Source organism: Sorex fumeus, unplaced genomic scaffold, assembly GCF_029834395.1.
Source record: "Sorex fumeus unplaced genomic scaffold, SorFum_2.1 ptg000054l, whole genome shotgun sequence".
Classification (NCBI taxonomy): Eukaryota; Metazoa; Chordata; class Mammalia; order Eulipotyphla; family Soricidae; genus Sorex; species Sorex fumeus.
The window spans coordinates 28,985,284-29,056,653 of NW_026606111.1; the positions used below are offsets into that span (position 1 = coordinate 28,985,284).

The window sequence follows — 71,370 nt, forward strand, 5'->3', positions numbered from 1 at the left end:
GTTCTGGCTCTGTGCTGAAGGGACTATCTGGTGCCAGGGATGAACTGGGGTTGACCTCATGAAAGGTAGGCATCTTAACCCCTGAACTATCTCTCTGGCCCTAAACCTATGCTTGGACCCATAACAGGCACACGTTTATAAAGATGAAAGAAAATAACTTATGGTCTTAAAAACTCATTGCTCGAAAATAAAATTGAAATTCTAGTAAATATCACACTAGAGGTAAATATTCATGGCTTTGTAAATTTATTGTATTTTAATGCACAAAAATATTTAAAGGTGCATTAATCATAATTTTTACAACAATAACACATAACTACATAAGAAATCTTTGTTCTTATTCCCAAATGATCTCATTAAGTATTCTAAAAAGATACTGGGGAGGTACTTAAAGTTCTAGAATGAACTTTAAAAGGGAGCTAAATATGATACAAGCTAGGCTATCATTTATTTATTTATGTGTTTATTTTGTTTGGGGGGCCACACCTGGCTATGCTTAGGGCTTACTCCTGGCTTTGCACTCAGAATCACTCCTGCACGGCTCAGGGAACTATATGGAGTGTTGGAGATCAAACTGTAGTCAGTTGTGTGCAAGGCAAATGTCTTAACCACTGTACTATCTCTCCAATTCCTTTGCTGTCATTTAAATGTTTCCCATTGTGGGTGATAACCACCACTTAGTGGGCACTGGGAACAGTGGGCAGGAGTCAGGTGGTTGGGTTTGGGGTTGGGGGGCTTTGGGGGCTTCATTTTCTGTTTGTTTGCTTAAAAAGCATAGATTTGGATTAGAGAGATAGTTCATAGGGCTAAGCACCTGCTTTTCATGAAGGAGTCCAGCAAAGCATGGTCCTTCAAGTACTTCGTAGAGCCCCCATACAAAAACAAGTAATAAAGTCACTGAAATCCGTTTCTCACATTTCCTTCTTGGTTTAACCTCCCACTTCTCATCCTCCCCATTAGGTGGTGTGGAATGGCTGCAAATCAAGGACAATCATTTCTCCTACAGACCCAACATGATTTGTAGCTTTTTGCATGAAAATGAAGATGAAGAAGTTGTCACTCCAGTTTCAGATAAACCTTTGGAGTTGGAAGAGCAAGAGACGCAAGTGAAAGATAATTCAAACCTGGATTATGAGCAGGGGAAACCACAGGACTTGGAAATAGAGGATTCCGGTCCTCTTCCTGCTCTCTCTTCGGAGACGGACGGCTCTGTTTTTATGGGAACCCAAGATACTGCCTTAGAAATCACCCCAAGATGAAATACTCTTACAATACTCATGAACTTTATTTAGAGTTTTTATGTAGAAGAATTAATTGTAGCTTTCTCTTAATTACTTACTCTTTTTGTTGGCCATACTCACATTTTCACAACTTAATATACTAGAATCATTAAGGACCCGATAAGAGATGTTAAAAACATGTTTTTGTATGTTTTACTATCAGAAGCCCTGAGTTCTTTAAACACTGAGGTGAGTATATGTTTTTCTATTGCAACTATCACAAGTGACCACACACATAATGACTTAAACCTATACAGATGTCGGACCTTGATGAATAGGGCAGTGGCTTCAAGCACCTGTTTTGTCACGGTGTGTTCATGACTTTACATCTCTGGTGTCCCACACATACTAAGCATGGTCCAGGCAGCTCTGCTAATGAGGAACATCTATTCCCTGTATCTCAAGTGGTTTTGGATGTACCACAAGCAAGGTGTGTGAGCTCCACAAAAAGGGTTGCAACCCTGTTAAGCACCAGAACTAAATGCTGGAACCAAGCCCAGGCAGTGACCTGTGGTGAGCATGTGTGTGAGCAGCGCAGTGAACCCTGGTGAGCACCACAGCCATAACTGTGCCTATTCACCAGTCAAGGCCCTGTAAGTAGGAAAAGCACAGCAACTGAAGGTGTGCAGAGCTTGGTGAGCACCACTACCAAGTCAGTGTGCAAGTAACCCCCCTCTCCACCTCATCATCTCTACAGTGAAGGGGAACCGGGAGGGAATAAAAAGAAATGAATTCAAGCTTTAAATAAATATAGCAGGTTACTGTCTTATGGTTTGGTAGGTCAGTTATCTACCGTGTCTCATCTGACCTGCAGTACTGGTGTAGCCGGACTTTGTTCTTTTCTGGAGTATGGGGGAACTGGTAAAGTGAGCATCTCCATTTCTTTGTTCACTGAGTTGTTGGCAGAATTAAAATTCTCTTACGCAAAGTGGTGATCAAAGTCCCATGTACTTGCTGTGGCCGAGGGTGTTTTTCTGCTTCTAGGGTTCCTGTCTTCCTTGCCTTATGATTCCCTTCAGAACCAAGAAGGGTCACGTCTCTCGTTCTCTGATGCTGTGTTTTTTTTTTAATCATACTAGTTCTGTTTCTTTTGCTATCACTTTTAAATTTTCTTTTTATTACAATGGCTCCACCTGGATAATCTCCCAATTTTAAGGGAAATGGAAAGACATTTCCTAGTCATGAATTGGAAGAATCAACATCTTAAAATGAAGTCCTATCCAAAGTACTATGTAGATTAAATGCAACACCCATTAAAATTTCAGTGACCTTTTTTTAAAAAAACAAAAACAATGCTACTTAAATTTGTATGGAACTATAAAATTCCATGATTAGCCAAAGTATTCCCAAAGGGGGGAGGGGGGGGAAGAGATGGTAGGTTATCATTTCCAACTTTGAACTATGCTACCAAGCATTTTCAACTTTGAATTATACTACCAACTTCCCAACTTTAAGGCTTATAACTGTAACTAGTGACAAAGTCTTGGTATATTTTGTTTTGGGGTCTCACCTTGTGGTGCTTGGGTCCCATCAGCAGGTACTGGGGACCATGTGGTGCTAGGAATCAAACCCAGGGCCTCCCACCTGAGCCATACAATCCCTGGTAAACTGTGTGTTTTCTGTGGGCTGCTCCTGCTGGTGGTCAGGGCCCTGTGGTGCTAGGGATTGAACCCAGGCCTCCAGCGTGCAGAGCATACACTCATTGAGCTCTCTCTCCAGCACTTAAATTGTAATTTTTGTTGTGGAGGTGGTGTGGGACCACAGCCTGGTGGTGCTCATGGGCTACTTACTCAACTCCTGGCTATGTGCTCAGGGGTCACTCCTGGAGGTGCTCGGAGGTCCAGGTGTAGAGCCATCAAAGTGGCGTTGACTTCATGTAAGGCAAATAAATTATTTACAAACATACCATACTATAGTTTATATGAAATTACCAATATTAGTTTCTGGCTAGCATTTGCATACAGTTAAACCATGCAGTAAGGTTCAAACATACCTCATACTAATTGTATCTCATAACTGTTTGAAGATAGAACTACAATTAGCGAATTAATGTTCTAGATCTTTGCTTCTTAAACTGGGTGTGGAGACCGCCACATGGGATTGCATAATATGTGGTGGTTGCTAAAACTTTGGGAAAAAAAAGAGGAAAAAGTTTCTGAATGTAAAACAAAATGCAAAAACAAATGTTTAATGAATTGGAAGTATCTCTGGTAATGCTCACATGTGTTGAATTTCTCAGATGAAGAGCGGTTTTGAGTGGACAATTTAAGTCCTGTTTTAGATGAAATTTTTTCCTGATATGTTTCATAATATTTTACTATTTAATTGGAAAACACCTTACCTTGATTAAAAGCATTTCCAGCCAAAACTTTGTATATTATTCTAGTTTCTATTTTTTTGGGGGGGGGGAGGGCAGGAGGATTTGGGCCACACTTGACATTATCCGGACTTTCCAGAATGGTGCTCAGGGGTCATTCCTGCAGTGCTTGGGGGACCTTGCAGTGTCAGGGACTAACCAAGGCTGCCTACATACACAACGTGTTCAGCCTATTTTTAGCTAAACCACTCTAGTACCCATTTCATTTTGTTTGGTTTTGGGGACCACACCTGTGGTGTTCAGAGACCAGGCTTGAGGGATCAGGAATTAGGGTGTTTGCCTTGCATGGGTCTCGCCCTGGTTGGATCCCCAGCACCACCCCAATACGATACTCTGTACGCAGGAATCTCTCCTGGTGGGGTTGGAGAGAACCCATGGGATGCTGAGGATTGATTTCAGGTTGGCAACATGCAGAGAAAGCACCCCATTTACTGTACTAAGACCCCATTTTAGTTTTTAAATAGCTTTTTCTTTTTCTCTCTCTCCCCCGCCCCGATTAATTATCTTGCAGCAGTAGTTCTTCAAAATTGTGGAGCCCAGGACTGGGGAAATAGTACAGCAGGTAGGACATTTGCCTTGTCCATGGCTGACCTGGGTTCAATCCTCAGCATCGAATATGGTCCCCCGTGCACTGCTAGGAGTGATCCATGAGTGCAGAACCAAGAGTAAGCCCTGAGCACCACTGAATGTGCCCCATGGCCTCCAAAAGGAACAAAACTGTGGATCCCTATATAATACCTCGCGGGGTAGGCGGCCAGGGGAGGCCCCGACGGCTCTTCCCCTAGCCACCTGCATTCGGGGTGGCCCTGAGCCGCTCCCCCAGCCAGGGTCATGGGGCAGACGGCGGAGGAGGAAATGAGGGCCAAGCCAGATCATTGATCAGATGCTGTTTATTCCATTCTCCCCTCGCGTCTGCCCCAGTCTCTCTGAGCCCCCTTTCTTTTTTTTTTTTTTTTTTTTTTTTAATTTATTTATTGAATCACTGTGGGAAAGGTTACAAAGCTTTCAGGTTTATGTCTCAGTCATGCAAATATCAAACACATTTCCCTTTACCAATACTTATTTTTTCCCATGAAGAACCCCAATAAAACCCCACCCCCCACCCCTCCCCGTCCCTGTGAGGCAGATGAATTCTAGTTAACACTCTATCCGCTTTGATTAGATTGTTTCAATAAAAGATTCACCACTATTATTTAGAGTTTACCCCCCCCCCCCAAATCAGACATGCTGAAAAAGCATTGTGAAGTGATTTGCTTTCTCCAGCTGGGTTCAAGAATTAAATGTTGGTTTTGGATTTCTGCTATTTTACTTATTGACCCTGGAAGTATTTCTACTGAAAGTCAGATAGTTAAGAAATTGGTTTCTGTGTTCTGGAGTCGTGGCCGTGCTGGAGAGCCGCTCGTGGGGGGCAACTGGTGGCCTCGGTAGGGCGTGAAGGGCGGAGCGAAACGCCCCCCTTCCCATGAGGTTTTAGTCGCCCCCACACTCCCGGCTCATACCTGCTGTCCACAAGGCTCCCATGTGGCCGCCATCTTTCTTTCCAGAGAGGAGAGGGCGAATGGGGCAACACCCTTTCCCCTCCGGCAGACTTGATGGTGAGCCCCCTTTCTAGTCTCACACTCCCCACATTCCCTGCTCCTTCTGTCTCTCCCGCTCATCTCTCTGCACTCCATCTTGCAGCCTGGGCTCTCTCCCTCCACATGCTTGCTCCTGTATTCCTCTACACTTTTCTCTCTGTTCCCCTTGCTAGCCTCTCCTCGGTCCATCTTGCTGCCCTGCTCTTTCTCACTCTCGTGCAGGGAAAGCGGCCCAAGATATTACTGGGCCCGCTCGAGAAAATCGATGAACAACGGGAGAACAGTGACAGTGACAGTGACAGAGACAAGGAATTAAGAAACTGCTTATGTGAAGACATGCTGCAAAAATGCCCCTACCTAAATGAACATCCCTCTGCACTATATAATGCCACTAGTCTACTCTCCACACAGAAAACTCTTTCTATTCTGTTTGTTTTGGGGCCACATCCATCTGTGCTCAGGACTGACTCCTGGTTCTGGGGTCCAGGGATCACTCCTGTCAGGGCTCAGGGACCATATGGGATGCCAGATATCAAACTTGGGTCAGCCCGATCTGGGCAAAAAGAACACAGGCAGTAAAGAAATAGACAAGCAAGCTAAATGTGTGTTCAAAGGAGAACATGGACTTGAAGAGCAAGCCAATACCCATCATTTTAAGATAACATAACAAACGTGGTAATACAATAGAATTAAATAGTATACTAGAAAAAAAAATGCACCCAGGCTTGAGGGAACAGGAATTAGGGTACTTGCCTTGCATGGGGCTCACCCTGGTTGTATCCCCAGCACCACCCCCATATGGTCCACTGATGATTGCCATGTCGGAATCTCAAACATGAACACAGAAGGAAACGTGCTGTGTAAACAGATTATATGCCTAGGCAGATCTATGGACAAACATGGATGATGATTTCAAGGGGTTTACAGAGGAGGAAAATAAAAGGATGGGATGACTGCTGGGTTGAGTAGGGGCTATTATCATTTGAAGTGATACAAAATTTTCTGAAATTACTGATATCTGTGAATTAGTAATGCTTTTATGAATACACATAGCTGTTAATATACTGAAAAATATCTGGGGGCCAGAGTTGCAGATAGAATAGCAGGTAGGCAGGCATCCCATATGGTCCCCCAAGCCCCTGAGTGGTCAGAAATAACTCTTAAACACCGCCAGGAGTGGCCCCAAAACCAAAAAATGAAAAACACATGAACAGTGCACCTTACAAGAGTAAATTTTATGTTAAGTATATAGCAGTTTTAAAATGGGGGGGGGGAGAGTGAGAGAGGGAGGAAAGAGAGAGGCAGAAAAGAGGAGAGAGAGAGAGACAGAAGAGAGAAAGTGCCTGCCATAGAGGCTGGGACGTGGAGATGGAGGGAAACTGGGGACATTGGTGATGGGAAGCGTACACAAGAGAAGGGACAGTTTTGGTACATTATATAACTGAAACACAGTCATGAACCACTTTGTAACTGTGTACTTCACTGTGATTCAACTTTAAAAAAAAATCATTTTTAAAGATGGGGAAATACTATGACCAGTCGCATTATTTTCTCCGCAGCTTTTGGGTGCCAGGCACTGGCACTTGTGAATTTTTCGCTGATCTCCCACAGTTCAGGCACATCCCAATTTAGGGTACATCTCACATAGTTAAAAAAAAAAAATCAAGTGACTATGGCCACCAAGATTCCTAGCATCGGGGCTGGACCAATAGCACAGCGGGTAGGGCGTTTGCCTTGCATGTGGCCGACCCGGTTCGATTCCCAGCATCCCACATGGTCCCCCAAGCACCGCCAGGAGTGATTCCTCAGTGCAGAGCCAGGAGTAACCCCTGGATGTAACCGGCTGGATGAAACCCAAAAAGCAAAAAAAAAAAAAAAAAGATTTCTAGCATCCTGGGGGATTCCCCAGCAGAGCAGTAATACTTCGGGTACCCAAGGAGGCTTGCACGTCATCCCGCTTTGAGGTGACGCTTCTCCTCCCGGTTCACTCAGCTCCGCCGCGCGGGCCAAGATCCCGTAACCAAGGAAACGGCACGGTTCCACACTCAAAATGGCCGCTAAGCGCCTGGAAGCGGCTGCCGCTCGGCCGTGCCCGGAAGTGACGTCGAGCACAACTTCTGGTTCCGTGTATCCGGGCGCGGGGGTGGGTGCTGGAGTCGCCGGCGGTGCACGTGCGCCTCCCGGGTTCGTGTTGTGCGCTCGAGCCATGGACGCCTTGGACCGAGTCGTGTAAGTCCGCCTGTCGCTACCCTGTCGCTGCCTTATGGAGCTTGGTGGCGGAGAGGGACGGCGCCTCTGCTTTCCGCTGCTGGTTGTCACTTTTGCATTCACCCTTCCCCAGCCGGGGGCCCGGCCGGTGGGGGCTGTCGGTCCCCGAACCCGTGTGCGCTTTGATCTTTAGCCCAGTAGAAACGTCCTGGCCTCTCAAGACTCGTCTTGGAAAAGATGGAGTGAGGGTTTGGGTGCTCTGATCTCGACATCTGACAGATCGAGTTGCCAGTCGGTTGCGGCCGGTCCAGTTGCCCCCACCCCTGTCTTAGCTCTTGGCCTTCATTCATCGCGCCCGGTTGGGCCCGACGGTTTGAATGAGTGAGCAAGTCTTGACTACAGCAAGTACAAATGCTCACTGGCTTTTTTCTTTTGTGATTTAAAACATTTTTTTTGGGGGGGGGGGGTGAGAGGGCACACCCCAGCGATGCTTAGGGGTTACCCCTGGCTCTGCCCTCAGGAGTTACTCCTGGCATGTCTCAGGGGACCGTATGGGATGCCCAGGATCAAACCTGGGTTGGCTGCCTGCAAGGTAAGCGCTCCACCCGCTGTGCCATCTCTCAGGCCCCTGGAAGAGAATTTTCCAAGTGCTTTTGCTTTCCAAAGCCCCTGTCTGGTGGACTCGGGAAGAAAGGAGGAGCCTAGTTATTCAAAATAAGGAGGAACTTTGGATAGACAGCTGGGAACTGTTTGGAAAAGTGGGATGTTTGCAGCAAGTGGAAACAGGGCGTAAGAACCTTTTCTGAACAGAAATATTTAAGAACAGACCCATCTGCTGCTCCATCATAAAATCGGAATGACTGATTTTCCTTGTGGTGTGATTGGTATAGATGGGTCTTGACATTTGTAGCCCTCTTCCAGCATCTTGACTTAGAAACTGATCTTGGGCGAAGCAAAAAGACCTCTTTGGCCTCAGTTGACTCCACTGTATAGATAACTTTGTCTCTTGGAGTGTGGACCCCCATCTTGGTGGTGGATGGGGTGGAGCGGTCCTGTTTGCTGTAATTTTGCCATCATTCTTCTTCGCCGGTGTCTGTATAAAATAACAAAATTGTGCTTGCCTCTTAGGGTCTTGTGAAGATTAAACCTAGATAGAGGGTCAGCCACTATTCCCCTTTGGGGACAGTGAAGTTTGGCTTTGTCCACAGTGATGTGGGAGAGGGATCACGTGTGCTTTCCTGACAGGCTCTGTGACCTCCACCTGAGGAAAGAGACGCTGTGATTAGCCTCCTTGTGCTTAGCAGATGCCCACGGGTCTATCAGCATTGGGTGTGCACTTGTTTGTTTTAGGGGACTGCTTGTTTTAGGGTCCAGGTCGATTTGGTACCACACGTGTGCTCAAGGGGTACTCAGGTGCATTGTTCATGCTTTGTCCCCGTGATGCTGAGAAGACAGTGGTCCTGGGAGTTGACCTACGGTCTTCCACAAGCCATGTATGTGTTCAGCCCTTTGTACTATCTCCCTGGCCTCATATCTGAGCTCTTAAAATTTTTTTTTTTTGCCCCTTGGGTGGGTTTGGTGGGGGCACTGTCTGTGCTCAGGGCTTACTTATGCCTCTGCTCAGAGATCACTTCTGGTAGGCTCAGGGAACCATGTGGGGTGCCAGGGATTGAATCTGGACCAACTGTGTGCAAGACCAGGGATTGAATCTGGACCAGCTGTGTGCAAGACAAGCGCCTTTCCTGCTGTGTTGTCTCGAGCACCTTTTATTTCATTTGAAATTTTGTTTTTTGATGCTGTCTGTAGTGTTCAGGAGCTGCTCCTGGCTCTGTTTGACTGTGGATTGAATCCATGCCTGGGGCTCTCCCCACTTTATGATTTTATTTCTTAAAGTAAAATAATTTTATTTAGGAAAGTGGAAGGGGGGGAGGGAGGGAGATACAGAGAGAGAGAGAGAGAGAGAGAGAGAGAGAGAGAGAGAGAGATGCAGCCAGTAAGAATGTGTCCTCCTTTTTTGCCTTGGCTTTTGGCCCACACCCAGCTCAGGGAACCATAACCATATTGAACCTTTGTGTTGACTGCAGGCAAGACAGTCACTCTGTCTGCTGCCCATACTCTCCGACTCCTCCCCTTAAGAATAATTTTTTTAGAAACCTGCAATAGAAAAATGCTAGTAATACAAAATGAAGGCCTTGAAATCCAAAAGCTAATAGAAATTAACACGTTTAATTTTTAGAAGTTTACGTATGTCATGGTTTTATAGTATGAGCAACATGTTTTAAGTTGTTATGAATTTTGATTTTTTTTAAACAGAAAACCCAAAACGAAGAGAGCCAAGAGATTTCTTGAGAAGAGAGAACCGAAGCTCACTGAAAATATTAAAAATGCCATGCTGATTAAAGGGGGGAATGCAAACTTAACAGTGACCCAAGTACTTAGAGATATGGTATGTATATGTACTTAATTTTAAAAGTTGCTTCGAAATGATTTTTGGAAAGTTCTGCATGATAACTTGGGTAGTCCAAGGAATATGCTTGCTTTAAGAACTGCCAGCTTTGGGCCAAAGATAATAGTAGAGCAGGCAACCTAGGTTGAATTCCCCACCAGAAGTGATTCCTAGAGCCCACTAGGAGTGATTCCTGAGCACAGAGCCAGGAGGCAGTTCTGAGCAATCTGTGATCCCATAAAGCAAAACAAAGAACTGCCAGCTTCATGGTTTCGATTTTCCCAAGCCTGCTCCATTAGCAGGCCCTGTACGATTTATTTTATATTGCTTGTTATGAATGAATAATTCACTATAAATGATCAAAAAAGATTTCCTTAGAAGAAAATAGTAAAGATTGTTGTATCTGACTCTGGAGCCATTAAGCCCTTGTGTAAGAGATTACTAACATATTGTTAACAGGTTAAGCCTTGTGTGCTAATGTTTTCTTAAGCTTAGTTAACTTCTACTTTATATCCCATCCAATGTGGTATAATACTCCTAGTATGTCAGTGGTGTAGAGTATGAGGTGTCACTCCGGAAATTCTAAAATATTGAAAGGGGTGATATAGCTTAGAGTTAAATTTTTCTTCTAATCTAATTTTATTATTATTATTTTTTACAAAGCTATTCATGATTAAATTTCAGTCAAACAGTATTCCAGCACCCATCCCTCCACCAGTATACATTTCCCAGCACCAGTGTCCCCAGGTTCTCTCCCATCACCCCCCACTCCCCATCCTCTGCCTGCCTCTATGGCAGGTGCTTTTCTTCTCTGTCTTGGAGTTAAATTTTTAATTGAATGGTGACTTTGGGGTCTGGGAGCATCTCTGCAGCTTGCTGATCTCTTTTGAGATTTATTTGTGAGTCTCTGGATCAGGGATGTGACCACCAGGCTCCCGGAAGCACAGGGAAATTGGGATAGGGAGCCTATCTCCGACTCTGTGAGAACCTGAAGATTTTGGACACAAAACCTGCATACCAGAGTTTTTCAACAGATTCATTCTTGGATGACGCTTATCTCAAGCCTGTAGATTCTGGCTGTAAGCCTGTTGGCAATTGGAGTGTGGAAGTTTTTGACTGCTGGGACTCTGTTTGGGCAGGTTGTGGGCTCCCCTGCCTCCCTCTGGGGTGTCCCGGATGAGTGTCAGCCTGGCGCGGGGTCTGAAGGCATATCATTTATTTATTTATTTATTTTTGGTTTTTAGGATCACTCCCGGCGATGTACAAGGGCTACTTCTGGCTCTGCACTCAGGAATTACTCCTGGCAGTGCTCGGGGGACCAGATGGGATGTCAGGGATTGAACCTGAGTTGATTGCATGCAGGGCAAACTCCCTACCCACTGTGCTATCGCTCTGGCCCTTCTATTTTTAAATTATAAACAAAACAACTTGGGTCACACTGGCACTACTTAGGGACCACTCCTGATAATGTACTTGGGGGACCACTCAGTGCTGGGAATCAAACCTGGGCCTCTCAAATGCAAATCATGTTCTCCAGTCCATTGAGCTATCTCTGGCCAGTGTGTTTATTCATTATACTCTGAAGTTGTTTGAGGAAAACATGAGTTGATACATTTAAAGAAACCAAGATAGTGATTTAAATTGGTTTATTTAGAGCATGTAGAAAGTGTTTGCTTAAGGAAGTCCAGTCTAAGTTAGATTATTATAGTTGTGTTTCAAGTTTTGAGTTATTAAAGGGAATCTAAGAAGGTCAGAAATAGAACTTAGATGTTGGAGGAATGTTGATTATTTGCTGTAGTGCTTAATTGTCTCTGCTTTTCAAAATATGTATTATGAAATTGTGAATTATGTCTTACAGTATGCATTGAAAAAGCCATATGGTGTTCTGTATAAAAAGTAAGTACATTTTTTACTTTAAATTATTTTGTCCCATTTTAAAAGTAACAAACGGCCACTTTCTTATGGTGCTCACACACACGGCACACAAGACATTGCTTGCTATGCTGAGGAACAAAGGCAGAGCTACCAGGATGGTGCATGTGGGGCGTCAGGACTTGAATCCTGTGGCCTCATGTTTGCAGGTAGACTTTCTGAGCTCTTCTGGGCCCACAAATAAAGATTCAGGAAATTAAAAAAAAAATAAATTTTATTTTCCCCCCTATACTATATATAAACACTCTGGTTTACAAAGTTGTTCATGGTGATTTGTTACAGACATTTAATATTCCAACACCAATCCCACCACCATTGCACCATCCCATCACCATTAAAGAACTTAATTTTTAAAACGCTACAATTCTGGGACAAGACCAATAGCACAGCAAGTAAGGCACTTGTCTTGCATGCAGCTGGCGTGGGTTCAATCCTCGCCATCCCAAATGGTCCTCTGAGTCCTGCCAGTAGTAATTCCTGAGTGCAGAGCCTGGAGTTAACCCCTGAGCACCACTGGATATGGTCGCAAAACAGAAAAATAACCCACTGCAGTTCTTTATATACAGCTGTTAGTATTTTTAATTTCACTGGGGGGTGGGGAGTGGGGGGTTTTGGCCACACCTTGTGCAGTGCCTGAGAGTTGCTTCTGACAGTGCTTGAGGGAACAGAGATGGTGCCAGAGACTAAACATAGGCCTCCTGCATGCAAACGGTACACTCTTCCTGGCTCCAAGTTTATTTGCAGTTTGTTTGTATTAACTATTCTTTCCCGTTGTAACCATGGCATATGTGTATGTGTATATGTATGTATATATGTAAAACTTTACAGTGATTATAGACTTACAGAGAAGTTACCAAATTGTATTCCCATATTCCTTTCACCCAGCTTCTCCTAGTGTAAATCTTGCATAATCATTGAATAATCCTTTAAAATAAAATTTGAGGGCTGGAGGGATAGCAACCGTGGGTAGGGCATTGACCTTGTAAGTGGCCAACCCAGGTTCAATCCCTGGCTTCCCATATGGCCCCCCAAGCACCGCCAGGAATATTTCTGAGCATCGCTGGCTGTGACCCCCAAATTGAAAATAAATCATAAAATATGAATCTGATTCTTTCACTGTCATACTTAGAATACTTAAGTGCTTCCTGCTACTCTTGTAATATCTGTATTCCTTACCTTGACCAACGAGTCCCTATATGACCTAGGTTTTTTCTGTGTCTTTCCATCATTCCCATTTGTTCACTAACCATCTGTGACACTTGGTTTTGGTTGCTTGGATCGTCTAAGTTTGCTTCCATCTCAGAACCTACTTGTTCTGATCCCTCTTCTACAATATACGTAACTTTAAACTTTTTCCATGACTAATTTATCAGATCTCACTCAATTATTCACTACTATTCATACTAAGCTAACTACCTAATTTTTTAAAAATTGAAGGTGGGGAGGAGGGCTTGTTATATTCCTGGTTCTGTACTCAGGTGTCACGCCTGGTAGGGCTCGGTTGTCCGTATGCATATGCATTGCTGGGGATTGAACCCAACCTGGCTATGAAGTAGGCAAGACCTTAACCTTAGAGTCCTTAATCTCTCTGGTTCACTTTAAAACTTTTTTTTTTTTTAATCACAATTTGTTTTGTTTGGGGTCCACGTTTGGTAGTGCTCAGGGATCACTCTTGGCAGGCTCAGGGAACCATAGATGGTGTTGGCAATCAAACCCAGTTTGGCAGTGTGCAAGGCAAGTGCCCTGCTTGCTGTACTATCTCTTCGGCTCCTTTTTTGGGGGTGGGGGGGTGGGATGGGGAACCACACTGGTGGTGTTCAGATGTTAGTCTTGGCTCTGCATTCAGAATTATTCCTGGTGGTGTTTGGGAACCATTAGGGATGCTGCTGATCAAACCTGGGTTGGCTGCAAGGAAGGCAAGCACCCTGCCCACTGCACTCTCTCCGACCACATCTTAGCTCCTCTTTTTAGAAATTGTTTACTTTTCCACAAGGACATAGTCTCCACAAAAGCACGGCTCTTGTTTGGCATACTATAGTATCTCTGGGGCTAGAGAAATAATATATTGGTAGGGCATTTGCCTTCCATGTGGCCAACCTGAGTTTGCTCTCTGGCATCCTGTATGGTCCCTTGAGCACTGCCAGGAGTGATTCCTGAGTGCAGAGCCAGAAGTGATCCCTGAGCATAGCTAGGTGTGTCCCCCAAACAAACAAAAATATAGTATCCCTGACTCCTAAAACAGTGCCTTGCGCTTACTGGGCATTATACAGATACTTGCTTGAATATCCTTCTACCATTTTCTGATAATCTGGATATAAGATTATCTTTATTATTAAGCTTGTTATTGGATGAGTTAATTTTTTTGTGTGTGGGGGAGGCACACTTGGCAGTGTTTTGGGCTTACTCCTGGCTCTGTGCTCTCAGGACACTCCTGGTAGTTTTGGGGGACCATTCGGTGTCCTGGAGATCAAACCCAGGTTGACTTTGTACAAGGTGTGCACTCTACTTGCTGTACTATTGCTCTGGCCCCTCAGTTACCCAAATTTCGTGTTTTAGTTTTGGGTCTCCTGGGCAATTCCAAGGGACAACTAGAGTTCACACAGCAGCACTCTAAAGGCTATTCAGGGGCTGGAGCAATAGCACAGAGGGTAGGGCATTTATCTTGCACACAGCCGACCCAGGTTCAATACCCAGCATCCCATATGGTCCCCTGAGCACTGCCAGGAGTGATTCCTGAGTGCAGAGCCAGGAGTGACCCCTGAGCATCACCAGGTATGACCCAAAAAGCAAAAATAAATAAATGAATAAAGGCCATTCAGTGTTAAGAGTCAAATTGAGGGCTTTTGTGCGTACTAGACTTGTGCTCCAGCTTTTTGATCCTCCTCTGACTCTGGGTTGAGTTACATAGGATTAAAATTAGACTCATCTTTTTTTGTATCTTAGGAAAAATATTACAAGACCATTTGAAGATCAGACTTCATTGGTAAGTATGAGAAATCTTTCTAACTTATGGGCCTCTAAGTATTTTATTTTTATTTACTCGGGGGCACAGGTGGTTTGAGACATCCCTGGCTCTGCTCAAAGAGTTACTTGGTTGTCCACTCAGGGATCACTAGTGGTGGATCATATGGGGTGCCTGGGATTGAACCCGGGTCACTGGCTTGCAAGGCAAGTTTAATTCTTATAATATAATTCATGGCTTTTTTCTTAAATGAGAAATTATCAACAATTATCAACCAGTAACAGTGATGGGTCTCATTCTCCTAACTCTGAAAGAGCCTTGAATATGGCACTTTTTAAAAAATATCAGGGCTAGGACGAAAGAGACGTTACTGGGGCCTGCTCGAGGCAATCGATGAATAACAGGATGGTCGTGATCGTGAGAAATTATCAGACTGGGGATGTGGCTCAGCAGTAGAGCACTTGGATATGAGAGGTCCTGGGTTCAATTCCTAGCACCACCATAAAAAAAAAAATCTCATGAGACCAATTTGTCATATTCTTAAAAATAGTTCTAGAGAACTTATATCTCACTTGGTTAGTATATATTCACTGCTTAGAAGGAGAATTATTGTGAGGCCAGAGTTGTAGTACAGTGGTTAGGGTGCTTTTCCTTGCACCTGACTGACTTGGTTCAATCCCTGGCACCCTATATGGTTCCCACACCCCACCAGGAGTAATTCCTGAGTGCAGAGCTACAGTTACTGAGATCGCTGGGTATGACACGAAAACAAAACGAAATAAAAAATTTTGTTGTTTTGCTGTGATAGGGTCACCCTGTGCTGGGGATGCACTCAGCTGTGTTGGCCCCAGGGACTTACACGTGTGAGGCACACACACTTCACCACTGAGCCACATCTCTGGGCCTCGGAATTGCTTTCTAAGTATATGAATCAAAAATTCACACACACAAAAAATATGTGGTTACAGATTTTTAAATTTTTTTTTTACTACAGCTTCCAGCTTTCTGTGATAGAGGGTTAATTGCTCCTGGCAGTTACAGGGGGACCCTGCAGATTCAGGAATCAAATGTGGGGCTCTTTCATGCGAACCACACACTAACTTAGCTATTTCTTTGGCCCCTGTTAATCTTATTTGTTTGTTTGTTTTTTTGGTGTGTGGGAGCACACCCAGCAGTGCTCCAGGCTTCCCCATGGCTCCGCTTCAGGAATTACTCTTGACGGGGTTCAAGGGATTCAATGAAGGGCTGGGGATCAAACCTGGGTTGGCCATGTGCTGGGCAATCACCATCCCTGCTGTACTTTTTTTTTCTTCTTTTGTACTGTCTATATTGTGTGTGTGTGTGTGTGTGTGTGTGTGTGTGTGTGTGTGTGTGTGTGTAGGGGAGTTGGGCCATACCTGGCAATGCTCAGGGGTTGCCCCTGGCACTGCATTCAGGAATCACTCCTAGCGGTGCTCCTTGGACCATAGGGGACTCTAGAAATCTAACCCAGGTTGACTTTGAGGCAAGTGCCCTGCCCACTGTACTCTCTTCTCTCTGGTCCATGTACTATTTTTATTTAAAAGAATTTTTTTTTCATACGTGCTACTGAAGTGAGCACTGTTGTCTTTTTTTGTTAGTTTGTTTTTATAAAGCAAGTTTTATTCTAGAAATTGGACTTTTTTGGTATACTTTAAGAAGAAGAAACTACTGCTTGAACTACTGGTAGCAATTACAGCTTGCTTTACTACAGTGTATCAAGTTCCTCTGGCAGTTTATTGACAGCCAAAACTAAATCCAAGGACTAGCGAATGACAAGATAAAAGGTGTATAAAAGTAAGTGGTGAATGATGAATGAATGTTGAGTGTGTAGCTGTTTGTTGGTTTGGTGTTTTGTTGTTGTTGTTTGTTTTTTGTGTGTGTGTGTGTCACAACCAGTAGTGCTCACGGGCTATTCCCAGTTCTGCTCAGGGGTCACTTCTGCCAGTGCTTGAGGGGATCAGATCTGGACCTCCTGCCTATAATGCATGTGGGAGACTGTTTAAGAGCTCACTCTGGCCCCACAAAATTGGTTTCCCAATCAGAAAATTGGAGATAAAAGACTAGAAATAAAGTCCTTTCAGAAACCCTGTGCCGAAGTTTTCATTAGTTTCTACTAAAAATAAGACTGGAAGACTTCTTTTTGGGGGAGTGGGGTGTGGGCCACTCCCAGTGATCCTCAGGGGTTACTCCTGGTTCTGCACTCAGGAATTACTCCGAGTGGTGCATGGGATGTGGGAGATCCAACCTGGGTCAGCCACGTGCAGCCCCAGGACTGGAAGACTTTTTTCAAGTGCTACAATTCTTTGTTTTTCCCGTCCTGAGATTCATTATGGCTGGGACCATTGTGTGACCTTTATGTGGTGGGTGGGCGGGCAATGGTTGGACCACACCTGGTTGTGCTCAGAGGTGATTCCTGGCTTTGCTCTGGAGTGACCCCTGGTGGTACTCGGGACCATAAGTGGTGCCAGGGTTGCAAACCAGGTCTGAGGAATGCAAGACAAATGCCTTAACCTCTGTACTGTCTCCAGCCTACTCAGAGGTATAATTCTGTCATTCTTGTATGTATGCATTAACTAAATGGAACTTCTTTGGCTTTACAGGAATTCTTTTCAAAGAAATCAGATTGTTCTTTATTCATGTTTGGCTCCCATAATAAGAAGCGGCCAAATAATCTCGTAATCGGTATGTTTTATTTATAAAAATTTTATTTATGGGGCCAGAGAGATGACTCAGAGGGCAGGAGCACCTGCTTTGCATGTGGGAGCTGTGGGGTTTGGTCCCAGTGCCAGGTGCTCTGAAGAGTACCTCTATAAATAGCCTCAAGACACTGCTGAGTGTGACCAAAAAGTCAAAAACTTTCACTTAGGGTGGAAAGATAATACAGCAGGTAGGGTGCTTACCTTGCATATGGCCAACCTGGATTCGATCCCTGGCATCCCATCAGTCTCCTGATCACCACCAGGAATAATTCCTGAACGCAGAGCCAGGAGTGACCCCTGACCATCACCATTTATGACCCCCGCAAGAATCCATAAACAAAATATACCTTTTATTTATAGTGTCAGCTCTGTGATTCAGATTAATTGATGTTGAGGATTCAGGAGTAACCAGTAAACTAAGCGAGTTACTTTTGTTACTGTGCCCAGGATCAAACCAAGGACCTGACGTGGAAGGTGTGTGCTCTGTCACTTGAGCCACCTCTTAGTCCTAAGCTTAATTCTTTTCTTTTTTCTTTTCTTTTTTTTTTTTTGCTTTTTTTGGTCATACCCGGCGATGCACAAGGGTTACTCCTGGCTCTGCACTCAGGAGTTACTCCTGGCTGTGCTCAGGGGACCATATGGGATGCTGGGAATCGGACCCGGGTTGGCCGCATGCAAGGCAAACGCCCTACCTGCTGTGCTATCTCTCCAGCCCCCTAAGCTTAATTCTTTAATTTCCTTGTGAGATAAAATGTTATCTGTCCCCAGGTAAATAATGACATGTAAATATTTTACCTCAAGTTGTAGACATTTTTCTATTTTAAAACATACAGGGACTGGAGAGTTGGTACAGCAGGTAGGTGCTAACCTTGCATACGGCCAGCCCGGGTTCAATCCCTAGCATCCCATATGGTCCCCTGAACACTATTAGGAGTAATTTCTGAGTGCAGAGCCAGGAGTAACCCCTGAGCACTGCCAAGTATGGCCCCCAAAAAGCAAAAACAAACTAAGACAGATCTCTAAATGGTCTCTTAAGATTTTTTTCAATGTTGGTATTGAAACAATCTATTCTAGTAGAACTAAAAATTTAAGAAGGGCCGTAGAGATAGCTGAATGAGCTGGAGTGAAGGCTACGCATGCTGGTGGCCTGGGTTCAGTCGCAGGCATTGCATATTCCCCCAAGCACTGACTCAGGAATAAGCCTTGAGTACTGCCGGGTGCTCCCCCGAAATCCAAAAGAAAAAAAGAGATAAAAATTTAAGAAAGATAAATATTTGGGGATATAAGAAAAAAGAAGAGAGTCAGGTAATAGCATCTAGTGTATAATTAGAAGATGACTAATTTTGGGGAAAATGACTGACTGCTTAAAAATGTATTTTTCTTCTAGGTCGTATGTATGACTACCATGTGCTGGATATGATTGAATTAGGTATAGAGAAGTTTGCTTCTCTAAAAGATATTAAGGTAAGAAAGATGCTGGGCACAAATAGAAGAATCATTCGATGCTAGACAGCACCGTGGTACTGTCTCTCTGGCTCTTGGTACTTTGACTTCATTTCTCCCTTTTTTTAATTTTTTACTACTAGTATTTTTCATTGTAATTTTTAAAAGTAAGAAGCACATAAGTTAATTCTATATATCTGAGAAAAAACTATGAATAAAACTATGATGGCTTTTTTTTCTTACCAACTTTGACATCATCTTAAAAGTCATCTTCCTCAGGTATTTCTCTTCTTTCTTTCCTTCTTCTGTTGCCAAGCCTCATTCTCCTGGTAACTGTTTCGGTTTGGTGTTTGGTTCCTGGGCTATTCCCAGATTTGTTTGGGATCTGCACTTGACTTGGTGTGTGCGTGTGTGCGTGTGTGTGTGTGTGTGTCTGTGTGTGTGTGTGTGTATGAGAGCGCCAGTGCATGTTTGTTTATACTGCATGGTCCTCAAGGGACTATGCATTGCTAGGACTTGACCTTGGAGCTCCTGCATGCAGAGCAATCCCCCTCCGCTTTGCTTCCCTTTTCTGTTTTTGGGAAGGGGGTCTGTCTGGCATTGCTGGGGGCTACCCAGCTCTGTTTCAGGACCGTGCCTGGGAGTGCTCAGGGGACGATGTGGTCTCAGAAATTCAGCCTGGTCTTCTGTATGTAGAGTATGCATTCAGCTGGCTAAACTATTTCTCCAGCTTCTTCCTCCCTTCTCCCTTCCCTTGCTTCTGCTCCCCTCCTTGTGGTAACTCTTAAAGAAACAAGTTACTTGACTGTGGCAGGAAATTAGGAGATCATTCTAGGATCCTGTTTTCTAGGATGGTGAAACTTAGAGAATGTCAGTCTGATCTTGAAAGGCAGGGTTGGAAGTGTTCTGATGGTGTAGCCAGAGACTGTCTGTACGTTGTCTTAATGAATGAGATGAACTGTAAGGCTAGGCCAGAGATGCAACTCAACATTAGTGCAGATGCCTTGTGTGCACGCGCTCTTGTGTGTATATGGCACTGCAAAATTAAATTGTAAATTTACTTGTTTTAGTTAGGATAAAATACTTTGTGACTGACCTGGGATATTTTAAGTGAAAATTCTATGTATAGTCAATCTAAAAATTTTTTTCTCCTTGAAAAGATTAGTTCACTTTAAAAAAAAAAAAGTTTGTGTGCGTGTGTGTATACTGTATTGTATTGTTGGAGTATTTTTGATTTTCAATCTCAGATTATTGGAATTATGATTACTGACCACTTATGTGTTACATACTGCTTGATGTATTTATGATTTGTAGTCCTAGATCGGGCTGGAGCGATAGCACCGCGGTAGGACGTTTGCCTTGCACGCAGCCAACATGACCGACCCGAGTTCCATTCTTCCGCCCCTCTCAGAGAACCCAGCAAGCTACCGAGAGTATCTCGCCTGCACGGCAGGGCCTGGCAAGCTCCCCGTGATATATTTGATATGCCAGACACAGTAACAACAAAGTCTCCGATAGAGACGTTACTGGGCCCGCTCGAGCAAATTCGATGAACAACGGGAGGACCGTGATCATTGAGTCCTAGATCATGACAAAATAGTATATATTTTTTAATTGCTGTGTACTGTGGTCAGATTGGTATTTTGTTCCCAGGGCTAGGAATAGAACTCAGAGCCTCCACACATGCAGAAGCCTGTGCTTTGTTGCTGAGCTGCATCCCAACCCTGTCAGCGTTGTTTAAGGACAAAGTTGAAGTTAATTGTTGCCTCTTGCTGTGCACTAAAATAGCCCCCCACAGACCTAAGCAGAGCAGGATGAGCATCACGTGCTCACAGAAAAGTTACTGAATTTGGACGGTCTGTTTGGGTCTCCATTCAGGTGACAAATCTTAGGCATGTCTCCTAAGGATAGACAGGCAGAGACTCCTGGTGTGGAGGCAGAGAATGAATGTCGTGAGTCTGGTCATGGGGACGCAGGAAAGCAGCTGGTGGGCTATGGTTCTGGACGGAGGATATACATGTGGTCGGATTTTCTTGAGCTCGGTTTGGATAATCTGTACTGCTTTAAAAGAGATTCAGGGTTGGAGTGATAGCACAGCCGGTAGGGCATTTGCCTTGCACACGGCGGACTCAGGTTCGATTCCCAGCATCCCATATGGTCCCCTGAGCACCGCCAGGAGTAATTCCTGAGTGCATGAACCAGGAGTAGCCCCTGTGCAATGCCAAGTGTGACCCAAAAAAAAAGAAAAAAAAGAAAAAAAAAGAGAAAGATACAAAAACCAATGGGAAAATAAGAACAGTGATTGGAAGATGTGACTCATGTGTTAAGAGCACCTTCCTATATGCATGAAGCAGGAAGGACTTCGCACCCTAGTTGGCTAAAACGTTTGAAATCGAGGACTACATTCATCCTCTGTCTCCACACCAGGACTCCAACCCTGAAAAATTACTTTTTAATATAAAACTGTACACATTAGAAAATGCCAACTCTGGAGCTCGGAGAGATAGTATAGCAGGTAGGGCACTTGCCTTCACGCAGCCTCTTCAGGTTTGATCCCTGGCATCCCATAGGGTCCACTGAGCACAGCCAGGAGTAATTCTTGAGTGCAGAGCCAGGAGTAACCCCTGAGCATTGCTGGGTGTGACCCCGAAAACAAAAGAAAATGAAAATGCCATTTCTGGTTTTAACCCTGAAGGCAATGTTTGTAGGCATAGTTTTAGGACTATTAAGAAAATGTGAAGGAGGGGCCACAGCACTTGTATAGCAGGGTAGGGTTTTTGCCTTGCACACAACCCCAGTTCAGCCCCCAGCACCTTATGCTTCCCTGAGTACTGCCAGGAGTAATTCCTGAGCACAGAGTCAAAAGTAAGCCTGAGCACTGCTAGTTCCGCCCTGCCCCCCCCCCAAAACGAACCCCAAAATAAAGTGAATTGGTGTATATATGCATTGACCACTTTAAAAATTAGCATATAAACAGTTTTCATTCTTGATAGTTGCATTTTGATTTTTTCATGTTGTAGAATAGTAAATGTCCTGAGGGAACGAAACCCATGTTGATATTTGCTGGCGATGACTTTGATAGAACAGAAGACTACCGAAGGTTAAAAAGTCTTCTTACTGGTAAGTACATGAAAACTTTGTTTTCAAAAAAAAATTTTTTTTTTCATTTTAGTCAGGTGACTTCCAGTACTGTTAATGGCAGGGTCTCCTGCATAGAATGTTCCAGCGCTACAGATCCCAGCTCCAGATTCCAGCTCCACCAAAGTGGCTGCATCTCTATTATCCCTCTACCCCAGCTTCCTGCTGGAGACCAGTACTCAGGTTCTTGTTATTTCTTTACTATTCCTTTAGAGCCCACATATGAGAGAAAGCGTTTCTTGTGTGTCCCCCCTCCTTCTGACTAATCCCTGTAGCAGCAAATTCTATAATTTCATCTTTTCTTATGACCAGATAATGTTCCAGGCCGGGCCAGGAAGAGGAACCGGTTCCGGGCGTGGGAGCCGGTTGCAGGGAGCTTCCTGGCATTCATTTAAAGTTGTGGGCACGATGCGGGGACACCGCAGGCTGCGGGGCACGTGGCCGTGCTGTGATCCCAGCCCGTGTCCCGGGCCGAGCATCTTGGCTCAGGATGGATCGTCCGAGCCGGCGGTCAGCTGCTGGCCCCGCGCTGCAGAATCTGGGCGCCGGGACAGTGCACGTTTTACCATATGCTTCTGCAAAGATTTAAATGAACAGAGAGTTTCCTAACCCATTGTTCTTTCATAGGTTCAAGTGAATGGGTTGGATTTCGCTGAAAATTCATTGCAGAATTTGCTTTACTTCTGAAAAGTGAGGAAAAATTCCTTTGTGGAGATAGAAGTCTTTTCAGAGCACTGCAAGCATTTTGTAAGCGAGGGTTATTAACCCAGCTGCGTACACATGTGCCCATTTTTTTCAGCAAGGCCTTGAACCCGGAGAAGTAAATCATAGTAAAAAATAAGAGTATGGGCTAGCTCTCTATCTGGACTTCAGTGTTTTTAATGTGGTTGTTGATTAGATTGGAGAATACAGTTGGAAAAAAAGACAAACTCTCTGAAGCGAGAGCAAAAAGAGGTGTTCAGAGCCCCTTTAATATGTTTATAATTTAGTGGTTACATTCTCAGTGACATCCCTCCTTGCCCACTGTAAATCCCTTTCTGATTTTTTTTTTCTATTACAGGAAAAAAAGGCACGAAAAGTGATATATTGTACTTAAAGCATTATGTTGAATAATGTCCTCCAGCTTCGGCTTGACATCTGGGGCTGGGGTTCTGTGCAGCCCTGACATTTTACTCCTATTAAAGGAGTGACTCATTCAGCTTCTAGGAAATTTCAGGCAAAGTTAATTTCAGTGTTTTAATTTAATTTCAGTGTTTTAATATCCATCGCTGAGAACCCTGCCGTGGGATTGGAGTTCTGTTAGCATGTGAAGCCTGTGGTGGGGACAGCAGTTGGCAGAGGCCTGGTTGGGGATGCAAGCGCACAGCTCTGTACTCAGGCTCCTGCTGAGATGTTCCGACCTGAGTGTTGAATGAGGGGCCCTGTGCTGGCCTGTCATTTTACCTCTCTGATCTTCCAGCAGGCTGAGGGTCTGACATCAGTCTTTGTGTCCTGCACAGTAATACGATCCCCATAGCGCACTACCTCACAGTGGTTAGGGTGGTTTGATTCCTCCACCCCTCTCGGAGAGCCCAGCAAGCTACTGAGAGTATCTCGCCCGCACGGCAAAGCCTGGCAAGCTACCCCTGACGTATTCAGTATGCCAAACACAGCAACAAGAAGTCTCACAATGGAGGCGTTACTGGGCCCACTCAAGCAAATTGATGAACAATGGGAGGACAGTGACAGTGTATATGTGTCAGTTTCTTTATCCAGTCATCTGTCCTTGCACCCTTTTGTTGTTTCCCAATTTTGGCTATTCTGAGTTGAAGAATAGACTCAGATTAGGCTATAATCTGTCTTTTCTGAATTGAGGTTTGGGGCCCTTGCAATAGATGCCAAGAAGTGGAATTTCTGGGTTATATGCCAGCACAGTTTGGAGTGTCCATTTTGTTTTCCAAAAGGTTGGACAATTTGACATTTCCACTAGCTTTGAAAAAGGGTTCCTTTTCCTCACACTTACTCCAATACTGGTTGGTTTTGTATTTTGTGATATGTGTCAGTCTCACTGTTGTAAAGTGAATCTTATTGTTATTTTGATGTGTGCTTCCCTGGTTTATCAGTGATGCAGAGAATTTTTTCATTACTTGGGCCATCTCTCTCCTTTGAAGTGTCTGTTCATCTCTTGCCCCCATTTTTGGATGGGGTTGATTTTTCTTTTTTCCAGTTAAGTTTACAAGTGCTTTATATATTTTGGATATTAACCCATTGTCAGATGAGTGGTGGAAAAGTATTTTCTCCCAGTCTGTAGGATGTCTTTATTCTGGTCCTTTTTTCTTTTGTGGTGAGAAAGCTTCTTAGTTTGATTTTTATACTCATCATTGGAGCAGATTGGAGCAGCTTAGGTAAAGAATATAATATTATCATTTGTGCTGTTTTTGTCGTGTCATTTCAGGTGTATAGCTCCTCTCCATTTTTCTTTATCTTTTTCCCCTTTTTATTACTCTTTATTTCCTGCTGTGACAGGGAAGTCAGAAATGTTACACTCTTTTGCTTTTGTTTCGGGCCATACCTGCAGTGGTCCAAATGCTCAGGGGTTACTCCTGGCTCTGCACTCAGGAATTATTCCTGGTGGTGCTCAGGGGATCATATGGGGTGCCAGGGATCAAACCTGGGTCGGCTGTGTGCAAGGCAAGTGCCTTACCTGCAGTACTATTGTTTTGTACCCCCCATGTGTTTTTGTGTTTTGATTTGGTTTGGTTTTGGGACCATGCCTGACTCTGCACTCAGGAATCACTCCTGGCAGGCTCAGGGGACCATATGGGGTTCTGGGGATCAAGCCTGGTACCAAGATTTCTGTTGTATTTCATTGACCCAAATTTTATTTATTGATTTAAGTTATTTATTCATGTGAAACCATGATTGGGCTTAAGATATACAATGTTTTGACACTTATCCCTCCACCAGTCCTCTTCCCAGATTCCCGGTTGACTCAGATTTTCCGGGGCTCTCATATGTTCCTGACACTTCAGTGTTCTTTTTTGTTTTGTTTTGTTTTCGGATTTGGTTTTTATTTTTATTTTTTAAATTTTATTGAATCACTGTGAGTTACAAGATTTCATGTTTGAGTTAAAATCACACAATGATCAAATACCCATCCCTCCAGCAGTGCACATTCCCCACCACCAATATCCCCGGTATACCCCCCCTTTCCCACCCTTCCCCGCCTCCATGGCAGACAGCATTCCCCACACTCTACTTTGGGGCAGTATGATTTGCAATAAAGATACTGAGAGGTTATCATGTTTCGTCCATTATCTACTTTCAGCAATTCAGTGGTTTTATTAAAGCTTTATCTTACTGATTTTTGCTTCCACTAGATGGCAGGAATGGCCACATAATGTGCAAAGCAATCTGGGGACTGAAAAAAGAAAAATAGAGGAAAAGTGAGATTGTAGGAAGTCAAGTCTTTTCATTATAAAGTTAGCGGAAGGCCTTTTAGTATATGTGGTGCATTCAGATGCAGTAAAGTAGAACAATAGGGAAAAAAGAATTTTAATAGCAGAGAAATTGTTTTCTTCAGGGAAATTTTTTCTTGGGTTTTGGTTTTTGGGCCACACCTGAAAGTACTCATGGGTTATTCCTGGCTTTGCTGTTAGGAGTTACTGCTGGCTGTGCTTGGGGGATCATATAGGATGTTGGGGATTGAACCTGGGTTGGTTGTGTGCATGGCAGATGCCTTCCCTTCTGTACTCTCTCTTGGGCCCCAGCATTTTTTTCTCCATTTTTGGTCTCACCCCGGCGATGCTCAGGGGTTACTCCTGGTTCTGCACTCAGGACTTCCTCCTAGCAGTGCTTGGGGTACCATGTGGGATGCTAGGAATCAAACCAGGGTTGGCTGCGTGCAAGGCAAATGCCCTACCCTCTGTGCTATCACTCCAGCCCCAGAAAAGTTTTCTTTTAAACACACTAGAAAGAAAAGTTAACTGTCTTCACTTAAATATTTTATGCCAGACATTCATTTTATTCATTATATGACTATTTAAGATGGTAGTAGTTTAATTTTAAATATTTCTTTAAGGACTGCTGTGAAAATACAACTCTCTGCTTGGAGAGTTACTTTTTCTCCTTGGCTTTTATTCGCATTAGTGGTCATTATTATCGGGAGGGAATGGGCCTCTGTGCTGCCCAGGGAATTGGGAATAGGGGTTGGGAGGGGCACTCCGAGCAGTACTTGGCAGTTCAACATTGGAGCCCAGGGATGCCATGATTCTTGGGTGGCGTGATACCAGGTCCCACCACCAAGGTCAGCCAGCTGCACTCAGGGGCCTCTAGAACTCTACCCTAGTCCTCGGGCCATGCAGTGCCAGCGAATGAATCAGGGTCTGGGATCCACCCCGACCCCTGTGCTCTCTCCCCAGTTTCATTGCTTTACTCTTTTTTTTGGTGGGGGGGCTTTTTGGGTCACACCTGAGATGCAGAGGGGTTCTTCCTGGCTCTGCACTCAGTAATTACTCCTGGCAGTGCTGGGGGACCATATGGGATGCTGGGAATCGAACCCAAGTCGGCTGCATGCAAGGCAAACGCCCTACCCACTGTGCTATCGCTCCAACCCCATTGCTTTACTTTTTAAAACTTAATTTCCTCATTCTTAAAGAATTTGATGGTTTAATGTTCAAGGTTTAGTTTTTGAGTGAAGAGGCTGGGAGACAGCACAGCAGTGAGTGCATGCTAGACAAATAGACCTGGGTTTGATTCCGGGCACCAAATAGTTCTTCCAGAACATGGCTGGGTGCGGCTCTGGAGGCCCCCAGGTACCCTAGGGTATGACTCTGGACATGCCAGCTCTGGTGGGGTGCACTGGGTATGCTTGCCACCACAGGGCCTGAGTAGCACCATATGGTCTAGCCTCTTCCCGTCCTGGTCGTCTTGCCTTGGACCACAGGGCCCAGCTGGCCATGAATTCTTAGTGGAACCCCAGGCCTCCTGAGCACTGCTTGGGAGCCTGCCTCTTCCCTCCTGCATTTTGTCTGACGAAGGCACTCTTCCTCTTTCCTTGCCGTAGGCTCCTATGGCTTTTCTTTACATGTGGAGGTTGGAGGGAGAAAGGAAAAACATGGCTTTTTTAGGATTGTAGTGCGGGGTGTGGGAGGGAGACGGGGGCCACATATCTGGCAGTGCTCAGGGCTTACCCTTGGGAGGGCTCGGGGAGATGATTTTGGGAGCTAGGGACTGAACCTGGGTTGTCCGCCCTCAAGGCAAGTGCCTTCACCCCTGTACTGGCTCTCCAGCCCCTCTAGTCTCTCTTCTAACAAAGATATTAATCCTATGGGATCAGGTACTCATCCTTATAAATGAGCACTTCATTTAACTGTGATTTTGAACTGTTACCTCAAATAAAGCTGTACTGGGGGTTATGGGCTTTATTAACATAGGAATTTGGGGATGTGGAGGGCATCAACATTTATATTACTGTGATAATATTATTCCTATGTTATTAAAGAAGAAATTGATGTCATTTTATTCAGTTCATTAAGAGGGACTGACTAGTTAGTATTAAAATCAGGATAGGCTATAAGCCCCTGTTTTTCCTCATTAATACCCTGGTCTTGTACCTATTCCCAAACAGTTCTGTACTCATGGGCATAGCACACTTGATGGACAGAGTAGCATTGGCCATCTGACTGTTGCTTGGGTTCATATTGAGCTGTTAATTCAGATTTATTACAAAGACCTTTTTCCTCCATGACTCCCAACATAATTTGTTCTGTAGTTCTTTGTAGCTTTATGCTGTTTGAAACAGGTCAAATGACTGTGCTTTGAAGTCACTTCAAATAGTTCTTTTTCTTGTGTGATTATGCCTCCACTCAATATGCAGATTTATTTTTTTTTTCATTTTTTTTATATGTTTTCGGGCCACACCTGGCAGTGCTCAGGGTTTAGTCCTGGCTTCACACTCAGGGATCACTCTCAGTGTGGCTTAGGGGAGTCTTTGGGGTGCTGGGGGTTGAGTTTGGGTCTGCTGAATTCAAAGCAAGCTCCTTACCACCTGTATTATGGCCCTCTCCTTGTGTCCTTTTTTCTCAGCTAAGTGTTGTTCATTTCCCACTTAGCCTCCTTGGGGTTCAGATTTCTTAGGTGTAAAATGAGGGCTTATGGGACCAGAGAGATAGTTTAGCAGGTAGGATGCTTGCCTTGTAGGTGGCCCAACCTGATTTAATCCCTGGAAACCCATATAGTCCCCCAAGCCCCACCAGGAGTGAGTCCTGAGCACAGCTGGTGTGACCCAATTCCTCCACCCCCTCAACTAAAAAAAATGTGTGTGTGTGTGTGTGTTAATGAGGGACTCAAACTTGACTCCTGCACCCCCAAACGTACCTCATTAAGTTATTTTCCTTGGGGGTAGTTGAACTATACTGGTGGTGCTCAGGGGCTACTCTTGGCTCCGTGCTTGGTAGCTGCTCCCACTGGGGCTTGGGGAACCGTGTGGTGCTGGGGATGCTGCCGCATGCCAGGCAAGTCCCTTAACCTTTGTATTGTATGTTCGTTCTCTGCTTCTTTCTTTTATATGCAGCCTTCATAATTGTAATCAAGTCCGTTTAGTAGCCACAGTGTTGATCACAAGATTTTTCCTTAAATGGACCCTTTGGAGGTGGGGAGGGGAATCTCCCAAGCGGTGCTCTGCAGACCCAGCATCCCTTCCAGTGATTCTTTTTTTTTTTTTTTTTGATCACACCCGGAGATGCACAGGAGTCACTCCTGGCTCTGCACGCAGGAATTACTCCTGGCGGTGCTCAAGGGACCATATCGGATGCTGGGAATTGAACTTGGGTCGGTCGCATGCAAGGCAAGCGCCCTACCCACTGTGCTATTGCTCCAGCCCTCACTGCCAGTGATTCTTGGTCAGCCTAGGCAGTCTTCCAATGCTGGGGCTCAAGGACCCAGTGTTGCTTGGAACCCTTGGCGCCAGGTTACCTCGGCCATCCTAGTGGTGATGGGTGCCTCCAGGGCTGCACCTGGAGATGCTTGGGGGACTGTGTAGTGCTGGGGACTGAACCGGGGTCTGCCACCTGCAAGATCCTTTAGCCCTGAAATATTTCTCTAGCCCCTAAATTGACTCATTTGTACAAAGAGACATTCTGTCTCTACTACAAATGGAAAATGCTATATATAATAAAATTTAGAGGGTATTAATAACTATATCTGCATGCATATCATTAAACATCTCTTTTGCCACCAGAGTATGAGTCCCACACTGTGGGTCAAAGTGGTTCCATCTTTATTAATAATTTATAGAGTGTGTTACCCTTTACTCAGATTAAGATTTCTGGAGCTGGAGTGATATCGCAGTGGGTAGGGCATTTGCCTTGCACACGGCTGACCCGGGTTCGATTCCCAGCATCCCATATGGTGCCCTGAGCACCGCCAGGAGTAATTTCTGAGTTCAGAGCCAGGAGTAACCCCTGTGCATCGCTGAGTGTGACCCAAAAAGAAAAAAAAAAAGATTTCTTCTTAGAACCTCCTTGCATTGTTGCTCCTTCTCATAAAACAAACATCATCTAGGTAAATAGTCTAGACTTGAGGATGGAGTGATAGTGCAGCGGGAAAGGCACTTGCCTTGCAGGTGCCCAGTCTGGGATCTATCCTTGCACCGCATATAGTCCCTTGAGCCACACCAGGAGTGATCCCTGAGTACTGCCAGGTGTGCTCCCACCCCGGCTGCCTCCCAGGTTAAGCTTCAGTAACAACTTGTTTTCTTTCAAAGATATTTGTAGTCTTAATCTTTTTTTTTTTCTTTTTGGGTCACACAGGCGGTTCACAGGGGTTACTTCTGGCTCAGGCACTCAGGAATCACTCCTGGCGGTGCTTGGGGGGGCCATACGGGATGCTGGGAATTGAACCCAGGTCCACCGCATGGAAAGCAAATGCCCTACTCGCAGTGCTATCACTCCAGCCCTTTAATCTGTTTTTGAGATTAAAATTTTACTCCCTGATAGCAGAGTGTATCCCTGTGTGAAGCATTAGCAGGTGGATTTCAGGACTGAAAAGGCACGTGGCTCAGTGAGCTGCACCTCACAGTAAGGCCATGGGATTAAACGATGGAGGGGTAAGGCTTTCCGGCAGTCTCAGGGATGGGTTTGGGGCTATTCGCTCTTCAGACGAGTTTTGGTTACACAGTGGGAGCATTTAGAATGCAGCCTGCATAAACAAAAACAATCTTTTTTTTCCAGCTTAAATTTTGTTTACTTAATTTTAAGGCTTGTAAGTCTCTCTTTTTTTTTTTTTTTTCAAAACTACCTCATTTGTGGTGTTTTTAGATTTCTTCAGAGGCCCCACAGTATCAAATATCCGCCTGGCTGGTTTAGAGTATGTTCTGCACTTCACTGCGCTCAACGGGAAGATTTACTTTCGAAGCTATAAGTAAGTGCATCTGTTGGCATGTCTTTGTTAATCCTCTGGGGTAGCGTCTGGAGCGTTTACAGGATTGTAGGGGCAGTAGCTTTGCACCGACCCTCAAGCCTGTTGTTCTTCTGCTGAGTCTGCTTCAGACGCAGCTTCTCCCGTTCGCTAGGGCCGCCGCCACTCCCTTCTGAGCTGAGAGACTGCTTCTGGCTATGACCTCCTTGTAGCTCTTTACACAGGAGCTCCTTATTTTTCTCGACGAGATTTTGAGCACCGAGCCACAGGTTGTCATGAGGTTAGCCAAAGCAAATTTCAAAACACTGAGTGCAAAAACTTGAGTCTGTGAAAGGAAGTGGAAGAAGATTCAGTGACTAGATTCCTTTTACAGATCTTTTCCTGAACAACCGGCAGGAGTGAGACTTGAGCACTGCAGATGTGGCCCCAAAAAAACGACAAAAAATTTCACCCATCCTTTACCCTCCCATTGCTCTCCCCTAATGCCAGCCCTCTCCACCCCCCTTGTTTTGTTTTGTTGGAATGGGCAGGGGGTGGCTACACCTGGCGATGCTTAGGGCTCCTTACTTAGGAATCAGGAATCAGCTGAGTCCCAGCTTTTGGGAAGCTGGGGATTGGACCTGGGTCAGCTGATTCCCAGCTTTTGGGAAGCTGGGGATTGGACCTGGGTCAGCTGTGTGCAAGGCAAGCGCCCTACCCACTGTTACTATCTCTCTGGCCCTGCCCTCCCTTTTTGAGGACTTTGGGTCACATGTGGCAGTACTCGGGTCCTTCTTGGCTCAGTGCTCAGGGTTTATTTTTGGTGGTGCTTTAGGGGATCATGTAGTACTGGGGATTGAACCTGGTCCTCCCGAATGCAGAGCCTGAGTTCAGCCGGTTGGCTGTCCCCTAAGCACCACCAGAAGGCCCCTTTCCCTTCATTTTGTTGTGGATATGCTGGAAGTCACACTGAGGTTGTGGGGCTCCCGTTCTTGACTGCAGTGCCCTTGGGGTTTGTGCTCCTTTAATTGTGCTTTCAAATGCGTTCACTGGGCATGATGCTCTTAGTGGAGGCGCAGAAGTTATGGTTGTGGTTTTAAGTATGGTGATGGATTCTTCTGGGCTTGGGGGCCATATTGCTAGTGCTCGGGATCACTTCTAATGGTGCCGGTGTTGCTGTACTTTCCAGAGGCTGCCTTTCTGCATTGTTTCATTGGCACATCTTTTATGCCGCTTGCCAGGGGTCACACGCCCTCCTGTGCTGCTTACATCTTCCTGGCTGTGGTGCAACCAGCATTTGCCTATGGCACCCTACCACACAGCACAGAGCTGCTGGGATAGTACTTAGTACATTAAGGATGCTGGGGGTTTTGTCGTTGTTTGTTTTTGGTTTTGGTCCACACCCAATGATGCTCAGAAGTTACTTGTGGCTCTGCTTGAGAATTACTCCTAGTGGTGCCTGGGGGACCATATAAAATGCCTGGGATCAAATCTGGGTCAGCTCTGTGCAAGGCAAATGCTCTTTCTCCTCCCCCCCCCCCCCCCCGTGCTTTTACTCCATCCCCATTTAATTTTTAAATTAAACACTTCTGCTTCTTTTACTCAGTTGGGTATCTATGTCCATTTTAGCATATCTATTGCTGTGACTTTTCCTACAACCCCAGTAAGTGCACAGCCTGTGGGTGGAGCTATATTGGTTTGCCATCTGCAGGGAAATGAGCCCCAAAGAGATCTTAGTGAGCTTCTGCACATTTATTTCTGCTCTCTGGTGTTTGTTGCTCTCAAGTTTTCCTTACTTTGCTTTCTCTTCTTTCATAAACACTCTTATATTACCCTCTTTCCACCCCACCCCCCCCCGCCACCGTGTGGCAATCTCGCCACTGTTACAAAAATGAATTTCAGCTCACATTCAGGCTTTCCAGCTGTTCTGTGGTATCACTCACAAAAAATTTTGCCACTAATTGGACATATGGTGTCCAGAAAGTTGTGGTTTTATTAAGATTTTAAATTCATTCCAATCTATAGAGATCTGCTAATGTCTGTGCTAAAGAGAAAAGTTGATTCTGAGTAGCTCTTTGAGAAACTTGAATTGGGTCAGAGAGATGTACAGTGGATAGGGTTTGCCTTGTACTTGGCCTACCTGGGTTCTATCTTTGGCATCCCATGTACTCCTCCAAGCTCGCCAAGGGTGTGCAGAGCCAGGAATAAGTCCTGAGTACTGCAGGTATGGTGCCCCTCTCTCCCTCCAATAAAAACAGAGAATTTCTTAATCATGTAAACAGATAAGTTAGAAGTAACCCAAGTGTCAATAACAGCAGCAGATGAGTAGCTCAAGAAATTGTGGTGTAGGGACCAGAGAAATAGCATAAGGATGAGGCACTTACCTTGCATGTGGCAGACCCGTTTTATCCCCAGATGTGGCCCCAAAACAAAAGGGAGAGAAGAGAAAAGAAATCCTGATACACACACACACACACACACACACACACACACACACACACACACACACGGTGTAATACTAGTCAGCTATGGGAAAGGGTGCATTTTGCTGTGCCTTGGATCTAATTGGAGGAAGTGCTTAGTGAATTGAGCCAGAAAAGAAAAGACAAACACCAGATCATCTCACTTATTGTGCAGAGTATAAATGAAACAAAACAAGGGATTAGACCATCCCAGTGGAAACAACCCTGAGATAAGGTCAGTAGAGCAGTGACAGGGATGGGAAGGGGAAGGGCAGGGGAAACAGCTGCGGGGGAGGGGCACAGAACGACACACGGGACACGACACACACCTCAGGATAGTATAAACATTCCGGCACACTGGACTCTGGTGCTGGGCAGAGTGTAGCAGCATTGAAAGTAGAAGAGAATAGTATTGTGTCATTATTAGGAAGTAGGTGGTGGCTCATGTGACCAGAGAGGAGATAGACGGTCACTTTCTCCAGATCCGCCTCTGCCATCCTGAGGATTGATAAAGCCTCTGCTCAGAGTCCTCCAACCCTGAGAGGTGGCCATCAAGCCACACCACACAGCAGTTGATCCCTGCCACCTTGATTTCTCGGGGAGCCACATACTCACGTTGGGATGAAGAATTGCTCTTTGTAGGAAAGGAGAGTCAGTCCTAGGCCTTACCCAGGGTAACTGGGTTCTTGGCTTGCCTCACAGAAGAGAATTTCAGGAGTAGACGGGCAATGAAGTAAAACAGATTTTATTTGTAGTCTTTTAGGAAGGGGAAGGAGGGAGAGAAAGAGAGAGAGAGAGAGAGAGAGAGAGAGAGAATGAGGACTTCTCCAAAGGTGGAGAGAGCCTCTATACACATCCCAGCATTAAATATGAAAGCATGAGAGTTCACATTTCAAGAAGGGAGATGCGGGTGACACATGTGCTTGACATAAGCAGCACACGGGCTTGGGCAGCATATGGGCACCTTTCCTTCGTACAAGGTGGCTTTTATAGGATTTCTCCAATCCGCCAAACATGGGGGATTTTTTTTTTACCTAAGTATGAGTTCCATTTCGAGGGCTGTTGCCAAGGGATTAGAGTTGGGAGTGGTTGATGACCCTCTTTGAAACTCTTTTTCTTGAACTTTGTTCCTGCTGGATCTTCTCTGGGATGGTGGGTCCAGCCTTCTCTGGTCTGGGCTAGCTGAGGGTAAATCAGATTAAAGGAAGGAATCGAGGAATCTAGTAATTTCCTTCAGGCCTTTTCTGTAGGAAGGCATCCAGCCTCCTCAGGGTCTGCTACTGGAGAAGGTCTTATCAGGTCAGTCTTATTTTCTGTATATACCAAGTGGGTCAAATTTGAGACTGGTGGCTTTATTACTTTTCAGAAATTTCATTGCCAGGATAAATAAAATATGCAGTGTTGTTTTGTTTTGTTTGTTTTTGGGTTGGACCCAGTGATGCTCAAGGGTTACTCTTGGGCTCTGCACTCAGGAATTACTACTGGCGGTACTGCTCAGGGGACCATATGGGATGCTGGCGATTGAACATAGGATTCAACCCTTCAACCTGGATTCAGCTCAGCTGTGTGCAAGGCAAACTCCCCACCTGCTGTACTATTGCTCTGGGCCCTATGCAGAGTGTTTTAAGAAGCACAACCTTTCTAAACATTTTATATCATTTTGTGGGGCTATAATTCAACAAAATGTTTTGGGCTTTTATCTTTTATCCAGGTCAACATAACATTTCTTTTTTATATTTTATAAAGGTTGCTGTTGAAATCCGGCTGCAAAACACCACGGGTCGAGTTGGAAGAGATGGGACCCTCATTAGATTTGGTTCTGAGGAGGACACATCTAGCTTCAGATGACCTTTATAAGTTAGCTATGAAAGTGCCCAAAGCCCTCAAGGTATGTAACATGCAGAATGGCATTGTGGTTACTTATATATTCCTTTTTCTTTCTGAAAAGAATATATGACATTCTACATTAGAGGTCATATAAAGAGATCAGTAGGGTAGGTAAAACTAGATCTTGGAACTGTGAATAAGAAGCAGCAAAAAGTCAGAGAAACCTGTCAGGCTTCAAGTATGACTAAGAACTTTCTGGGAACCAAGATTGCCACTTTTTGGGGGTGGGGGGAAGGAGAATCTTCTTGGGCATTGAAAAAGACTGGGCATGTGAAGAATGGTGATTTCGAGCAAAGACTATGTAACCCATATTTTGCTAAATGTGATTTAGCTTCTGAATGGTTTTATAAAGCAAGTAGAAATGCCAGTGGCAGTGACAATGCTGGTCACAAATCCTTAAGTAAACACGGAGCTGTTTTCTCCTCATGGCAGTGGCTATTGGAGTCCCTGGTGTTGCTTTTCAGAGTGTGGTCAGACGGTATACCTGGGAGTTCATAGAAATGCTGAGTCTTGGGGCTGAAGTCATAGTACAGTGAGTAGGGTGCTTGCTCTGCAGGTGGCCTACCTGGGTTTGATGCCTGGCATCTCATATGGTCCCCTGAACCCACCAGGAGTGATCCCTGAGCACAGAGCCAGGAGTAAGCCCTGAGCATAGCCAGGTGTGTCTCCCCAAAAAAGGGGGGAAAAATGTTCCAGTCCCATTCTACAACCACTGAATTAGACCTAGTTTTCACAAGATCTTCAAATGATACTTTTGCACTTGGTTTGAGAAGAAAGGTTTATTGGGATGCAGACTAGATAAGACTGTCAGGCTTCAAGTGTGACTAAGAACTTTCTGGTAGCCAAGACTACCACTTTTTAAGGGGGTAAAAAAAGGAGAATCTTCTTGGGCATTGAAGGGGGGGTTGTCACTAATGAAAATTTTTAGTAATGTAGTTGTATATTAGATATTTGCCAGTTCATGATAATACAGGTCATTAATTTTATTTCGTAGCCAAAGAAGAAGAAAAATATCTCCCATGATACTTTTGGTACGACTTATGGAAGGATTCACATGCAGAAGCAAGATCTAAGTAAACTACAAACCAGGAAAATGAAAGGGTTGAAGAAGCGACCTGCAGAAAAGATAACAGAAGACCAAGAGAAAAAGTCAAAGCGAGTTAAAACAAATTGATGGAACTTAGCTAATAACTTCCTTTTTATTATACTCTAGTTATTTAACAGAATTATCATGGGTCAGTTATTTCAGAGTTTGTCACAGGAGTTTCGGGTAGTTTAATTTATAAACAGTGACTGCTAAATGCCAGTTGAAAGTAACTTCCTTGAGACATGACACCCTTGTGTACCTACCATCTTTTTCTCTGTAAATTTTTTCCCTTTTGCTCCGGGGGGCCTGGCACAAAGGGCGGGACAGAGGTTCCCCAACTTAATTACCCTCCTGCCATCTTTTCAGAAGAATTTTTAGTCTGGCCTCCTACGAATCTACCTTCTTGAAGCAGACGGAAATTATACCTCCCCCTACCCTCACCCTGACCCCAGCTGGGTTGAGGCTGCTGCCATCCCTCCTCCCCTGTCTCTGCTGACCACTTTGGGAGAGTGTATGCTTTGCATGGGTCTTACCCCTGAGCGCAAAGCCAGGTGTGGTTTACAACACACAAACTGAAGGTATTTCTTAGGCCCAGAATGATAGTACAGCAGTAGGGCATTTGCCGGAAGCACAGTTGGGTGTGGCCTCAAAAAAAAGTGAACTGAAAGATATTTCTATCTACATCTTTCTGCCACACCACTGGTTCCCACCAAAAAGGGCTCTTCAGTGGCATTCTTTGGAAGATTTCTGGGCTAACTTTATTAGCTAAATTAAAAAAAAAAAAACAGTAACAAAAAAAAAAGAATTAGGTAAAAGGAGGAAAGCTTGGAAAATAAAAATGTCCTACAGATACTATATACTTGCAAGTTGATTCTGTATTTCCCAATACTCATTTTCAACCTGACTTGCTTTTTTTTTGGGGGGGGGGGTAACTTTCATTACTCTGCCTGGAATTCTACCAATTAGAGACTTGAGATAGTAAGCTTTGTGTGTCAAAATAGGTTGTTTTTGTTTTTGTTTTCTTTTTGGGTTACACCCGGCAATGCACAGGGGTTACTCCTGGCTCTGTACACAGGAATTACTCCTGGTGGTGCTCAGGGGACCATATAGGATGCTGGGAATCAAACCCGGGTCGGCCGCGTGCAAGGCAAGCGCCCTATCCGCTGTGCTATTGCTCCAGCCTCTAAAATAGGTTTTTGAGAGAAATACACATTGTCTGATCATTTCCATTTTCTCTAACTCAGTGGAGCTCAGCCATGCCCAATAAACCAAAGGTCATAAAATATCACTGGATATTCATGCATGGTGAAGTAGTAAGCCAACTAGCTTGTTTAGACTTTTTCTGGTAGGCTGGATCTGTGCCTAAGGAAATGGGAAGAGATTTTGTATCCTCCTCTTAGTGTTCTGTACTTGTTTTTCCCTAAGAGTGGAATTTAGTTTTCTTGAGTCCTAGTAAAAGAAGTTCCTTTAGGGGCCATAGTACTGTGGGAATAGTGCTTGCCTTGGCACGTAGCTGACCCAGGTTCAATCCCTGGCACCACATAAGGTTCCCTGAGCACTTCAAGGAGTGACCTCTGAGTACAGAGCCAGGACTAAAACCGCTGGGTGTGGCCCCCCAATAAAAAGAAACTCCTTTATACAGCGTAAGTTATTTACACTTTAAGAGCAGGAATGTGCGTAGACTATAATTCACCCTATGAAGTAGAAATGCTTTTGTTTCCAAGTCCGTGTCAAGGAGCTCCCTTAACTATGTTAAGTTTACACTAAGCAAAAACTAGCATCTCTGTCCGTTATGGTGGAGAAGGTCACACCTAGTGAGCTCGGGGACTACTGCCCATGTGTTCAAGGATCACTGCTGGTGGTGATGGGGTTGAACTGGGCTCGGCTGCATTCAAGGAAGCAACTGAACCCCTTTATTAAATCTTTGACCTCTATCACCCATATTCTCTACCTTCTTGTGAACACATTACTTCAGACTTCTCTTTGCAAAATAATACTCTCTTCCCCTCATAAAAATGAGAGCTGGGACTGGAGTGATAGCATAGAGGGTAGGGCGTTTGCCTTGCACGCGGCCAACCTGGGTTTGATTCCCAGCAACCCATATGATCCCCTGAGCACTGCCAGGAGTAATTCCTGAGTACAGAGCCAGGAGTAACCCCCTGTGCATTGCCGGGTGTGACCCAAAAAGCATAAAAAAAAAAAAGCTGGTTGTCACTCCTACATGTTGCTTGAATGTACAGTCAACAGAAGTCTATAACCAAAAGTCTATAACAAAATAACAAAAGTCTTAGATCTGAAACAGACCTTTGTATTTAATGTTTTAAATGGGGAGAAAGGGCTGAAGTGATCTCCCTACTATCATCTGCAGATGGATGGATTAGATGGGGAGGGAGGAGTCATCAGAGGGACAGGAGATGGGTCAGAGAGGTTGTATGTGTGGGGTCTTCCCTAAACCTGACTTCTAACTGATCCATCTAATGATTGCAGAAAAAATCCTGGGTCTTTCTCACCAGTCAGTTCCAGAAAGAACCTCGTTGTCCCAACCCCCTTTCCATCAGGAAGCTCTACCCAAGCAATTAAAGGCAGTTTCAGTTAACTTTATCATAAGGAGGACTTGCTTGATTTGGGACATTATCATATTTTTGTTGTTGATGATGTTGTTAATTTTGTTTTTAAATCTTTTTTGTTCCTCCCAAGAGGTGCTTAGAGACCTGGCTGTTACTCCAGGCAATCCTCAGCCAACTGGGCTGAAGGTTCAGTGCTAGGCTCCTGTGGTGCCAGGAACCCTCAAGACTACCCCAGCAGCGCTTGGGGGACTCCAGGACCATACCTCAAACCAGGGTCGAGTGTGTGTAAGGTACACACCCTGAAAGGTTAGTTTTGTTGAACCAGTAACCCTCCTTGTTTAAGAATTGGTAATGCCATCCTCTGCTATATAATTTTTATCTAATAATAGATATCCAAAAAGTAAAGTATACAGTGTTACTGAAATTGAATGCAAAGACCTGAAAAATCTTGTTTTACCATGTTCGGTGCTTAGGGACTATTCCTGGCTCTGTGCTCAGTAGCTGATCCCAGCAGTTGGTGATGTTCAGTGCTGGGAACTGAACCTGGGTCTTCAGCAGACAAAGTGTGTGTGCAGCCTATTGAACTATGTTTGTGATCCTCGCAGTCTCTTTGTTGCAGTTCAGAACCAACTGGATCCTTTGTTCCACTGCTTATATAATTTTGTGAGGTGTAAACTCTTAATTTCCAGATGACTGTAATTTTCAGAGCATAATAAAAATTTACTACATTGTCTAAGTAGGGGCTGGAGCGGGTAACGTGTTTGCCTTGCACACAGCTGATCAGGGTTTGATTCCTCTGCCCCTCTTGAGAGCCTGGCAAGCTACCGAGAGTATCTCGCCCGCAAGGCAAAGCCTGGCAAGCTCCCCATGATGTATTCAATATGCCAGAAACAGTAACAATAAGTCTCTCACTACTGGTGCCCTCTCGAGCAAATCCATGAACAACGGGAGGACAATGCTACAGTTTTACTGTCTAAGTAGAGTATTTCAATAGAGATGGTAAATGGCCTGTCTTTGGAATTTTGGTAGGTGAAGAAGATAGGTTCTTGCTTTATTCCAAGCACCTTACATTTTTCTCCTAAAGCTGTTACTACTAACAGCAAATTATATGATCTCATGAACTTTGACTCTTTTTTGTTTTAATTTAATTTTATTTCCATCCACATCTGCCGGTGCTCAGAGCTTACTCCTTGCTCTGTGCTCAAGGATCACTCCTGGTGGACTTAAGGGACCATGTGGGGTGCTGGGGATCCAACCCAGGTGGAACCCTTGGAAGGCAAACACCTTACCCGTTGTACTGTCTCCAGCCCTTGATTGCTTTTTTAAACTTAAGCGCCCATTTCTGGTCTTCTCACACACAATTCAAAGTACACCTTACGAAATCAAGAACGAAAGCAGGATGGGGTTGGGAAGAACTTCAAGTCGGTAATAAACTCCAAGTAGATAATCATCTAGCCAAAGAAAGGTTTGCTTTTCAGTTCAGTTTTAATGACTGCTTTATCCATCATTAGATTGTTATCTCGAAGCGGGCTTCGAAGAGTTCAGCTCTAAGCAGAGAGACAGAAGAGGCTTTTATGAAACCCAAACGTCTCTCTCCCGCACCCATGCTAGAGCCTAGGATTTCTAGCAGCACCTTGGCACACCAGGGTGGGGGAAGGGACCTGCAGCCAGAGTGAGTGAAGCTGGGGTTGAGGCTTGTTTTCAGGCCCTCATTCCTCAGAACTGCACGTGAGCTCAGAAGGAGGTGCCAGGAGGCAAAACATCTACTTACCTGGTACGTTTGATGAATTAAACTGGTGAGTTAGTCCAGTGGATAGGGGTTTAGCTTGTATGCAGCTGATCCTTGTTCAGTCCCCAGTACCCTATGTGGTACTGCGACTGGCCACTTGGGTCTGCTGCTGAGCTGATAGGATAACTAGGTGATTTCCACATGCACTAAGTGAAAACAGAGGAGCTCATGTTGGAGTAGACCAGAAAGGAACCCTCGGGGTTAGACGAATGGGAAATCAGTTCCAGGCAAGCACAGGCAAGTCACCTTGAAAGAATTGTTGGGGAACTAACAGTGAGACAGAGAACCGCTAACAGTTCTCTGAGATTGGCCCTGATGGCAGTGAGGGGGAGGATGATGTCTAAGGAGGCTTGGAAGAACCTAGCCTGGGCGCCTTAAGAACTGAGAATAACTAGTCAGTAGTTGTACATATCTCACCTCTGTGTTTATCAAGCATTTGTTGCTTCAGGCCTTGTGTTAGAATTATGCCTTGTATATGATTACCATTTAGGAAGTAAGAGGGTTTTTTCTCTTTAAAAAAAGTCTTTTGTTTGATTTTGGGGTAACATCTGACAATGCTTGGGGGTTATTCCTGGCTCTATGCTTAGAAATTGGCGGTTCTCATGGGACCATATGGGGTCCTGGGGATTGAACCCTGATTGACCACGTGCAAGGCAAATGCCCTACCTGCTGTACTGTCACTCCAGCCTCCAAAATGTCATTTTTCTGATGAGAGAGAGAGATAGAGAAAGAGAAGAGAGATGGGTCAGAGCATATGCTTTGCATGTAGGAGGCCCAGATTGGATCACTGACTCCAAATATGTCCCCACGTACCCTTGTATGACCCCAAGACCAAAAAATCACAAATTTCTTTGCAGTGATACCACTAGAACATTTTGCTTTGTTCCTTATCACTTTTTTTTTCTTTTTGGGTCACACCCGGTGATGCACAGGGGTTACTCCTGGCGGTGCTCAGGGGACCATATGGGATGCTGGGAATCAACCCGGGTTGGCTGCGTGCAAGGCAAACGTCCTACCGGCTGTGCTATCTCTCCAGCCTCCTCTTATCACTTTTAAAAGGCAAGTTTAAGACAGTAGTACAGCAGGTAGGGTGTTTGCCTTGCATGTGACTGACCTGGGTTTGATCCCCAGCACCCCCTATGGCTCCCCAAGCCAGCCAGGCATGATCCCTAAGTGTAGAGCCAGGAGTACTCTCTGAGCACTGCCAGGTGTGGCCCCTAAATAAAATGCAAGTTTCATGAGGCCAGAGAGCCAGTAGGGGTGCTTGCCCAGCATGCAGTTGACATGGGTTCAATCCTGGGACCCCATATGGTCCCTCAAGCCCCCCCACCCCCAGGAGTAAACCCTGAGCACCAGGTATGGACTCAAAACAAAAAATACAAGTTTCAGAGTTGGAGAATGCAGGGATTCAGGCACTTATCTTGCATTCAAACCAGTAGACCCTGGTTTGAATCCCCAGCATCCTGGAGCACAAAGCCAGAATCTGTACTAAGTGTGACCCCAAACTAAACACACACACACACCCAAATACACACACACACACGAGTTCCTCAAGAATACTGTTGATTCTCACAGAATTGAACAACAGAGCCACATATCAACTAATGATCAGCTTTCTTTCTTCTTGTTACATGAAGATTTAAAATGTGCAAAGCAAAGTCATTGGTTAAATTTTGAGAAGATAGGATTTTGTTTGTTTTGGGACACATTCAGTGATGTTCAGGGATTACTCCTGGCTCTGCACTCAGGAATCACTCCTGGGAGTGCTTAGGGGACTATATGGGATGCCAGAGATTGAACCCAGGTTGGCTGCATGCAAGGCAAATGCCCTCCCCTCTATCCTATTGCTCTGATCCCCCATGGCTTCGTGTTTTTGCCTTTTTTTTTTTGGGTCACACCCACCTATGCTCAGGGGTTACTCCTGGCTCTGCACTCAGGAATTACTCCTAGCGGTGCTCAGGGGACCATATGGGATGCTGAGAATCGAACCCGGGTTGACTGAGTACAAGGCAAATGCCCTACCCGCTGTGCTATTGCTCCAGCCCCTGTTTTTGACTTTTTAAGACCTTCCCAGCAATTCTGGGGCACTAGTACCCATTGGTACTCAGCAGGCCATTGATGAGTTATGCCTTTAGGACGAGGGGCCCTGGACATACTAGGCATATGCTTCAGCCCCTGGTTGCTTTGGCCTCCATTCCTAATTTTTGCTGTTAACATTCCTCATGTGAGATAACAAAGACATTATTGTCTTTCTCTAATTTGTTTTACTTGGTGTAATGACTTCAAGGTCCACTTATGACACAAATAATAGGCATTTCTTTTGATTTTATGGGTGAGTAATATTCTGTGATATTAATATATACCACAACTTCCTCATCTGTTCACCCATCAGTGGACATTTGTGTAGGTTGTTTCCATGTCTTGTTGGCTGCAATGGTGCTGTTATGGGGGTATAGATAACTTTTTGAGTTACTGTTTCCTTTGGTCTTATTCCCAGAAGTGCGGTTGCTGGATCTGTGGGGTTCTATTTTTAATTTTTTGCAAAGGAAATCTTTATTGGCAAGCCTTAGAGCTTTGTCCTTGACCTTTATCTCCTTGAAAAAAATTATCTTTTACTTGAATAAAGACAAAGATGACAAGTCTTACATAACTCTGTGGGTGAAATAAAGCAGTGAGTATTAGATGACATAAACACAGAATATTTTGGGAGATCAAATATATTGGCAGGCTTGGAAAGTTGACAAGAGGCGAGGAGAAACAGTAAAATAAATTAAAAGTTTGGTACATGAAAGTTAGGGAGATAGTTCAATACAGGAGGCTTAGTTTGATCTCCAGCACTAGTTAGTTCTCCATGCACTGCTGGGAGCAACCAGAAATAACCCAAAAAAGTCCAGTACCTACCTAGGGGGGAAATATTAACTCAGGATAAAGGAAGCATAATTCTACAGTTCAGACATGACCTGGTAAACCAACAGCTACATTAGCGAACAGGCTTCTAGAACCGGTTCAGGTTCAGAGGACTCTATATGGTCCTCTGAACTATACTGATAAAAGTAGAACACTCAGTTTTACTGAATGAATGACATTTTTATGTAAGCTAGGCAAGAAAAATCTGAAAACAGTAAAACCTGATATGAACGTGGTAATAAAGTGGAATTGGCAGAGACCAGATATTTGCTAATCAGCTCAAACTATATCTCTGGACCAGTTCTGGAGAAATCGGAACTACCTGGCGTGTGTCCAGAACAAGGGATTGATATTGCTTCAAACTTTACCAGAGAATGGTTTAACAGGCGAAAGATCAAAGTTTGTATTGGTTTATTGGGAATCGATGTTTTCACTTCTCCTTGTTAGATGCTGAGATACAGAAAGACTGGGTGGAGCTCAGTGGCTTCCGGACACCAAGAAGCTCACAGTATAGTGGAAGAAAAGAAGCCACTTCTTGTAACCAACTAGGATGTGTGTAGAAGGCAATAAATGAAAACAAAGACAATGAAATAGAGTGTGTGGGCTGGGGCCTCCATTCTGCTTGGCACTGCCAGGAGCCATCCCTGAGCAGCTGGGAGTAGCCCGCGAGTGGCACTGGCGGTGGCCCAGAAACTCAAACAAAAACCAACCAACTGGGGTTGGAGTGACTGAACAGCCAGTAGGGTGTTTGCCTTGCACACAGCTGACCTGTGTTCCATCCCTGGGACCCTATATGGTCCTCTGAACCCACCCAGGAGTGATCCCTGAGCAGAGAGCCAGGAGTCAGCTCTGAACACTGCTCAGTGTGGCCTAAAAACCAACAAATACCTGCCTCCCTCACCCACCCACCCACCCACACACACCTCCAAAAACCCACCTGGGTTTAATAACCAGTTAAATCGTTTTAGCTTTACCAGGCCCGAAGCACTATTGGCCCCAATTAAAAACAAACAAAAGTAACAAAAGCAAAAATAATACGGGACTTGAAATTAAGTGGTACCTACCAAGGTATTAACTCCGATAAAAAGATATGATTATATGGTTGGAAAATGTATTAGAGGATTAAATCTTGTAATCACTCATAATTACTGTGTAAATTCAAGAAGAAAGGAGCAGTGGAAGGAGGAGGACAAATCACAAAATCACAAATCACAAATCATCCTGTTATTCGTCGATTGCCTCCAGCAGGCCCCAGTAACATCTCTTTCATCCTAGCCCTGAGATTATATTCAAGGCTCTTTAGGAGAATGAGAGCCATCATTGTTACTGGTATTTGGCATATTGGGTACGCCATGGGGAGTTTGCCAGACTCTGCCGTGTGGGCAGGCTACATTCGATAGCCTGCAAGTTTGTCCAAAGTAGGAATGAGATAATAAGATGTCATAATAGGATGTCGCGGCCGCGCGGTTCCGGGAGCTGGTTTATATAGTCTCTGGGTCTTGGCCACTGATGGGATTACACGGCGCCAGGGGGCCAGTTGGTGGGTGTGACCCCCGCCTACTGGAGTTTGGAGGATCTGGGTGGAGGATGCCCGGCCCCAATCCGAGTAGGCTTGGAGATCTCGGCCCCGGAACCCGCGTGACTTTGTCCCTCTGCCAGTACCTTCATGTGTGCGGAGAGTGGTCTCAGCATGGTGGTGGCTGGTCCTGGAGGTCTTTGGCTGCCGGAGCCCTGGTTGGGGCGGGGAGGAAAGCTCGACCCGCTCTCCTCCAAGGGGCTCCGGCGAGGGCAGCCAAGCGCGGGGGGAAGGAGACTCATAATTACTGTGTAAATTCAAGAAGAAAGGAGCTGTGGAAGGAGGAGGACGAGGACGAGAATATCGTTATCCCAGAGAAAACCTGCTGCTGGCCCAGGGGTGCAACTCAGTGGCAGCGCATTTGCATATGTGTTCCTAGGTCCAGTTCCTGGCACCCCAAAAAGGAAACAAAACTCCCTGCAAGCTTTGTCCGTTCATGCACTCCTTTAGTGGTTGCTTAGAAGCTTCTGTAACAGGGAAGTATGCAGCCCCCCGTGTCATTTCATGACCTATAATTCAAGACAGCACAGCATTGCATGCCAGTTTCTGCCGTGAGAGCAGTATGTGGATTTGCCAGCTGGAGCAACTCTTTGCAGCTTCTTTGACATGGGAAGGGCCACCTGGTAGGGAGTATATAGTTCTGTGCCCAAATAGCGCTCCCAGCTTTGATCTGAGTGGCCTCTGGGGACTCTTGCTAGTCGTGTCCCCAGACCTGCTCATCCTCAGGTTTCCTAGTTTTGCTGTAAAAGACAGCTCACTGGCCAGTTGCAGAAAACAGCTGGTCTCCACATAGTTGCCAGGGATTATTAAGTTTTCCTTCACATCCACACTAAAGGTCCAGAACTATAGTACAGCGGGTAGGGCACTTGCACGCAGCCAGTCTGGGTTCAACCCTGGACACCCTATGTGGTCCCCAGAGCCTGCCAGGAGTGATCGCTGAGTGCAGAGCTAGGGGTAAGCTCAACCACTACTGGTTGTGGCCCCAAAATAAACTGAAAAAAAAAAAAAAGAAAAACACCCACATTAAAAACAAATCTAACTGAGACATAATAACATTCACCATGTAATGTTACACTTCTGTGGTCAAAAGAGTGCAACCATCACCATTTGTCAATCCAGAACTTGTTTTTGTTTGGTCTTTGGGTTACACCAGAAGTGTCGGGCCTCTGTGGTCAGGGGTCACTCCTGGTGCTGCTCAGGGGACCATCCATATGTGGTGCTGGGGACTGGACTAGAGTTGGCTGCAGGCAAAGCAAGAGCTTTATACCTTTTCTATCTCTTGCTCGCCCTCCCTTTTTTTTTTTTTTTGAACTTTGACTCCAAAATAATTTACTACAACACTGCTTCCGCACCAGCTATGTACAAGCACACGTAAATCCTAATTACCTTACCTGGAAGACCTACTGAGGTCTTTGGTTTTTGTTTCAGTGGTGTTGGAGTTGGAACTGAGGATCTCACCTACAGTGCTCTGTGTTGGAGTGCCAGCCTAGCCCTGAGGATCCCTTTCATCAGGTCTTTCAGATTCTGAATGTGTTTGGTCAGAGACTCTGCCTGCCTTTGGTAGGGCAACGGGAGACACACCAGTGGATCTCAGGTCATGCTCTGCTGTGCTGTCATTCGAACCAAGTTTGCAGCCCAGGTCATGATAGGCAAGTGCCCTAATCTCTGTGTTTGCTAGCCCAGAATTTATCCTCCTTACCATTCCCTATCCCCAGCCCCAGATCTTGACTCTCACCCATCACTGGCCCTCGCTCCAGTGGTACCGAGTGCCTCTGACTGGTTCTCCATTTTCAGCTTCTTCAGTTTCTCACCTTTTACTTCTGCTGTCTCCATCTTCTCTCCCGTTGTGTCAAGGAGTTTGGGACGACAGAGTAAGCTGGGGATCAGGGAGGCCGCGGCCCATGCTGGGGGTCATCTCCATAGAACTCGGGGCTCGTATAGATGCCTTTATCAGTATCTGTGGGGGTGTCTTAGATGCACCTGATGGTTGATCGACAATGCAGCCACGTTTGGCTGCCCAACTCGGAAACATCCATTTCACTGCCTAGCTCAGAATGAAAAGAATGGTCTGGAATGGAGGACAAGTCCCTGGGGCAAGGGGATTGATTGACTTTCTGTCTCTATGGGTTTGCCTATTATGAAATGTTCTGTATGTGTTCATAGGTGATTAGCTTCTTTCACTTAGCCCGTGTTTTAGCATAAGGTTCAACCATGTTGGGTGTATCAGTCCATTGCTTTTTTTGTAATTTCTTCTTACAGCAACTGCCCAATTGTGTGGTCATAGCAGAGCATAACCTTGAACTCATTGCCACTCAGTTTGTAGCAACGAGAAACTAGGCCCTTTGAAAAATGGATGAAGTTCTCAATATACACATAGACAGAAGCAGTACTTTGGGGGAGGTACTCCCAATTGGTGTTCAGGAGGTTTTTTCACCTGCCCCCACAACCATTCTAGACCAACTGACCTGAGGATTCAATGGTGCTTAGGTCCTCTGATAATGAATATTAGCTGGGGCCCCGGGGGTCCTCCAGAACCTCACGGCAGCCATGCTGAGGGCATCCTGGGGTACCAGGAATCACCCCCAGGTCTCATGTATGGGAGGCATGTGGCCTAACTTCAGTTATTAGGCCCTGGCTCCTATTAGCAATGTTTTTTTATGGAATTTTGGTGAAACAGTGAAGCAAAGTTTGTACAGTCAGGCTCTCAAACAAATATGCTCGTAAAAAAACAGGTCTCCAGGGGCTGGAGTGATAGCACAGCGGGTAGGGCGTTTGCCTTGTGCGACCAACTTGGGTTCGATTCCCAGCATCCCATATGGTCCCCTGAGCACCGCCAGGTTTAATTCCTGAGTGCAGAGCCAGTGTTATTCACCCCTGTGCATCGCTGGGTGTGACCCAAAAAGCAACCCCTCCCCCCCAAAAAAAACACAAAAAAAACAAGACAAACCAACCAACCAACCAACCAACCAACCAACCAACCAACCAACCAACCAACCAACAAAAAACAGGTCTCCAGAGCCATAGAGCTAGTAGCGGTTTGTTTCAGGAACTTGCCTTGCATAAATTCAGCCTCCCGTTCCACTTCCGCCCTTATACCACTAGGGGTCAGCACTTCTAAGCGCAAAGACCCATGAACACCTAGGTGTGACCAAAACCTCGTCCCTCCCCCAGTAAAAGTTTTTGAAAAGGACACGTCTCTAAAAATCAAAGTCTGTTTTACTCATACCTACAAAACAATATAAACTGTAAACATTTTCACAAGTTTTGGTTTTATTTGGGGGTTTTTGGTTTTTGGATCATGCCCGCCAATGCTGAGAGCTGACTCTTGGCTCTGCGCGTGCTCAGAGATCTCTCCTGGCAGGGCTAGCAGGGGGACCAAACGGAGTGCCAGGAATTGAACCAGGGTGTTCCGTGTGCAGGGCAAGCTATCACTCTGGCTCCTGGTTTTAAGTTTTTTGAAGATAGACTCCAAATCAAGCCTTTCCCTCCCCACTGCGCACACAATTTGCTATGAAGCGTTCCTTCTTGTTTTTCAGTGGGTTTCCTTTAGGCAACCCTTTTCTTTCTTTTTTCCCGTTTTCTTTTTTTTTAAAAAAAATTGAATTGAATCACTGTGAGATAGACCCTTACAAAGCTGTTCATCATTAGATTTCAGTCCTACAGTGTTCCAGCACCAATCACTTCACCAGTGTACATTTCCCAGCGTCCCCAGGTTCCCTTCCATCACCTGCCTCTATGGCAGGAGCTTTTCTTCTCTCTCTCTCTCTCTCTCTCTCTCTCTCTCTCTCTCTCTCTCTCTCCTTAAGCAGCCCTTTGCTCACTGTTCATCTTTTGTTGTTTTGGGGGCCAACCTGACAGTGCTCTGGGTTGACTGGGATTCCTGCTATCCAGTCACAGGGGACCATATGTGGTACTGAGGATGGAACCCTGGGTGGGCCACATGCAAGGCAAACACCCTACCCACTGTCTTACTGCTCCAGCCCCCTATTTCTTTATCTTCATGGCCCCTAATGCCTTATATTTCCCCTGAGTGCAAGATCAGGAGTCCCATACAGTGATGGTTTTAGGTGATGAGAATTATGAATTATTTTACACTTCCTCTTTTCCTTTGTCTTTGTTTTCTTCAACAAACACACATTATATTTGTAAATAAGAGCAGGAGAAAAGAAAATGGAAAGGCTGAGTGAGAGAGCCAGTTGCGAGAGTGAGATTTCTGCTGAAGGAGCCTGACTGGGCAGAACTGAGGACTCCAAGTGTTTGGAGCCAGTGTGAGAGCTTGTTCTCCAACATCCTGCTGGAAGCATAATGCTGGGCCTGGCATTCTCTGCAGTTCATCCGATCCTCCTTTTGAACATCTGCAAAAGCCACTTCTTTTTGGCCTTGGCACCAGGAAACATCTTCCAGGAAGTAATTTCCTTTTTGTTTAAAGTGATTCATCTCTTTAAAATTTTTTTTTAAATATTATTTTTCTTTCACTTTATTTAAACACTAAGTTGTTTACAAGGTTGTTCATGATGATTTGTTATAGACATTCAATATTCCTACACCAATATCCCACCATCCCTGTCACCTTCCCTCCACCATTGTCTCTACTTCCTCAACCACCCCTCAAGCCTGTCCCTGAGGCTGTAGCAGGCCCACAACAGTTTATTTTATATTGCTTGTTATCACTATATAGCTAACAGGATGGTCAAAAATATTTCCATAGAAGAAAATTTGTGAAAATTGTTGCATTTCACTGTGTCTGGCATGGGGACATGAAGTTCTTATCTGAGGGGTTTACTTCAATGATTCATCTTTGGGCAGGATTCATAGTACATGGGACAGGGCTCTTGCCTTGCATAGAGCCAGCCTGGATTTGACCCCCAGTACCATAAATATTTCCTGAGTTGTGTTAGTGGTGATCCCTGAGTGCAAGTTCAGGAGTCAACCCTTAGCACCATGGGTGTGCCCCCCCTCCCCAAATTGCTTCTGGTTTTCCTTTTTTTGTGGAGGGTGGGTAGTTTGTACCAGATCCTGCTGTGCTCTCTGGCAACTACCTGGCTTACTCCAACCCTTTGAGCTCTCTCCAAGCCTCGTTAGTTCCCTCTTCCCCCCCCCCCCCCCCATTTAAGGCTTTCCCAGCAATGCTGGGAGTTATTCCTGGTTCTTCACCCAGACATTATTCCTGGTGGTGCTTGGGGGAGTATATGAGATGCCAGGGATCAAACCAGGGTTGGCCACACGCAAAGCAAGCACCCTGCCTGCTAATGCTCCTTTCTATCCCTTTTACTCACCAAATCTTGTGCTCCTGGCTATGATGTTTGTATCTCTTTGTTTATTGAGTTGCTTGCTGGATTCATCCCTCATCAGTTGTAAAGCTCACACAGATCTGGCTACAGCATCTGGCAGAAATCTCTTGTGAATTGGGGATTATAGACAGCAGAGCTCTCAGAAACAAACAGCGGAGCTGTTGGGACCATATTGAGAGCATGTGGTGGCACTGGGACTTGAACTCATGGCCTCACACCTGCAAGGTAGACACACTAAGCTACTGAGTTATCAACTGGTCCCCTGACTGACTGATTTATTTATTTATTCATTCATTCATTTATTTTTTGCGTCACATCTGGAGATGCACAGGGGTTACTCCTGGCTCTGCACTCAAGAATTATTCCTGGTAGTGCTTGGGGGACCATAGGGGATGCTGAGAATTGAACCTGGGTTGGCTGCATGCAAGGCAAATGCCCTACCCGCTGTGCTATTGCTCTAGCCCCGCCTGACTGACTTCTTTCACTCTACAGAACATTTTCAATATTTATCCATTGTGTGTGTGTGTGTGTGTGTGTGTGTGTGTGTGTGTGTGGTGTGTTTTGGCTTTTTGGGTCACATCTGGCAATGCTCAGAGGTTACTCCTGGGGAATTATTCCTGGCTCTGCATTCAGGAATTACTCCTGGTGGTATTTGGGGAACCATATGGGATGCCGGGGATTGAGCCCGGGTCAGTTGAATGTAAGGCAAATGCCCTATAGGCTGTACTATCGATCCAGCCCTGTTTCTCCATTTTATACAATGTATCAGTAGTCCATCAATCTTATAGTTAACAAATCCCACTATATGTACATACGTGGCTCTGCTCAGGGCTTACTCCAATCTCTGTGCTCAGAGCTTACTCCTACCTCTGTGCTCCAGGCTTACTCTATCTCTGTGCTCAGGGCTTACTCCTGTCTCTGTGCTTAGGGATTGCTCCTGGCCATGCTTGGGGTACTGCATACAATGCCATGTTTGAACCCAGGTGGGCTGTGCAAGACAAGCATCCAACCCCCATACTATCTCTTCAGCCTCTCTATCCTTTCGTCTGTTGATGTCATTTGGCTTGTTTCCATCACTTGACTATTTCAGTGAACATTCTTGTCATATAAATTTGCATTCTTTTTTTGTTTCTGTGCCATGCCCAGTGGGGCTCAGGGGCGATTCTCTGATCTGTGCTCAGGGGCCCCAGGGTTCCCGTCTGCACAGCAGGTGCTTAGCCCTCGAGCCATCTCCTGGGCCTTGGAAACCTGTTTTTAGTTTTCTTGGATATCTACCCAGGAGTGGGATCAACACATGTTAGATCTCATGGAATTCTATGTTTAACTTCTTGAAGAGTCTCCAGATTATTTCCACAGCAACTGCACTGTTCTAACTCCCACCAGCAGTGTCCAAGGGTTCCAATTTTCCCACCTGCTTACCCGCACTTGTTTTCTGGTTTTATTATAGCTGTCCTTATAGATACAAAGATATGTCTTGTGTGCTCTCAAACTTCTCTTTGTTTTGTTTTACTCCTCCTTCCCTTTGTTCCTGCTCTGATAGCTGGGGCCACACGCTTGGTTGTGGGGGGTGCCAGAAGCCATGTTCTCACAGTGGGGCTGCAACTCTTTGTGGGCTGAGGTCAGAGCCACCTCCCATGCTCATGGGAGCCGTGGAGAACTCTTGGGTTTCTCAAAGTTGGTCCTGAGCGTTTCATCTTACATCCCCCATTTAAAAAAGTTAACTTTGGTTTACAACACTTTCAGCGATTGTCCCAATACCACAGCCTCCACTGGAGTGCACGCTTCCCCCCAACTAGTGTCCCAGGGACCCATCTCAACCCACCAAGACCCCAGAAGAGCACAGTTTTGTAGACCAAATCTCCAGTTCCATTGCCTTTAGCCATTTGTTATTCTCTTACTATGTCTCTTTGTATCTTACGTATGAGAGATCTTTCTGCATCTGCCTGTTGAATATCACTCATCAGGGTAGCCTCTAGATTCATCCATGTAGTAGAAAAATGTCATGATTTCATCTTTTCTTATAGCAAGTAATATTCCACTGTGTACCTAAACCATGGTGTTTTTTTGTTTGTTTGTTTGGGCTTTTTTTTTTTTTTTTTTGCTTTTTGGGTCACACCCAGTGATGCACAGGGGTTACTCCTGGCTCTGCACTCAGGAATTACTCCTGGCGGTGCTCAGGGGACCATATGGGATGCTGGGAATTGAACCCGGATTGACTGCGTGCAAGGCAAACACCCTACCCGCTGTGCTATTGCTCCAAATCCCTGAACCATCCTTTCTTAATCCAGTAATATTCTTTAACACTTGGGTTGCTGCTGCTTCTTCGTGTTTTTCTTGTTATTGTTCTCCTCCTCTTCTTCTTCTTCCTCCTCCTCCTCCTCTTCCTCTCCTTCCTCCTCTTCCTTCACTTCCTCCTCTTCTTCCTCCTCCCTCTCTCCTCCCCCTCCTCCATCCTCCCTTCTTGCTGACACCAGGCCCTCCACTAAGACTCCTCAGGCTGCAGACTGCCATGGCAGTCCCAGAGGTGCAGGGGGTTGTTGTTGAATGAGGTTATCACCAAATTTTATCCAGAGCCTACAACCATGTCCAGGATGTGTTAAACAGCTGTCCACCAGCTGTGGAGGACTTCCTCTTCCCCCTGACCTACTACCCACTTTTCTCTTGAATCTGATTTCCCAAGCAGCCCTATAGATGGCTCTAGGCCCAGCCAGTGAGGCAGATGTTCTGTAGGAGGGACAAGTGTACCATCTTCTCAACTTCTGCACCACCCGAGTAAGTCTGGGTTTTGCCTGAACCAACAGTAATTGGGTCTTGCTTTGGTAGCACTTTCCTGGGCACTTACAGTCTCCCCCCCCCCACCACCTCATCATCTTCTGTTGTCCTGACCTGGATGCTTCTTTAGGAACCAGGTAACAGGGGAACCTGACTTTTTCCCCAGACAGTCCACCTTCTGAGGAGCTTCCCCAGAGACAGGAGACTCTGTACCTCAGCTCTAGTCAGGCGCTCATATCTGCAGACCCTGGGACTGCTTAATGTACCCCTCATGCCCATCCCCAACGTGTGTGCATGCGCGCACACATACAGACACACACACACACACACACACACACACACACACACACATTCCTCAGATACTCCAGATATCTCTGGGCTTGTCAGAGCATCAGGGAGCCTCAGATTACAGACCAGACACTGTGGAATGAGCAGGTTAAGACTTGTGAGCCGGAGCGATAGTGCAGTGGGCAGGGAGCTTGCCTTGCATGTGGCCAACCTAGGTTCAATCCCCAGCACCCCAGATAGTAGTCCCTGAGCCCTATCAGGAGTGATCCCTGAGCACAGACCCTTTACGTAAGTCCTGAGGGGGTAAAAAAAAAAAATAGCAGGCCAGGGCTTGTGCATAATTGGATTATTTGGGTAGTACGTTTCCAGACCACAAGTTCTAGAATGTGAAACTCTAATAGAAACAGGAGATAAGATTACAGCTGAGGTGGTGGAAAAAGATGATTCAGATTAGCAGGAGCATGAGTGAAACCCTGGTAGAATTGGGTTCCATTCAATTGGGTTCCAATTGAATCCAGCGAAAACAAAAAAAGTTGCACCAAGTTGGAAACTAATATAGCCCTTGAACCAGAACAGATACTCAGGTTTGGCAGAGTCATTGCCACATTCTGGAGTTCTGGTGAAAATAGACCTTGGGGGAAGGGAATTTTGGATTGCCCAATGGGGCTAAAAAGGAAGTTTGACTTCTGGACATGTCTCTGCTGCTCAGCCCTGTAAGGTCAAGGGAGGGTAGGAGTATTGGTGCCGAATCCTTGCAGCCCTCACTTGTGCTGAATGCTGTTGGGGTGCTGGCTACACAGGGGCTGTTTTGGGAGCAAGACCTTGTAGATACTTCTTGGAGACAATATCTGATGCTGCTGGGCTTTTAGGCTCTGCAGTTCCATTTCTAGGACTTGGTCCTAAGGAAATAATTGTGAGGGATAGCATTACAACCATTATTTACAGTGTCTGAACATTAATGGAGCAAAAATATCAACTGGCAATAAATATTGTCTTGTTTTCACAGTGGAAGGTTACATATACACTCTTGGGTGGGGTGGGATGGGGTGGCAGTGGCACAGCCAGCAGTGCTTTGCCAAGGTGCTCAGTGGCGGTTCCTGACTCTGTGCTCAAGAGTAACCCCTGGTGGTGCTCAGGGAACCATACATGGTGCCTGGATTTGAACCAGGTCTGCTCTAAGGGAAGTGACTTTACCCTCGTACTATCTTTCTAGCCCCTGTATATGCGATCTTAATGTTACAGACTCATGAGTGTACCCAATGAACTTAGATCTAAGTTGACAACAATATATTACTGTAGATGGCACTCATGGAGTCAGGTTTTGGTGACAAGATTTATGTATGTGTGTGTGTGCACGGAAATAAATCTCTCAAGATAGATCTGCTCACACACAAAACACGGGGATGGGCCTAGGGGCTGAGAAGATGCTCTTGTCCTTGCCTCAGTCCTTTGCCCTCTTCCTAAGGAAAATGCAACCATTGCTCTCTGTGCTCCACCATTTTTTGTTTGTCTTTCGTGCTGGGCTGGAACTCAGACCTCTCACCTCCCAGGCCCCTGCTCTTCCTCCTACGATCTAAAACGAAGATAGTTTGTGGGTATCACTCAAGGTATAGGCTGATGAGTGAATCTGTCTTTGCTGCCTGAGAAACTCAGCTTTTACTTTAAGAGTCAAAGATAAGGGCATCCCCTCCTTTCCCTGGAAAGTTTCTCTCTCCTTCCTCTCTCCTGATGCTGCAACTCTTCTATTTAATTTTTTTTAGGGCTGGAGAGATAGTACAAAAGGTAGGGCATTTGCCTTGCACACAACTGACCTGGCTTCAATTCCCAGCATCCTATATGGTTCCCTAGGCACTGCCAGGACTAATTCCTGAGTCCAGAACCAGGAGTAAACTCTGAGCATCTCCAGATGTGGCTTCAAAACAAAACAAATACAAAATACAATTTTTTAAAAATTGGGCCACACTGAGTGGTGCTCAGAGGGCTGTTCCCAGCTCTGTGCTCAGGGTGGTTACTCCCTATAGTGCTCAGGGGACTGTGTGCAACTGAGGATCTAATCTGGGCCTACTGTATGCAGAGCACATATTCAGCACACGGGACTAACACTTCAGACCCATCACAGGTCTTTTAGCACAGGATCCCTGTCCCAGATTCCTGGGCACACACTCATGCATTTGTTTTAGAATGTACAGCCATGGGACAGGAGAGAAAGTACAGTAAGGAGGGTGTTTGCCCTGCATGAGACTAACCCAGGTTCAATAACAGGAACCCCATATGTTCCCCTGAGCATGGAGCCAGGAGTAAGCCCTGAGCACAACTGGGTGTGGCCCAAAAACCTTAAAATAAAAGGATTTGCAAATCATGTAAATTTTTCATAAGTATGTCATTTAAATAGATATTTTTTTCTTTGCTAACCTGATTTTCTTTTGATTACTTATCCAGTCCAGGAAGAGCACAAAGGGCTAGTGCCTTGTGCCCTACAGGGGAATATTGCAGTTGGTTCTAGATACCTCATGGTCATGGTCCTCCATTGTTCATCGATTTGCTCGAGTGGGCCCAGTAATGTCTCCATCATGAGACTTGTTGTTACTGTGTATGGCATGTCTAATATGTCACGGGGAGCTTGCCAGGCTTTGCCGTGCGGGCGAGATACTCTCGGTAGCTTGTTGGGTTCTCCAAGAGGGGTAGAGGAATTGAACCCGGCTCAGCCAAGCCGGCTAGATACCTACATCTTTAAAATCTTTTCTTTGCTTTTACTTTTGTTTTGGCAAGGACACAGTGGCTGGAGGTACATCAGCCTTCTTGCAACCATAAGGATATGGTTGGGTATAGAACAGACAGAAAAAAGACACTTGGGGGTGGGGGTGGCATGCTGGAGCAATAGTACAGTGGGTAAGGCACTTACTTGCCTTGCAGGCAGCTGACCTGGGTTTGATTCCCAGTATCCCATATGGTCCCCTGAACATCACCAAGAGTAACTCCTGGGTGCAGATTGAGGGGTAAGCTCTGAGCATTGCCTGGTGTGTCCCCACCCCCACGCCCCCTCCTCCACTCTACCCCAACATAATGGAACAAATGTAGTCCTCAGAGGATCTCCTTGGGCAGTTCTGATCAGCCCAAGCCCAGTCTTTGTTACAGGAGAATAATCAATGTCCTCTTGTTTAAACTGCAGAGGTAGGAATTCCTGTTGAGTTGATATATTACTGACTGACGCAACTGATAAGTTTAAATCAGAGATTGTTAGGCCTTGGCTTAGAAAGACTACATGGAGCTGGTGAAAACTGGATGAGCAGCCCCACACTGACAGCAAAGGTTTCTCTCTTTCCTCCAGAGCCATTGAGTGCAACCTGCTCTGCTTGGCCTTCTTGAAATTCTCTGTCCTTTGCAGCCTCAATAAACTTTTTTGGTAGTGAGGGGGGCACCCCATGTTGCTCAGAGCCTACTCCCGGTCTGTGCATAGGATGTGTGGAAGAATCTGCTCCCTGTGGTTCTCAGGGGACTTCGGGGTACTGGGGTCTGAACCTGGGTCTCCTTCGTGTAAAACATGCATTCAACCCATTGATCCATCTCTCCAGACCACAGTATTTGGAACATCTGCTCTGTACAACATGCTATGCTCTGGAGGGATTTTTCAGAAGTGCGTTGATGGTGCCTTCTTTGTAAAGTTGGTGATTTTCAAATGTTATATGCATAGTGTACCGTAGTTACTATATTTTATTTTGTGACCAGAACACATGCAGCTTGATATAACTGAAAATTTTTACAAAGCAATCTTTGAAATATTTGCCACATGCTTAAATGTTTTTCATGCTTTTTTTTTTACCCTATCAAAAGAGTTGTGATCCCCTGGGGCTAGAGTAATGGTCCAGAGGTTGTGGCATTCATGTGGCTTGCGTCCTTCTGACCCCAGTTTGAATCCCAGGCAACACAAATGGTTCTTGGTGCACCACCAGGGATCACAACTGAGCACAGGGCCAGAAATAGCACCTCTGGGCACCACTGAGCAACCTCCCTTCATCCTCCTCCCCCAAAGTCCCCCAGCACCTCTGTATGTGATCCCAGCCCCCATTAACCCGCAACAAAACCCAAACAAGCAAACAAACAAACACATCACCACCACAAAAAACACATGGACAAATAGTATTCAGTGCAGGGGCTAGTTGCTCATTAGACAACACACTCTAAAATGCTAGCAGGTTAGAATTGGGACAAAAACTTCTGCCTATATTTGGAAACATCAAGAAAACGAAGAGCCGGTGGCCATAACCAGGATGTGGGGGCTGTTTGTGGGCAAGGGTGTCATGTGATTCTCGGCCCTACCTCTTGCCTGAAAGCTTCCTGGAGCATGTGGACTTGCACAAGCCAGTGAATCCCAGACAGAAAACAGTCTTCTTTCAGGAGCAAAGTTCAGACTTCCAGTCTCTCCCTTGGTCTGTTGAGTGAGCTTGTGGGCGTCGTGACCTCTGCGTGCCCCCACCTCCAGGCCGGAGATGGCCTCACACTTGACCTCACACAGGGTACATCTCTCAGGCAGGCCACTTGCTTTCTGTTGCCTTGGCTGCAGGCACCACTCCTGAGCACAGAGCCAGAAGTACCATCAATGGGCACCCCCTTCACCCCTCTCCCCCAAAGTCCCTTTGTATGAGATGCTAGCCACCAATACCCCCCCATCCCCAAATACACAAACACTCACTCACTCACACACACACACACACACACACACCCCAAAAAAACCAAAAAACAAAAACCCAAGAGGCAGTCCAACTGCTCCTGGGAAATCCAGCATTTGTTGCCTCATAAGACACTACTTTTGAGGGCTGGAGTGATAATACAGCATGTAGAGCATTTGCCTGACATGCGGCTGATCTGGGTTCAGTTCTCAGCATCACATGTGGTCCCCTGAGCACTGCCAGGAGTAATTCCCGAGTGCACAGCCAGGAGTAACTCCTGTGCATTGCCGGCTGTGACCCAAAAAGAAAAAAAAATTACTTTTCTAGTACAAACTAGAAACTACTAGTAGAAAAAAGAAACTACTTTTCTAAAACTAGGCAACTGGAGCGATAGCACAGCGGGTAGGGCATCTGCCTTGCACGCAGCCAACATGGCCGACCCGAGTTCGATTCCTCCGCCCCTCTCGGAGAGCCCGGCAAGCTACCGAGAGTATTCGATATGCCAGACACAGTAACAACAAAGTCTCCAATGGAGACGTTACTGGGCCCGCTCGAGCAAATCGATGATCAACGGGAGGGCCTTTACTTTTTACTTTTTTTTTTTTTATTAATGAAACACCATGAGGTACAGTTGTAAATTTATAAATTTTTGTGCTTGGGTTTCGATATACAATGATCAAGTACCCATCCCTCCACCAGTGCCCATTTTCCACCACCATGGATCCCAGTATCCCTCCCACACCCATCCCCCCCATCCCACCCTGCCTCTGTTGCAGGGCATTCCCTTTTGTTCTCTCTCTCTCCTTTTGGGTGTTGTGGTCTGCAAGAGAAGGCCAGGCAACTTTAATCTGGCAATCTGGAATAGGCTCCAAGATATACTGAAACAAGATTCAGGCAGCCAGTGTCGTGCACTTCCACGAGAGGGGGAAGCAGGAAGATGATGGACTGTCAACAGACTCTTCGCATATATATGGATTCTGCTATATGTTGGGAACTGGTTGACTAAGAGGGAGGGATGGGAGAGGGTACACTTTTCATGTGTTTTGAATTTTTTTTTTGTTAGGGCTGGAGCGATAGCACAGTGGGGAGGGCATTTGCCTTGCATGCAGTCTACGCGGGTTCGATTCCTTTGCCCCTCTCAGACATCCCCGCAAGCTACCGAGAGTATCTCGCCCGCATGACAAAGCCTGGCAAGCTACCCATGACATATTCAATATGCCAAAAACAGTAACAACAAGTCTCACAAAGGAGACATTACTGGTGCCCACTCGAGCAAATTGATGAACAACAAGAGAACAGTGCTTCAGTGCTATCCTATACAAGTTACAGCCTATTCAGATTATTTTCAATCAGCAGTTGAGGCAGCCCCTAAGATGGCTTGGAGGGGGGTGTGTTCCCAATCAGTGCTCAAAGATCCAGGGGGATCAAGATCAAGATCCAAGCAGTTTCTGGCCAACCACGCTGGACAATTTAATCTTAGGCCAAGTGGTGCTGGGATCTTCAGAGTCATATCTGGTGGTAATCCAGGCACCATGATGTACCAGGGGTCAAACCCAAGGCCTTGCACAGATTCTTTGACCCCAGAGCTTTCTCCCCTAAGGTAGATAATAAACATGTGTAATACCATGGCTTATATTTTTGCCTCACTTTGTTTTTGTTTTTTGGGCCACATCCAGTGGTGCTTAGGACTTACTCCTGGCTCTGTGCTTAGGGGCCAGTCCTGGCAGGCTCAGAGAACTATATGGAGTGCTGGGGATCAAACCCCAGTTCATCATATATACAAGGCTATACTATCTCTCTATACTATACTAATCTCAGGGCTAGGACGAAGGAGACGTTACTGGGGCCTGCTCGAGGCAATCGACGAATAACAGGATGGTCGTGATCATGATCGTGACTATCTCTTGGACCCTAACTTAGAATTTTAAGTGGAACATTGTATTTGTGTCTAAAATCAATTTTGCTCTTTTTTTATCACTTACAATTTTCTTCTATTTTCAAGAGTGAGAAAAATACGCATTATAATAAGGAAAATAAGTTGCTTTTTGTTTTCAGTCACTGAACTATACAGAGAGGACAAGACCAGCCCAGCTCCTCTGTCCCCAGGTGACTGGAAGGGTTAGATTGGAAATGAGGTCCCTTCTGAGTAAGTAGATAACAAAGAGACAGAGTTATCTGTGTTATATCCAATGATTAGCTCCAGCTTCATCACTGATATTTGTTGACTGTGGGAGACTCAGGTACTCCTGGCTGATTACACAAAATCTTTTTCTTTTCCTTTATAGGGCAGACATGACAGTTCAGGGCAGGGTGCTTGGGGGTTACCAAGACCACCCCTGGAAGCACTTGGATGGGCCACACCAGGCTAGGGACCAAATTCAGGACCTTGCATATGCCAGATATGTCTTCCACTCCTTTGAACTATGTCCTGGCCCTACTTGCTTTTTCCTTTGTTTTAGATTACACTGAGCATTGGATTGGGGTCACTCCTGGTGGGACCTGAGTTGGGGGGAATCCCTGTGCAGTGCCAGGGATAAAACTGGGGTCTGCAGTGTGCAAGGCAAGTCCCTTGCTTGTTGTGTTATCTCTTAGATCTGTGGTCCTACTAATTGCTTAAGGAATCCTTTAGTGGCCTATATAGGGTTTCGAAACACCACCCAGGGTGACCCCTGGCCACAGAACTCAGAGTGAGTCTTGAGCACAGCTGGGTGTGGCCTAAACCTCCCCCACCCCCCAAAAAAGATGTTTGTCTACTGTGTTCCCAGCTCTGGGATGGTTCACTCTTTTGGTTAGCAGCTCAAAGTTTCACATGTCACTCCTCTACTTGCTGGGTCTTACCACTCTGATTTGCTACCTCCCATGGTGCCACTTGGAGATCTGCCTGGGCTGTGAGGGCAGCCCCAGCTCTACTGCCTCAATCCCTCATGTGTCCTGGGGGTTTTCTTCTAGGAAGCACATTGGTGCATCAAAGGGCTGTGCAGGGGGCTGGAGAGAGAGTACAGCAGGTAGGGTGCTTGCTGTGCATGTGGCTGACATGGGTTTGATCCCCGGCACCACATACAGTTACCCGAGCCCTGTCAGGAGTAAGCTCTGAGCACAGTTGTAAGTGGCCCCCAAATAAACGAACAAACAAACAAACAAAAATTAAAAGAAGAAAGATAAAGAAATAAAATGGCTCTGCAGTGACATTGGGTTTCCTGCCACTTCAGCTGTGGCCTTATGCTTACCAGCGAGCCAGCTTGCTGTCCACTGGCTCGCCAGAGCTTGAATGCAACACACTCTCCACCAGGCGCCTACTTCCCTTGACCACCATAGAGTCCTGTCTGCTCTCGTCAGCCCGCTCCCGACACGCTCAGTTCTGTAGGCCAGTTCTCAGGAATACCTCTCTCCTCCACACCTGACAGGTGATGAAGCTGCAGAAAATCGTTCGAATATAACACAGCTGAAACTCTTCTGCCTACTGTATTTCTTTATATCCTGCGTATGAGAGAGATCTTTTTTTTATGTCCCTCAACCCCTGATTATCAATGTGATACTCTCCAGATGCATGCCTGTATCGGCAAATTGCAGGACTTCATCTTTTATAGCTGAGTAATATTCCTTTGTATATATGTACCTTAGTTTCTGGATCCATTCATCTGTTCTTGGGCACTTGGGCTATTTCCAGATTCTGGCTACTGTGAATAGAGCTGTGATGAACATAGGAATGCAGATGTCTTTTCTGAATTGTGTTTTTGTGGGCCTTGGGGCATATTCTAAGAAGTGAAATTGTTGGGTCATGTGCAAGCTCAGTTTCTAGTTTTTGAGGAATGTCCATAGTGCCTTGCAGACTGGGCTAGTTGACACTCCCACAGCAGTGGCTGAGAGTCCCTCTTCCCCTAGTCATTGGCAACGTGGGTTGTTTTTGTTCTTTTTGCTTTGTGCTGGTCTCTGTAGTAAGATGTGATGTCTCCTTTCTTGCCAATTTATTTATTTATTTTTGCTTTTTGGGTCACACCTGGCGTTGCACAGGGGTTACTCCTGGTTCATGCACTCAGGAATTACTCCTGGCGGTGCTCAGGGAACCACATGGGATGCTGGAATTGAACCTGGGTTGGCCCTGTGCAAGGCAAACGCCCTACCTGCTATGCTAGTGCTCCAGCCCCTTTCCTGCCTATTATTGTCATCCTCCTGTTTTGTTTTTATGGGGGTGATGATGGCATGTGTGTGGTATGTATGTGTGTGTGGGGAGGCACCCAGCAGTGCTGAGTGCTTACTCCTGACTCAGTGCTCTGGATCACTCCTGGTAGGGCCTGGGGACTATGTATGGTGCCAGGGATCCTAACTGGAGTCAGCTCCACGCAAGGCAGGTACCTCACCTGATGAACTATTTCTCTGGGGTTTCGTTGTTTGTTTTGTCTTGTTGCATTCTTGTCTCTCGCCATTCATTCATAGTCTCCCAGCTTAACTGACAGTCCTCCCACCTCCAGACTCCCAGGAGAGCTCCTCCCGCAGGGCAGTATCCACACTTCTTGTGCAATAGAAAAGATAATGTGGATGCTCAGCCTCGCTCCCAGCCACATTCCCTACTGCCACCTAAACCCTATCGACCTCCAGGTTCTTAATGTTCATTCCACAAAATATGTTCTTTACAACCCTGGACACCAGTATGTGCTGGATCGCTGGCTCATCTTCGCAGAAGGACCTCAGTTATCATCTCCCCCGCTAGAAACCCCTGTAGCTTCCTTACATGGTGGCCCATCCAACTCTCTCTGTGCCTTGCACCAGACTTCCTCCTTAATTCCTAGCACTACCCCAGACTCATTTGGTTCTTGTTCCTTTCTATATCCCCAGAACTCTCCTTATAAAATGCCCAGCACACAGTAGCACTGTAGCACTGTCCTCCCGTTGTTCATCGATTTGCTCTAGCGGGCACCAGTAATGTCTCACAATTTGTTGTTACTGTGTTTGGCATATCGAATATATCGCGGGGAGCTTGCCAGGTTTTGCCGTGTGGTCAAGATACTCTCAGTAGCTTGCTGGGCTCTCCTAGAGCGGTGGAGGAATTGAACCTGGGTTAGCGGCGTGCAAGGCAAACGCCCTACCCGATGTGCTATTGCTCCAGCCTCCAGCATACAGTAGATACTCAAAATACTTAAGGAACATGTGAAAGGTTTGCATTTCTCCTGCATCCCTGCTAGGTTACTTCGCTGGGTAATTCAGGTCTACAGTCACCCTCCCTGGAGAGGGCCTTCAGCAAACCTCCCTATTACGATTACCAGTTTCTCTGGCTTTCCTCTGGCCCTTTTCTTCCCTTTTCTCAGTCAGCAGACCTGGGCTGTGGCGGTGAGTCGGCATAATAAGCCGACTTTTGATAAGCCTTTGATTTGCTTCTGTTCTTAGTTTTCATTCCACTCAACTTGTTCTTTGTAAAAGTGTAATAAAGAAGCGCGGCATGGGGTTGCTGGGGATGGGGGTGGGGGGACGTGGGGGGATGGGACAAGAGGGTCTCACTGTAGCTAAAAATCATCATAAGAACCATCCCCAAAGGGGGAAGATCAACATTGCCCTGGAAGCGAAATAAATGCCTTTCAGGCTTTTGGAAGAGAATTGCCCACTCTGATCTCCGGCCCCCCTTCCCCCCCCTCCCCCCATCGCCTTTGATCTCTGGGGCTCCATTAGCAAGGTATTAGCCCCAGCTAGCTCTTTGTTTCTCTGCCAGGAATGTAGACCAGGGGTCTGTGCTCAGAAACAAAATAAGAACAACAAGAAATTGCAGTCAGACTGAACCCAGTAAGAGGGGGCAAAAGCTGTGATCTAGAAACCCAGGGGTTCTGGGAACCCTGGGCATTGTTGAGGTGTATGGGCCTCAGCTCGCCTCACCTTCACCTCCAAACCCAGCCATCCTCCCCCCGCCCCCCCCCCCCCAACTCCTTCTGAGTTCACACCACAACAACCTTCTTTGCAAGTGTGGTAGAATGGTTCTTAGTCCAAGTGAAGCTTCTGACAAGTAAAGCCTGTGGCTGGGCTGGGGCATGCTTCCGCTCCTCTCCTTGGTTCCTCAGTCTAAAGCAGCCCCTTTTCCCCACCGCAGAGGTAGCTGGGGAAGACAGGGAGCTAGGGAATTGGGAGGGGGTAGCGTCTACAAGAGACAGGGCTGGGAGCCACTGCCACCTCATGGGGACATGCCTCTGGGTTCCGACACAGTCTGCCACAGCACTTGCAGGGTCCAGGGGTGTCCCTAGCAGGCCCCAGGTAGCCTCCCAGCTGCATTTGGTCCCCTTGATCTACACCACTTTGGGAACTTGTCCCTGTGAGGTTTGCTCAGACAAAATGGTGACAGGGACAAAATGATGATTGCTGATGAGACAGCAATATTACGGGAACCCGAGATTACCTCGTTCCCAGCAGAGAAGACAGAACTTACGGCCCCGGGAGGCCACCAGACTGGATTCCCTGCTTCATACAGATAATGGGAACCAGACCAAGCTCACCAGTTCCACTTGGTTCCCTTTTCCCACCCAAGATAGCTTAAAAATACCCTTTTAGTCTCTTTCAGGGTGTGGCTCTACCCCAGCGTCACCAAGGTTCATAGTTTGCCCGGGAGTGCACCCCAATAAACTTCTCTGACTTAGGGCTGAAGCAATAGCACAGCGGGTAGGGCATTTGCCTTGCACGCAGCTGACCGGGTTCGATTCCCAGCATCCCATATGGTCCCCTGAGCACCGCCAGGAGTAATTCCTGAGTGCAAAGCCTGGAGTAACCCCTGTGCAACTCTGGGTGTGACCAAAAAAGAAAAAAAAAACCTTTTCTGGCTTCCTTTGCTTTACTTGCCTCTGTCTCTGTCAGCCGAGGTCACAGACTGTCAGTTCCCACCACTTGTGTTTGTGGCTCTGCTCTGCAGGAAAGCAAAGTCAATCCAACTGCCACCCAGGTTTTCCACCTTCCTTGTCTACTCTTGCGGAGAGAATTTGAGGAAGAGACCATTTGATTTGAGCAACAAAACAAAATACTCTTATTTAGAAAATAGGAGAGAGGAAAGAGGGGTCTCGAGAGGGAAAGGGAGCCTGAGAAACATTGGAGGTGGAAAGGCGCTGGCCGTGCATCCTGCTGACCTGAGTCGTGCATCCAGCACATGAGTCTCCCAAGCACCCAAGTGGTCACTTCTGAGCACCGTGGCCCAACTCCCTCATGCAGGTATTTAGGAACGACACACCCCAAGCTGGGAAGCTGGTGATTCCAGAATGGAATGCACTCTGCCCACTTTTGCAGAGTGATTTTCAAGGTTTTTTTTTTTTTTTTTCCAGATCATCTGGCCTGGAGATAAGTGAGAGTTGTGTGTCAGGGACTTTGACCTTTTGGTGGTCTTTCATCTTCTGATTATGGCCTTTTGTTCCTGCTAAAGTTTCTTCTCTGCCAGGGGGTCCAGACTACTTACTTGGAAGATAAGAGCCTTGACAATCTTCAATTCCTGCATCTTCAAAGGGGGTCCAGACTTCCTGTCCTCTGGGTTAGCACAGGACTGGCACAGGGCTGGTGACAGTCTACAGTTGCTTATTTTTTCCAGATCATATCTTAGTTTTATTGCTTCCCGAGAAACTCATTGCTGGGGGCCTCCACCGTACTCCCTGCCTGTCTCAGTACTCACTCAGAGCCCAGAGCTTGGTTGCTGAGATTCAGACAGTGTCCAGGTACTTCTCTGACAAGGCTCTTGTCTGGAGAACAAAAGCATCACCCAGAATAAGGTGATCAGGGAAAGAAGATCTTCCCTGACTGAAATCTTGGAGTCATCTTTGCCTGGTCAGGGCACCGGGAAAGGTGCCCTTCCCCCTGAGTCTTTTTTGGGCTGGGCTGGTCAAAAAGCAAAACAAAACAAAAAGCTACCATTAGAGGAGAAGTGAGTTTATCTGGAGAGATTGTATGGAGCTTAAGGACCTGATGAAGTAGCCCAGAGGCATGAAGAACCCGCACTTTTTTTTTTTAAATGTAGGAATACTGCTATTTATTCAGCCACTGATTAGGCTGATTGAATTGGGCATGAACTCCGTCTTACTTTTTTTTTTCAATTTTTATAATTTTATTTATTGAATCACCGTGAGAGCAGTTACAAAGCTTTCGGGTTTAAGTCTTGGTCATACAATGAAACACCCGTACTTTCACCAGTGCCCATTCTCCACCACCAAAACTCCCAGCATACCCCCATTCCACACCTTCCCCCTACCTGTGGGGCAGATAATTTCCACATTACTCTCTCTCTACTTTGATTACATTTAATATTTTGACACCAGATCCACCATTATTATTTGGGATTTTACCCCAACACTCAGATCTGCCGAAAAGGCAACAGTAGACAATTTGTTTTCTATTTCTGGTTATGAATAACATATGATGTCACCCAGCTGTAGTAGTGGCCTTGTGATTTTGAAATTCTGAAATTTTGACAATTAAATCTAGAGGGATTTCTGCAAAACCTGCTGTGTTCCGAGATTTGTTCCTGAGTCTCTGGGATCATGACCATTAAGCAGCTTGATCAGGAGCCAGAGACACGGTGATTCCTGTCTCGCTGGGGTGGGAAGGAAAGGGCCGGCTCTACCCCCATCTCTTGAGGCCGCAGTGTCTCGTCACTGAGGGCCCAAATCTGACTATCCAGTGGCCTCTGGAGGATGGCAGCCACCGAGCCGTCAAGGGGGATAGGAGGGGGGACAGCACTCTTTCCCCCTTGGGTGGCCCAGCTACAGTAACCTACTGTGGGGTCCGGACGCATTTCTGCCAAAAGTCTCTGGGTTTCAAGATTTGTTTCTGAATCTCTGGGATCATGGCTGTTAAGCAGCTTGATCAGGAGCCAGAGAGGCCATTCGTGGGTGGTGACTTGGGGTCTCCTTGGGATGGGGAGAAAAGGGCGGGTCCACCCCCATCCTGTGAGGTCCCATGTGTCTCGTCACTGTGGGCCCAAATTTGACTGTCCAGTGGCCTCTGGAAGATGGCGTCCACCGGGCCACCAGGGGGAACAGGCCAAGGCATGAAACCTTTTCCCACCTGGGGTAGCCCAGCGCCAGTAACCAGATGCATTGCAGGAACCAGATGCATTTCTGCCAAAAGCCACTGTGTTCCGAGATTTGTTTCTGAGTCTCTGAGAATACGCACCTTTGAGAAGCAAACAACTGGGCTCACTGGACATGCAGAAAATCATCCAGATGCATCGTCCAGAGAAGGGTGTACCCTAACACGAAGGGAGAATCTAAGGTATGAAAGGACCATCAAGTGCAAAAAAAGGTTTTTTCACTCCTTGACAACATCCAGGTGAATGTCTCTCGGTTGAGAACTTCAGCCAAGGTGGTTTGGAAGAAACCCTACTATATATAAAACCAACACTGGAGTGGGAGAGAGTAGTACAAGGGAAGACCACTGGGCGGTAAGGACTGGTTTCTGTGCCTTGCAGATCAAGGGGTCTCAGGCATAGCTCTATAGCTGCCTCATGAGACACAAGCGTCCAAGTGGCCTAGGTGCTCATGACCAACTCTGCCAGCCAGATATTCCTTTGGGGTGGCTGAGAAAGGTGTGGCAGAGAGGAAGAAGCACTATTTTCTCCAGGCCACCTTCCTTGCTGCCCACTTCACATATGTCACCTGCAAGGGAAAGAGAAGAAAAATACTCTAAATTCAGGCTGGGGGAGTGTCTAGGATGTGGAGGAGGGAAAAAGGCTCCTACAGGCTAAGGAGAGTGACTGCATCTTAAACCTGGAAAGATGGATTTCTCGAGTAGAGGACAGGGATCAACTCACGGCTGATTGTTCTCTGGGAGAGGCGGGACACACCCAGTAATGCTCAGGGACCAGGTGGTGGTGCCGGGGACCAAGCCCAGGGCTTCTGCATGCAAAGCCTCTGTCCCCTGTTTTGAGGCATTTTTCTCCCTGCCCCCTCCAACTCCGTACTTTTGAGGACAGTACAATCTCACCCTTCAGTAGCAATCTCATCCTTCAGCAGTGGGATAAAGTGTTCCGCCTCCAGTGCAGGGCATCTGGAGGGAAATAGCTTGGATAATCTGGGGGTGTCTTATTGGAGCCCTATGACCCCCCTTGAAAAAAATTTTTTTTTGTTGAATCACTGTGAGATGGGCCCTTACAAAGCTGTTCATGATTAGGTTTTAGTCATACATTGTTCCAACACCCATCTCTCCACCAGCGTATTTTTAAAAATTTTTTATTTAAATTTTTATTAGTGAAACACCATGAGGTACAGTTATAGACTTAAAAATTTTTATGTTTGGGTTTCAGTTATACAATGATCAAGTACCCACCCCTCCACCAGTCCTCCACCAGTGCCCATTTTCCACCACCACAGATCCCAGTATCCCTCCCAACCCCCATCCCCCCATCCCACCCTGCCTCTGTGGCAGGGCATTTTCTTTTGTTCTCTCTCTCCTTTTGGGTGCTGTGGTTTGCAAAAGAGGCAATGGGTGGCAATCATGTTTGGTCTATAGTCTACTTTGAGCATGCCTCTCCCATCCGGGGAGGATCCTCCCAACACCCTTTATTTGGTGCTCCCTTCTCTATCTGAGCTCCCTTTTCCCCTAGTTTGTGTGGCTGGCCTCCAAGTCATGGAGTAAACCTCCTGGTACTAATCTAGGCTATTCTTGGGTGTTAGTTTTTTTGCTTTTTGGGTCACACCCGGTGATGCTCAGGGGTTACTCCTGGCTCTGCACTCAGGAATTACTCCTGGTGGTGGTCGGGGAGCCATATGGGATGCTGGGGATCGAACCTGGGTTGGCCGCTTCCAAGGCAAATGCTCTACATGCTGTACTATCGCCCCAGCCCCCCTATCTGTATGATTTCCTAGGGGTGCCTGAATACATGCACAGCCAAGGGCCTTCAAACCCTGGAATTACACTCTCGAACAGTTCTGGAGGCCGGAAACCCCAAAGCAAGGTGCTGGTGGCTGCAGGGTCTCTGTCCTACTTGGCCACCATCCTCTTCACTCGAGGCTCTGCATCTCTGCTTTTTTTTTTCTTTTCTTTTTGGGTCACACCCAGCGATGCTCAGGGGTTACTTCTAGCTCTACTTGGGGGCCCACATGAGACGCAGGGAGTTCAACCTGGGTCAGCAGCATGAAAAGCAAATGCCCTACCTGCTGTGCTATCACTCCAGCCCCTATGTCTCTGCTTTTTGTTTGTTTGTTTTATTTTGTTTTGGGGCCACACCCAGCTGTGTTCAGGGCTTACTCCTGACTCTGCCCTCAGGCATCACTCCTGGCTGTGTTTGGGGAACCATATGGGATGCCGGGGGATCAAACCTGGGTCGGGCACATGCAAGACAAATGCTCTCCTCGCTGTACTATTATCGCCCCACCTCATCTTTGCTTTCTTACAAGGACATAAGCGGTTATGTTGCCAGCCCCTCCCCCAACACCCCGTCCTACTCCCCCCTCCCCCCCCCCCCCCCCCCCCCAGCAGTTTGACTTCATTTTAGCAAGTTCTGCAAAGGCCCAGTTTCCACATAAGACTGAGGTTCTGGCTGGATGGATCGGGTCAACCCAGCGCAGGGGGCTTGCCGTTGTTCCAAACTTCCTCCTCCCACGCTTGCCCTCCCCTCACGGGAGGCTGCAGTTCTCACGGCCCCTTCCTCCCAGGCCCACAGTCTCCTGTGACCGCTGGCTTTTCTCACACAGCCAGTCAGGGCTCAGACTCTCACAACCCTTCCTCACACTTCCTGTCACTCACTCCCCTGCCCTCTTGCCTCCGCAGGCACCCAGGGAGCCTGTTTGCCGAGGGCAACTGCCCAGGGACCAAGGCCCACTGCACAATGCCAACGGGCTGCGTGTCTCCGTGCCCGCTGCTGCTCTTACTCTCCAGACGGAACCAAGGCCTTTGAAGGACCGGCCCTTAGGACCAGCCTCACTTCTTTCTCTCCAGCTTGCAGGACGATGCTCCTCTGCTGGGGGGGAGGGGGAGGGGTACAGCCCGTCTGGGAGCTTCTTGCATCCTGTCCGCCCTGTTCCTTGTGCTGCGACCCACCTCACCTCACTCTGGGGTGCAGACACAGACACGGCGTCTTCCTCTTCAGATCCTGTTTCCTCGGGCTAATGCTCCCCCCCACCCCATGCCTTCCCCTCTCTCCCCATCTCTCATCCTTTCCCCTCCTCTTCCTCCTCCTCCCCTTCTCTCCTCTCCCCTCTGCTTCCTTATATCCCCCCTGCCCGCTTTCCTAGTCTCCTCCCCTCTCTGTCAGTCTTTATCTCTCTCCTCAGTGAAGGTGCATCACAGGGTCCATGCCCCCTTCCCATCCTTGGAGAGCTCCCTTAAGGGGGTGTCCCCAAATCTCCCCATGATTTGCAGCCCGCCTCCCCGTCTTTCCTCTGTTGCTCTGCTCATGTCTGCCAGGGTACTGTTGTGGCTTGCTGCATGAATGCTGTGCCACTGCTTCAGGACCACTTGCTTTCCTGCAGGCCCCGTCAGGAATCTGGCATCCTGGGTAGGGACCTAAGAATGAGGGAAGGGGGCAGCCATCGAAAAGAGCCCCTTTCCCGCCCCCCCCCCCCACCATTCCCCAGGCTCCTCCCCAAGGGTGCTTTGCTGCCACTGCCAGAGTTTGAGGCCAGAAAGGGAAGATGGGGCTGAGAGGGAGACTCTTCCATGTGTCAGTCCTCTACTTGCATCCTCCTGACCTGGCCCTGGGAAGTATGAACTTCACTTTTTTTGGGGGGTGGGGTGGGGAGGGGGGGAGGAGGTGAGGGCAGGAAGGGTTTGGCCAAACATGGAGATGCTCAGGGCTTACTTACTCCTGCCTCTGCACTCAGGAATCACTTTTGGCAGTGCTTGGGGGCACTATATGGGATGCTGGGGGATTGAACTGGGGTCAGCTTTATGCCAGGCAAGCACTTTACCCACTGTGCTATCGCTCCAGCCCCAGAACTTCACTTCTTTAGTGTTTTCACAGGTCATCTTTTTGTTTGTTAGTTTGGGGGCCACACCTGATGCTGCTCAGAGCTTACTCTGGTTCTGTATTCAGGGATCACTCTTTAATTATTATTTTAATTTTTAAATGTGTTTAATTTTTTTCTTTGCATCTCATCTTTTTTTCCCCAAGATATTTTTTTTATTGAATCACTGTGAGATAGACCCTTACAAAGCTGTTCATAATTAGGTTTCAGTCATATAGCGTTCCAACACCCATCCCTCCACCAGTGTACTTCCCAGCACCAGTGTCCCCAGGTTCCCTCCCATCACTCCCCACCCCTGCCTGCCTCTATGTCAGGCACTTTTCTTCTCTCTCTCTCTCTCTCTCTCTCTCTCTCTCTCTCTCTCTCTCTCTCTCTCTCTCTCTTTCACACACACACCCCTTTTGGGAATTGTGCTTGGCGATACAGACGCTGAAAGGTTGTCGTGTATATCCCTTTACCTACTTTCAACATTCAGTTCTTGTTCAGCATGATATTTTCCATTTTGATGGGACTCTGGAGGCCATATGTGATGATGCCGGAGAGCAGACTTGGGTTTGCTGTGTCATAGCGCACACCCTGCCGCTGTACCTCGGCCTTGCCTCCCCTGCTTTCCACTTCCCGCGCTCTGCGCTCTGCGAGGTCGCTGGAGTCAAACTCAGTGTCCTCGCTGAATTCAGGCCCTTCTTCCTGGGCTCCTGCCTCCT

The 71,370-nt window shown here is 46.3% G+C and overlaps 2 protein-coding genes across 2 annotated transcripts in view; both read left to right on the forward strand.

The window, feature by feature from the left end:
* Positions 1-3,642, forward strand: part of GTF3C6 (general transcription factor IIIC subunit 6) — a 16,333-nt gene extending 12,691 nt beyond the window's left edge. Inside the window, exon 6 of the mRNA XM_056125308.1 lies at positions 961-3,642. Within this exon, the coding sequence (XP_055981283.1) occupies positions 961-1,259 (299 nt within the window). The 3' untranslated portion in view covers positions 1,260-3,642. The remainder of the gene's footprint in view (positions 1-960) is intronic.
* A 3,727-nt stretch (positions 3,643-7,369) lies between these two features.
* On the forward strand, positions 7,370-36,892 carry RPF2 (ribosome production factor 2 homolog). The gene is made up of 10 exons (XM_056125223.1): positions 7,370-7,463; positions 9,756-9,888; positions 11,747-11,784; positions 14,764-14,803; positions 17,404-17,485; positions 18,890-18,966; positions 21,966-22,065; positions 30,381-30,483; positions 34,668-34,809; positions 35,803-36,892. The coding sequence occupies exons 1-10, from the start codon at positions 7,441-7,443 to the stop codon at positions 35,980-35,982; spliced, it is 918 nt and encodes a 305-aa protein (XP_055981198.1). The 5' UTR covers positions 7,370-7,440; the 3' UTR covers positions 35,983-36,892.
* Positions 36,893-71,370: the final 34,478 nt, after the last annotated feature.

What these genes read in the sequence shown, in the direction of transcription:
- RPF2 (XM_056125223.1), top strand. Translation starts at nt 7,441, where the DNA reads ATGGACGCCTTGGACCGAGTCGT. An exon ending in GACGCCTTGGACCGAGTCGT is followed by an intron (nt 7,464 to 9,755) that starts GTAAGTCCGCCT and finishes TTTTTTAAACAG; the next exon opens with AAAACCCAAAACGAAGAGAG. An exon ending in CTTCTCTAAAAGATATTAAG is followed by an intron (nt 18,967 to 21,965) that starts GTAAGAAAGATG and finishes TTCATGTTGTAG; the next exon opens with AATAGTAAATGTCCTGAGGG.